The sequence below is a fragment of the Gastrolobium bilobum genome, unplaced genomic scaffold (genome assembly GCF_033153095.1).
Source record: "Gastrolobium bilobum isolate Gb01-03AN ecotype WA unplaced genomic scaffold, APGP_CSIRO_Gbil_v1 utg3981, whole genome shotgun sequence".
NCBI lineage: Eukaryota > Viridiplantae > Streptophyta > Magnoliopsida > Fabales > Fabaceae > Gastrolobium > Gastrolobium bilobum.
The window spans coordinates 73,198-145,090 of record NW_026898638.1 but is presented as its reverse complement, the minus strand read 5'-3'; the positions used below and the strand labels follow the sequence as shown (position 1 = coordinate 145,090).

General features: G+C 32.5%; 6 protein-coding genes across 11 annotated transcripts; 1 reads left to right on the top strand and 5 right to left on the bottom strand.

Annotated features, from left to right (window-relative positions):
* Positions 1-1,574: 1,574 nt before the first annotated feature.
* LOC133317942 (CASP-like protein 4B4) lies at positions 1,575-3,097 on the top strand. Its single transcript, XM_061519847.1, has 3 exons — positions 1,575-2,020; positions 2,176-2,311; positions 2,709-3,097. Exons 1-3 carry the CDS (start codon positions 1,764-1,766, stop codon positions 2,898-2,900), a joined length of 585 nt encoding a protein of 194 aa, XP_061375831.1. The 5' UTR covers positions 1,575-1,763; the 3' UTR covers positions 2,901-3,097.
* Positions 3,098-3,618: 521 nt separating this feature from the next.
* On the bottom strand, positions 3,619-6,753 carry LOC133317922 (probable WRKY transcription factor 26). The gene is made up of 5 exons (XM_061519822.1): positions 6,550-6,753; positions 6,250-6,426; positions 4,955-5,520; positions 4,671-4,835; positions 3,619-4,309 (listed from the first exon to the last, which is right to left on the bottom strand). The coding sequence occupies exons 1-5, from the start codon at positions 6,751-6,753 to the stop codon at positions 3,859-3,861; spliced, it is 1,563 nt and encodes a 520-aa protein (XP_061375806.1). The 3' UTR covers positions 3,619-3,858.
* Positions 6,754-10,104: 3,351 nt separating this feature from the next.
* Positions 10,105-15,069, bottom strand: LOC133317939 (F-box/LRR-repeat protein 3). 2 transcript variants are annotated; one of them, XM_061519844.1, is made up of 8 exons: positions 14,277-15,069; positions 13,568-13,699; positions 13,062-13,166; positions 12,571-12,964; positions 12,361-12,490; positions 11,674-11,968; positions 11,322-11,573; positions 10,105-11,050 (listed from the first exon to the last, which is right to left on the bottom strand). In XM_061519844.1, the coding sequence occupies exons 1-8, from the start codon at positions 14,931-14,933 to the stop codon at positions 10,997-10,999; spliced, it is 2,019 nt and encodes a 672-aa protein (XP_061375828.1). In that variant the 5' UTR covers positions 14,934-15,069; the 3' UTR covers positions 10,105-10,996. The 2 variants fall into 2 exon arrangements, with proteins under 2 accessions (XP_061375828.1, XP_061375829.1); XM_061519845.1 differs by having other exon boundaries at positions 12,571-13,003; positions 13,083-13,166.
* Positions 15,070-37,032: 21,963 nt separating this feature from the next.
* LOC133317940 (solute carrier family 40 member 2-like) lies at positions 37,033-41,651 on the bottom strand. Its single transcript, XM_061519846.1, has 8 exons — positions 41,539-41,651; positions 40,967-41,117; positions 40,385-40,581; positions 39,211-39,690; positions 38,492-38,663; positions 38,150-38,287; positions 37,884-37,994; positions 37,033-37,256 (listed from the first exon to the last, which is right to left on the bottom strand). The coding sequence occupies exons 1-8, from the start codon at positions 41,649-41,651 to the stop codon at positions 37,113-37,115; spliced, it is 1,506 nt and encodes a 501-aa protein (XP_061375830.1). The 3' UTR covers positions 37,033-37,112.
* Positions 41,652-46,519: 4,868 nt separating this feature from the next.
* On the bottom strand, positions 46,520-53,559 carry LOC133317944 (uncharacterized). Of its 4 annotated transcripts, XR_009752405.1 has the most exons (6): positions 53,503-53,559; positions 52,652-52,706; positions 51,796-52,068; positions 51,084-51,153; positions 50,903-50,989; positions 46,520-46,857 (listed from the first exon to the last, which is right to left on the bottom strand). XR_009752405.1 is itself a non-coding variant. In XM_061519850.1 (3 exons), the coding sequence occupies exons 1-3, from the start codon at positions 51,976-51,978 to the stop codon at positions 50,955-50,957; spliced, it is 288 nt and encodes a 95-aa protein (XP_061375834.1). In that variant the 5' UTR covers positions 51,979-52,249; the 3' UTR covers positions 50,763-50,954. The 4 variants fall into 4 exon arrangements, 1 of the variants encoding a protein (XP_061375834.1); XR_009752406.1 differs by lacking the exons at positions 52,652-52,706; positions 53,503-53,559 and adding an exon at positions 52,199-52,318; XR_009752404.1 differs by lacking the exons at positions 52,652-52,706; positions 53,503-53,559 and having other exon boundaries at positions 51,796-52,249.
* Positions 53,560-54,133: 574 nt separating this feature from the next.
* LOC133317936 (protein SCAR2) lies at positions 54,134-63,640 on the bottom strand. Of its 2 annotated transcripts, none has more exons than XM_061519839.1 (9): positions 63,314-63,640; positions 61,316-61,479; positions 61,037-61,160; positions 60,800-60,929; positions 60,166-60,227; positions 55,700-60,068; positions 55,026-55,112; positions 54,833-54,934; positions 54,134-54,704 (listed from the first exon to the last, which is right to left on the bottom strand). In XM_061519839.1, exons 1-9 carry the CDS (start codon positions 63,466-63,468, stop codon positions 54,648-54,650), a joined length of 5,250 nt encoding a protein of 1,749 aa, XP_061375823.1. In that variant the 5' UTR covers positions 63,469-63,640; the 3' UTR covers positions 54,134-54,647. The 2 variants fall into 2 exon arrangements, with proteins under 2 accessions (XP_061375823.1, XP_061375824.1); XM_061519840.1 differs by having other exon boundaries at positions 60,166-60,224.
* Between the last annotated feature and the right edge of the window lie 8,253 nt (positions 63,641-71,893).

Here is a 71,893-nt window from a genome sequence, read left to right as displayed (position 1 = left end):
CAACTTGAAAACTTACATCGGTTTGAATTTCGGTCTCGGTGTACAAGATTTGCACCACTAGGACTTCATTTCTTCAAGCTATTTTTGCACCACTTGTGTTTCATTCTCATTCCAAGTAAGTATAATTTTAAATATTTATTTATTTATTTGGTTAACTTAGGATAGTCCAAAAAGATTAGCATGTTATAGATTTAAAATATTAAAGGATTTATTAAAATCTTAGGTTAGTGGCCTTAAATTTTATTACTATTATCAATTAGTTTTTAAAGTTTGTATATTTATACTATTAAAATCTTAGGTTATTGACTTGAAATTTTATTAATGTGATATTTATATTACTAAAACCGGACTTAAAATTTATTAATGTAACTATTTAGTTTTTAAAGGTTGTATATCTAGATTTTAATAATATAATTTATTAATAACCTACGATTAATAATTTTAATGTAATTATTTAATTGTTAATTTATTTTTACATTTTGTCTGGTCCATCATAACTATTCGCAACACATCTATCTAGAGGTGACAATATAGGTTGAAACTGACGGGTCAATTCGTTAACCCGTCAAATTTAAGGCCACTAACCTAAGATTTTAATAGTATAAATATACAAACTTTAAAAACTAAATAATAATAGTAATAAAATTTAAGGCCACTAACCTAAGATTTTAATAAATCCTTTAATACTTTAAATCTATAACATGCTAATCTTTTTGGACTATCCTAAGTTAACCAAACAAATAAAAAAATATTTAAAATTATACTTACTTGGAATGAGAATGAAACACAGGTGGTGCAAAAATAGCTTGAAGAAATGAAGTCCTAGTGGTGCAAATTTTGTACACCGAGACCGAAATTCAAACCGATGTAAATCTTTTTGAAGTTGGGATACAATTTAAAACTGGTAAAATGAGAGATACATAAACAGTGATATAAATTGAAACAGAGAGAGATATATGGACAGAATGAAATATGAGAGAATATATATATATAATACATAGAAACGGCACTATAAGTATCGCGTCGCGTCTATAAGCGTATGGTTCAGAGCCGTGATTCTGGCTCTGCTCTCTGACACTTGATCATTCTCCTTAAACGCGGTAGGACAAGTGCCGTCTTCATTGTCTTTCAACGAGATAGTGCTTTTTCAACTCTCTCAAAATGGAATCTATTTCTAACATATATACCGTGGTTCCTTATTTCGACAGGGTACAAATATTTAAATTTCATATTTTTAGATACTTTTGCATACACCTTAAACACAGTATGACAAGGGCCGCGACTATGCAAGGCAAACACAGACCTAAATGTAACGCGTGTCGCTTTGCATTAGTATGGTAATAACTTTGACGGGACTTGTACAACTTTTTATATTTTGAACTAATATAGTCAAAAGGCCAATTTCTACAATGTTCTCGAAATTTAATAATAAAAAATGCTTGACTTCTTTTTCTCATGTTTATCTCTTTTCAACATATTCTTCCGCCACGTCATGAACATTTTGTGTAGTTCACGTGCTCTCCTAATGGCTCATAACCCAGTTTCAAAACGATCGCCAACACAACAACCATAAAACCGGTTTCAAAATGAAAACTTATGACGCACACAACAAACTTTGCGTGTCTCTTTGTCTTTGTCTTGACTATAGTTAATAGTCCTCGGTTTCTTCTTCACCATTTTTGTTTACATTTATCAATTCGTTACTATCTAAATCTGAAACCTGTGAATCCAAAATCGTGTCATATAAAATCAGACATATATAGATGACGGTTTCAAACGGTTCAGATATGAAGATAGACGTGAAACCTGAGCCATCTGCGCCAACTGTGGACTACCACGAGCCGGGAACTTCCGGCGCAAACGCGGGCATCCTACGGCGGTGGAAGATGGAAGATTTGCTCAAGAGAGGATCGTTATGGTTGAGAGGAATTGCTTTGTTTTTCTCTTTAATTTCCTTCATTCTCATTGTTAGCAACAACCATGGCGATTGGAGAGAATTCGACAAGTATGAAGAATACAGGTATGAATCAGAAACTCCTTTGTGAATTTGATCATAATTGTGATGTGGGTTTGGGAGGAATTTGGCTGAAGATTCATGGGTTTTTGTCAAAATTTGATTTTGTTCTTTGGGGTGTTGAGATTAAACTTGAATTGGAATTTTTTGGAACATAATAGGTATTTGCTGGCCATAGCAATTCTATCCATTTTGTACACTGGAGGACAAGTGTTTCGTCAAGCTCATGAACTTTCCACGGGGAAAAACTTGCTTCAGTTAAGAACAGTAGCGTTGATTGATTTTGTTGGAGATCAGGTTTGACTTTCCTTCTTCTCTGAACGTTGACTTTTATAGTGCTTTGTTTCTTAATCCAACTCTGGATCTCTGAATGGTGAGGGGGTGAGGAATCAAATTTAGTCTTGTTTGACCTGAGATGGATCATGCACTAGGAATTGTATTTATATGGGAGATGACCAAACAATCACACACAGAATTGCTAAATAGAAAAGAGAGGAGGGAAGAAAGAATGGAGACACAAATTTATCGTGGTTAACGCATGGTGTATTATTCAAAGCATGAGACCAAATTGTTCATTGTAGCTAGGCCAGGACAGTATTTAGAGCCATATCATTGGCTTCAAAGTTGTCTTTTGTTAGATTATGAAATGTTAGCAGATTGAGATAAGCATGAATGACAGATTTTTTGGTTTCAGGTTGTGGCATATTTCTTGATATCATCAGCTTCTTCAGCGATTCCAATAACGGATAGCATGAGGGAAGGGGCAGATAATATATTTACAGACACTTCAGCTGCAGCCATTAGCATGTCCTTTTTTGCCTTTTTGTGTCTAGCGCTATCAGCCATCATATCAGGACACAAACTATCATCTCAAACTTATATCTGAACTTCCACAGAAGTTTCTCCTATCATGTTTCATACTTCCATTCATTGCTGTACAAAATACATTTATATAATTTGTGTAAGGAAGTGAGTATAAGAATCCCCCATCCTTTTAAGTGTGTGCATATGTTACAGTGAGATATGGGATATGAGACTACTTATTTCATACAAGAATACAAATAGCTTTTTTCTACTTGAAACTATGTTCATAGTGTTGATACTTTTTTTGTAGTGATGAATTTGACAGAAAACAATACAGTGGTGGATGCATGATTCTAGAGTTACTGAAAGAAGCAAACATTAGAACTGGATTATTTTTTTACTTTATTTTTTTAATATAATTTGAATACTATTTTTTTTCTTTAATGACGAATTTAGCTGAAAACAACACACAGCGAATGTACAATTGTAGAGTGATCGAAAGGAGCAAACGTTAATTCTTTTTCTTTTAATAATATAAGTTGATTACTATAATATTCTCCCAATATAGTGATAAAAAATGTTCACTTTGTTCAAATAATAATAATTTCAATCTTGGACCCTCTTTGAGTCTGTCAAATTTCACAGAAGTCGCTGACCATTTCATATCTTTTTCATAATGTGAAACTTTGACTGAAAAAATTGAAGTGACACGATCAAAGTAACCATAATCTGTAACAGAGCATATAGTAGAAATCGCTTGCACAAAAGAAACTTTCCTTTTTTCGTGTGAAATAAATACAACATAAGAATGATAGAATTCAGAGGTCAACTCCTTTTCTGTGTCTCCTATCATTAAATTGAAGTTAGAATAAGTCTCAACTCCTATCAAGCTTTATATTGCTATGGTTCTACTGTCTAATCTTAGTGAGATAAATAAGTACATGCCCATTATTTATTTTTTCTATTCTATTCTGAAATGAATAACTAAATTCCTCCAAAAACAAATCTATGATAATAAGTGGAACGTTCTAATTCCAAAATTAAAAGTTCTTTGACAGAAAAGACTGAAGGAATGAGTCATCCTTAGCCAAGTTTGCTGCATCTGAGTATTGTTCAGGATTGGTATATGAACTCATTGATCTATCCAAAGCTGAATATCCAAAGCTTCCAGGGCTCAGTAGCAAGTCCAGTGGAAAAGGTTCTTGACTTCCAGATGTTGGTATCTTTGTACCATGAAGTGAATTTGTGAAAGTTGTTGAGCCAGAACAATTAGTCACCACTGAAGGCCTTATAGGGGTGGGGATAGTTACATTACTAGTGTTGCTGTTCATCGAAGTTTTGTTCATGCTCTGACTTGCACTTCCTCGTCCTATAGGAACATCATGGTTGTGTTTCCCTTCATAGGTTGTGATTACAGCTTTCATATCATGTGCAGCTCGCTCAACATGTTTTCTCACTGGACAACCTTGGGTTATGCATTTGTAGTAGCTCCTGCAAAGGATGTTTTGAATGAGTTACTTATGGTCTTATTGTAGGTTGGAAATTGTAAAGAATCAACTTAACTCTAAAGGGTTATATTAGTGGTTTTATATATTAAATATCTAACATATTCCGTTAAGAAAAAGAGCTCTTTGTGCTTAAAGCGTGAATAGTGCACAAGTCTATTTTTTAGTTTACCTTGTGCTAGTTTTAAATTACTTTAAAAAAAAAAATCAATTCAACCTAAAAACTTAAACCATTAAGTGAAGGTCACATTAATGATTTTTATGTATATATCTTTACTGCTAATAACAGGAATTGTAACACTAAGAACCATATAACTAGAGGGTCTTTGTTTCCATCAGTTAAATACCTTGGATTTGGGTTCCCTTTAACTATTTTCTGTCCATATTTTCTCCACCTATAGCCATCGTCAAGTATATCAATTTCGCTTGTAGTTTGAACCACAACTCTAGGTTCCTTAACAGTTCCTATTCCACAGGAATAGGAATAGCCATCATTTTCATTCCCTTCCTTCCTGCAATAATCAGAACCATAATTTGTTATATAAAAACAAAATTCACCATGCAGTTTCATTTTAACAATAACAAAACATGCTATTACAATAATAGAGTAAGTGTAGTTTTCTTATATTACCTTCTTTTGGCCTCTGGTCCAAGGTCATTGTCATCCCCTCCAGAATAACTCGTTTGTGATGAATGCTCAAAGTCTTCTTCTCCCAAAGATTGATCAGAAATCCCTGAGTTGTTGCATGATGAAGAAGATTGAAGAATTGATTGAGAACTTGTTCTTCTAGTAGACTGGGGCTTAGGATGGCTATGACTTCCCTTGTATATAATTTCAGTAATATGTCCATCCAAAGTCCTCTCAACTTTCTTCTTAGTTGAGCAATTTGGATGTGTGCACTTGTAATAACTGCGTGGATTTTCACTTCCTTTAACTTGTTTCTCTCCATATTTCCTCCATTTGTACCCATCTTCTGTTCTCCTTTGTTCTCTAATAGAAGCATTAGTGTTGTTAAAGTAACCAGACCCAGAAGCTGAATAATTACTTTGTATTTCAGGTTTGGTTGTGCTCATTTCTGAGAATAAGTGCTGAGTGGATGGATATTCAGATTTGGTTGCTTTCCTCTCAGATGAAAAATCAATTTGCTTTGCAGCTTCATTGAATACCAATGTGTCCTGTTTCTTTACTAGCTCCTGCTGTTCAATTATAACAAGTGTTAAATAAACAAATCTAAAAATGCCAAGATTAGCATTTTCCAAAGCATCAATAAATCACACCTTGTTTATTGTGACTATGCTGTTTGATAACCATTACAATGAAATTTACAGTTTGTCAAGACTGAAAACATAGAAACATACAGATAAATTCTTAGGTGGTAAGCAACTTCAATGCCATTTAATGTTAGCCATGTAACCTTTAAAAATGTTTTGTTTAAGCAGACAACAATGGACCTACAAAATTTATAAGGCTAATATTGAATGGCACAAATCATATATGTAAGTTTGATTTTGTCAACTTAGATAAGGATAGTCAAGTTTTGAATTGTTAAAACTAATAAAAAAAAAAAACTAGTACTTAATTCATTAAAAAAATAAGTAAAGCACTAAAGAACACGACAATTTAAAAAACATTAAAAGCAAGTTTATGACAAACTACCCCACAAACAGGAAAGAGTAGATGCTAATAAAACAAACTTGTCCAAGTAAGTCAAGTAGATAGAACAAGAAATGGTCTAGTCTACGAGTGTCCTTATCCCTTAATGATCAAATAAACAACCGAGAAAACAGACACAACCAAAAATGATGCTTTCTTCAAGTCAAATTAATAAGGCAAGCTTTGAAGCAGTAAGGTTGTTACTTGTGGTTGCCTTGCCCTTTGTTATTTTTGTTCAAGTCAAATTACTGATCAAAGAAAATGCAACTTACTTCTTGAAACATGCTTGTGGAAGATTGAAAGAGAGGCACATGCTTTGTTTCGATTTGGAAAGAGAGGTCAGAGTAATCTTTCTCTTCCACCATGTTACATTGTTGGTCCTCAGTTGAACTGTTTCTTCGGTTGAAGTACTGGCCAGAAGAAGGATCAGTGGTGTAAGATGCAGGAACCTAAACCAACATAGAAAACAAGAAAACCCCACAATTAGTGATGATTCAAAACATGACATAGGAGTGTTACAAAAAGACAAAAACATAAAAATATAAGCAAGTGTAAGCGAGTTTATAACTTACATTTGGAGAAGAAAGAAACAAAGGTGAATTGAATAACTCAGTTGGGCTAAAACCAGGAGGAAAATCAGAATAAGAAGGGTAAGTTGAAGAAGGTTGAACTTCAAGTCCAAAATGATCATCAGTTTTACGTTGAGAAGTTCCCCATTTATCATCAAAGGACATGTTATTGTTGTTATTGGAAAGGTCAGTGAAACCGAAAGACATGTTGATGTAGGTGCTTTGTGTGAGAAAAAAAAAAGAAAAAGAAAAAAACAATACTTGGGTTTGAATTTAGGGAGAAAGAAGAGTGGAAATGATGCATATTATTATGGAGTGGCATGCACAGCACCTTTATATATGTGTATGGTAGCTACTTCTGAGAAGCTAAAAGTTTGATGTTTGACCGTGGAAAACCAAAATGGGTCAAAGGTTGTAGGTTTGACTTTGACTGGGCTACCCTATGATACATAACACTGAGTCCAGAGAAAAGAGATGAAATATTGGCGGCTGAAAGGACCAGAGGATGCCATTTGTTATTAGATGGCGTTCTTTGTGTAGCCATGTGTCTCATTAGGTGGCATCATTTTTTTCGCAATAGAAATTGTTAAGTTCTTTTATTTTATTTTTTATTATTTCTTCATTAATTTTGTGTTCTGTCATATTCATGTATGGGTGCTTTTTCCAATTTTTATTTTATTTTTTACTTTTAAACTCGAACTCTAATAAAAAAGAATTAGTTTTTTTACTACTTAAAACTATTAATAGGACTGTGAATGAGTTATGTTAGGCCAATTTTTTGCTTAGACAGGGCATGTGAAAAATATTTTAAGCCTCACTTGATTTGTTAGCATGGGTTAAGTTAAATTATAAGTCTAGTTCGGTTTCTATTTAAAAAATAAAAGGACTGTCTTAGGTCTATTTAAGTTTATTTGACTTTTAAGAATTAAAAAAATAATTAAAATAATATTATTTTTAATTTAAATTTTTTAATTAATAATGTTATTTATTTTATTTAAAATAAATAATATAATATAAGCTAACCTGTAAATTTATAGATCAGATTTTGTAAAAAAAAATAAAATTATAGTCTACATTTTAAATTGATTTTTTTAATGTTTGATTACGTTCTATTTTATGATGGACGAGATTATCTACTTTTATTATGAAGTAGGCCTGGTGATAGATCCCTAATATATTATCTACTTTTACCGTGTGAAAAATGATAATAACCAATTATATTTAAAATGATACACTTGTAATTGTATATTTAAAAGAGTTTTATTAATCTCATGTTAAAGGAGATAAGTTATCTCACGTCATAGAGATAAATTTGTGGGCTCCACCATCTGAAAAGAAAAAGAAAAAAGAAAAAAGTGACGTAATTATCGAAGAGTGTGTAAGAGAGAAATTTATCACATGTAACATAAGAGTAATTTTTCCTTATTTAAAAATAAAAGAATGCTTAAGAATCTTCATCTTTGACTGTCAGAGAAGTTGAGAATTTCTCTCATGTCAAACTACTTATGTCTCTCTCACTAATTTACTTATTGGTCCGTTTACGGTTTTTCAGTGGGTATTTAGTTTGATTCATTTCTTTTAAGGGAAATATACTTCTAGAACTGTATTTTTCTTGCTATGTCAATTCAAATTCCGCGTTTTCATTTATTTTATTTTATTTTGTTTAAACTTGTGGGCCACACAAAACACTCTACTCTCTATGCAGGAAATCTTGCAGGAGAGGTGTTAAGCCGTTTTTTGAATTGCTTTAGAGGATCAAAATTAAGAGGGTGTTTGATAGGTGGTTTTAAAGGGATAGATGAATAAGTAAGATTGGGAAGTGGAGAATGACATGTTTGGTAGAGAAGTTTCATAAATAAATCAGGACATTGTGTTTTTTCATCAAAAGCTGAAATCTGTGTAAAATAGTCTCCTTTTTCACTATTTTGGAAGACCACATTCGAGGTGATATCCGGAGAAAACTAGGAAAGTGGTATTTTTGACACCAACTTTGTTATCTAAAATGTCCCTGTCCATATACCTCTCTTCTCTAAATATTTGGGTGTATTTTCGAAATTTTGTCTTATTTTTCAATCAATCTTTTACTTTCAACGAAACATAGTCTTAGTAAATTTAACATAATTTTCTGGTAATATTTCGGTCTACTAAACAATATTTTTCAAATTTTCTCAGTTATCTTAGTTTACAACTATTTTCCTACTAATAATATTTACCTGATTAAAAAAAAATTCTCCTATACCAAACACTCCCTAAAGACATAATAATTATTGACAGGATAAAAATGAAAATTACAACTATACAAGCAATTTATTTCATGTTTAACTGAGTGTGGGTACTATCTAATATAAAGGGGTGCTGATAGTTGAAATATTTGTTTATCAAAGAAACGAATAGAAGTTGTTAGAAATTGGAATGAATTATTAGCTTTACTATGAACCATTATTTAAAATTAGAGCCTTTTCTTTCTTTCTTTTTATAATTTTTTATAAACATGTGGCAAAATTAATATGAACAGTAATATTTTGATTTGGTAAAATTTTAAGCCCGTGCTCGGTTCCAAGGTGTAGTTGTTAGCACTCTGGACATTGAACCCAGCGACCTTGGTTCGACTCCCTGTGGGACCTGAGTTCTTTGGTTATGACTAATGAGTGTTATGACTTTACGCTGCGTTTGGAATTGGAATATTTCTTTTATTTATTTTTTTATAAGTGATGGGCTCCAGCTCCACCATGTGTGTCTGTAACACTTCTCTAATTCTCTTCTTCTAAGAAGAGTCGACGAATCCAATATTAAAATCGTCCAAAGTTTTATTTACCAAAAAAAAAATCGTCTAAAGTTTGAAGAATAAGCTAAAAAATATATGTTTTTAACTTGCATTTATGCCTTACAGGAGAAATTAAAATTATGTTAAGAGTAAATAAAGTTAAACTTTATTTTTACTATTTTTATTTGTACCAAAAATAATAATACACCTATTTTTGTTACACAAAGCAAATGATTCTTATCTCATAAAAAAGGCTGAAATTCATTACGATAAACTACAAATAAGTTATGCTTTACTTTTAAAGTTTAAGCTACGGCAAAATGACTTCTTTATAGGAAAATGTTCTCCTCAAATCAAAAAATGCATAATTCTATTTTTTATTTTTTAAAAATCAGTGAGACTAACTTGAGTTGTCTCATAAATCATTTCTCCTCTCTTACTGTATGATAAATGCAAAGTCCTTCAACTATATATATATATATATATATATATATATATATATATATATATATATATATATTCAAATAGGTAAAATAACTTTATTTTACTTTAAATAAGCACACTTACCATAAACATACTTTATGAAAACGGAAACCAGTCTTAAAATAAACTCTTTGTACCTTGAACAACCTCTTAGCCAGCACATGAAAAGAATAATCCAGTTACCAAGGGCGATACTTTGGGGAAGGAAATGCTAGCGCCCACATCCAATAAAAGGGATGATCTCATTGTGCGCATCAAAAGTTAGGCAGGAAATTTAGTCCACAAAATCACATCAATAAGATTTGCCAGAATATTTGAAACATCGTCCATTCTTGATGTCTCTAAACAGATCCAGTTGGATTTAAAAGAAAAGCAGAAGAGGTTACAAAGCTTTATACACTTGATTACCCTTGGTTTTCACAGGAACTCCAGATATTAAAAAATAAAAATAAAAAATGAAAAGAGGTTGCAAAGTTTTTATACACTTGATCGCCCCCGATTCTTGATATCTCTGAACGGTTCCAACTGGACCCCTCCAAAAAAAAATAAAAAAAAGAGGTTACAGAGTTTTTATACACTTGATTGCCCTTGCTTTCACAGCCGAAACAAAAATTAAGGACTGGCGTTTGCCTCTGCTTCAGCAATCTACTAAGGACAAGATAATTACTTGTGAGTTGTGATAGAATCCAAAACTAACTAGTTGGGTCATGGGTGTCCATGGAAGGGTAATTTGTTACCTCCATCCCAGGGCCTGTTCCAATGGACTAAACAGAATACTTCAAATATACTCTATACTACTTTCTTTCTTTCTGGGTAGTCCGGATTTAAGCGGAAATGATTTTAATTTCTGTTTTTTGGTTGGTTTCTTAAAGAGGACGAACCGAAGTAGTGGTAAAACTATTCTTTTATAACTAAAAGGTTATGGATTCGAATCCAGGAAACAACCTATTTGCAATTATGCAAAGGTAAGGCTGCATACAAGGATTACTTCCACCCTACACTCCCTAGTCAAGTTTAACGAGGAGTGATTTTTTTGTTTTTTGGTTGGTTTCTTGCTTTCTTGTTTTTTTCCCCTCAAGTGTAGGTGGGTGGACAGGGTAGCGAGAAGTGGATGCGTTATCCTAGACACGCGAGATTCTTCACTAACTCGTATGCCATGTGCACATTGTCTTTATCAACTTCAAATAACATGAGAAAATCATCCTATTGCATCAGATCTTCCATCTGTAATTTCCAACATTTCGGGTCCAATTCAGCCTGTCCATAAGACAAGAAGAACCTCAGTGATTAAATAAAAAAATACTAATAACAATACAACAATACAACCTCAGATCTTCCATCCTTCAATTCCAGTATGATGAATTAGAGTTTAGAAACTACTGAATTTTTAAAATTTCAATCTACGGATATACTTCTTAAACAAATAATTGTTCCTTTAGAACATAGGGAAGTAGACTAACATGATTACAAAATTAGTTAGTATTTCGATAAATCTTTAGATAGGAACCAGAGATGAATATGATTATACCTGAAAGACTTTATCTCTCCATTCAAATACACAGCCACGGGCTTCTACATGTTTGATAAGCATCTCAGGTAACAGAGATCTTAGTGAAAGATGGAGCTTCACTTTTGTTAGCCCTCCACATGCCAATAAGGCTGCAGCCAGTCCTCCTGGAACCAAGCCCTGCAGGTGAAGCATGGTAAAGCTTTGAAGGCAGCTGATACTAGCAAGTGATAGAAGCCCCACATCTGTAATTGAGCTATATGACAAATTTATCTGCAAAGCAGGCAAAAGACATAATAATAACATCAGAATCTTAGCAAAGCTTTCTAGCATCTCTTATGTTACCCAGAAAAGTGATAAATCAGGAAAATACCTGTCTTAGATTTTGGGAGAAATGAGCTAGTGGAATCATCCCACTATCATCAATGTTGTAGCACTTCTTTATGTCCAGACGTCTTAGTTGTTTGCAATTCATAGCAATTGCGGCCAGACCTATAGATGTAACAAGAAGACATCCACGAATTTCGAGTGTCTTCAAATTTGGACATTTAGACAAGGACATTAATGTACTATCAGTGATGCTAGTACAATAAGATGTATTTATCATCTCAAGGCCAGGGCAACCACGAGCAATTGCTGAAATTCCCAAATCTGTTACTCCTGTAGACCTGAGAAAAGAAAATAATCTTTGGTGACAACAGACAATGATCTGTATGTTAACAGCATAAATCATAGGATCTTCGTGGCATACTTGCAATTTTATAAGGGATGGGCAAAAATGTTGAGCTGCTCTAGACGGGCTAGGTCTGAGACTGGTTTTAGGCTCAATCAACGAGCAACATCCTAATTTTATCAAAGCCAGTTTCCATATGAATTAAATATATCAAATGCTTATACATCAATACTAACTAATGAGGCAAATTATATCCCAATTTTTTATAACTTAAAAACTCAACCTGATTCAATTATTGTTTATGCTAAAAAGGAAATTAAAATAATACACAGATTATTAATCTGATGACAAGAAAAGTAAAGGCTCATATAGAATTGAATCACAAACCTGTATAGATCCAGCTCCTTTAACTTTGAGCAACCCATGCCAACATAGGCAAGTCCTATGTCAGTGATGCTCAGGCAGATTCCTGCTTTCAGGATGGAGAGCCTGGAACAACGAGAAATGGACTTAAGACCTGCAGAAAGAGAAGGTTAGTAACTTAGTATAGCAGCTGATATGGTAGTTAATATTTCCAAAGTAGGAACAGAGGTAAACCTTCGTCATCAATTTCATTATCTGTTAGGTCAAGCTCCTCAAGATAATGGCATTTCTGACCAATCAAGATAAATGCTTCTCGTGGAACTAGAGTACATGACTCCATTTTGAGAGAAGTGAGACTTATGCATGAATTAGCAATGCTGGCAATGGAAACATTAGTTATCTTGCGGCAGCATGTGATGTCAAGCTTCCTTAAATCTTTGTGTTTTGACACAAGGAACGAGAGAGCTTCATCTGTCACTCCCAAACACTTCCTTAGACTCAGCTCCCTGAGTGAAATGCACAAATTTCCAATGGCCCTTAATCCATCAGAAGTAACAAGGCAGCCATCCAATATGATTGATTGCAACATGGAAAGTTTATTCAAACCATCAGCAAAAGCAAGAGTCACCTGGATAATCAAATGCCAACAATAGTTATGATTTAAATCCTCATCCTCAAGTTGAAAGACAAAAAAATAAAAAAAATTACAAAGACAGAAGACTTACAGGAGAACCATCAGCTAATACGAGTTGCTCAATGCCTCCCGAAATTGTTGTTAGTTTTGACAGACCGATGTGGCTTATGTTTTGACAACTTGAGATATCAAGTTTCTGTGGAAGGCAGTGAATTTGTCAAATAACAAGTTAGATCACGAAAAAAAGTACGCTCTGAAAGCAACAAAAACGAAAAATATATTCATTGATGCAATCAAATGTTAAAAATAAGTGAAATAACTGCATAAGTAATGCATTGAAAGTGAAAATAAATGAGAGAACAAAAAGGTGGTGTGGGGGGGGGGGGGGGATATAATACTGCTAACAATGGTAATACTCAACCTAAAAGTAAAAAAAAAAAAAAAAAAACAATTGGTTTATCATTTCTAAGTTAACATCGATGTTGTCCAGCTCCAGCCTGATTTTTATATTGAATAATGACAGTCTAATTGGGCTATATCTGTCATTAGTGAATAAACAATAAACAGAGATGGACAAGTTAAACCATCCCCATATACCTTCATTGTCTTGCACCCTTGTTTGAAGACATCATCAACGAGGCTGTCATCATCAATGCCATAGCATCCTTCGAGGACCAAATCTTCAAGATGTTGCAATTTGAAGATTGACGAGAGACATTTCTCAGTGATCTGCACAACACAAGAAACCAATACCCTACTATTTAATACATCAACCAGATCATTTCAAAGACATGATGAAAATCAAGAAGAAAAACACTAAATTAACTTAACTTCAAAAAAAGAACAAGCCAAAAACCTCTAACTAAGGATGGTATCAAACTATTTCTGCTTAATAAATAAACCAATAAATCCAAGACACGCCACTTCGTTCTAGGAAACCACGAAGTAGAACATAAATTAAATCATCCAATAATTAATTATTTCCCTTTTTTAAATACTAATCCTTTCTAATCTCCTCACCAAACAAAAAGTAAATAAAAAATACTCTTAATTTGGAAATATTACGTACGAAAACACAGCATAAAATCAACTCAATACACAAATTCAACCCAGCAATTACAATCACAAACTCTTAATTTAGAATGAATGAAAGTATAAATTAGAAAGAAAAAAATTGACATATAGCATAACATTAATAATTAAAAAAAAACAGAGAAAAAAAAATCTAAATCCACAAAAGACAAAGGGAGAAACAAATGAAATGCATCATCAAAAAACAAAAATAGAGAAGAAGAAGAAAACTCACAGGCAAATAAGAGAGATCCAAAGAACGAAGCTCTTTACACTTGATAGCAAGCAAATCAACACCCAAATCTCCAACACCCAAACACCACTTCAATGAAATCAACTTCAACTTCCTGCACCCAACCGCGATGCACCCAATCCCCATATCCGTAATATACTTACACCTCGCAAGCCACAGCTTCTCGAGATTACTCGCTTTCGCCACCGCGGCCGCCGCCGCGTCCCTCAGCTCCGTCGCGTTCGACAAATCCAGCTCCACCAGGTTGCAGCAACTCAGGCCCAAGCCCAAAAGCCCACTCCCGGTGAAGAACTTGGACCTCGACAGGTCCAGCCTCCGCAGCGTGTCCCTGTACGCTCCAGCGAGAAGGGCGAGTGACCCGTCGCCCACGCGCGGACAGAGCGTGAGATCGAGGTCCGTAACTAACGGGTAGCGGGCAACGATCGCGGGCAGGTGCTCTGCCCGTAACGGCCTCAGGACTCTTCGGTGCTTCGCCTCAACGGAATAGAACCACTTGCACGTTAACGAGAATGACTTCTTGTCGAGTGGGTCCGAATCTAGAAAGTCCAGGATTGTGAATATGAGTTCCTCCGATATAACGTCGAACGGGTTCGGGTTTGAGTTCGAACGCTGCGTTTCGACGCACTTCTGCTTCTTCATGTTGAAGATGGAGAGAAAATGAAAGGAAAATGGAAGAGGAAGAGGTGGTGGTGGTGTTGGTTTTGGTTTTGGTTTGGAGTGTAACCGTTAACACGAGATTTATTGAAGCTTTGGGTTTTGGGAAGTTGAAGAGAGAGAGAAGGTACTGAGGAAGATGATGAGGAAGGTACAGAAGGACGAAACTGCCATCCTTGTCTTCTTTATAGAGTTGGTGCCTTTGTGTTTGTATCCATTTGCGGAAAGACAATAATACCCTCCTCTCTCTCTTCCGCAATTACAAAAGTTAGGTAAGGATATGAAAATTTAATAAATATATGTTTCCTTATCTTATTTTTTATTTTAAATGATTTGTAACCAAAGGTTTTTCTTAAAGAATTTAAAAGAGAAAATATTTTTCTACTAATTACTCATGGCATAAATAAAATTTATAAAATAGTAAAAAAAATTAAAATGTGATCCACTTATATCATGAGTAATTAATAGAAAAAATAATTGTCATAAAAAATAATTGTTATATATATATATATATAAAAGAAATATTTTTAATCTTAAACTAATAGATTAAATCCATTAAATATAAATAAAAACAACAGTTAAGATTTAGAGTAATGTATATATAGATAGTGATCAACTTATATTAAAATTATTAATCCTTAATTTTTCTTACATTAAATGATTTATGTAAACTCTTTTTTTCGGTAAATTAAAATTATTAGATGATAATGCAATTAACTGTAAGTAATGAGTGTATCATGTATGAATTCTTGTTCTTATATGAAAGTAAGATATTTCTTCGATTATATATATAATTCTAAGGACAGAGTTAAAAGTGAAACTTTTTTTTCATAAAATAGAGTCAATTTTTGTCGGCATGAAAATATTCAACTTTTAGTTAGCTTAACCGTGAAGCTTAATTTTTATTATTTTACTGTTTATTTCACCTTTAGGACAAAAGGAAACACACTTTTGCCCTTAGCTAACGTTCAAGAGCTGCTGGCAAACACATCTCCATGCGTTTATTCACAACCAAAACTAATATATTTTTTTAATATTTTAGTGCTTTCGTGAGAGTTTTTATATATTAAACTTGAGTTTGATGTTAGTTCTTTTTTAAAGATATAAAGTTATATTATTTTAAGTGGAAAAAAAATCAAGAAATAAAAGTTATTGAAAAAGAAAGTGGATGATTTTTTAATTTAAATTTTAATAAAAAATATTAATTTATGTCTTTTGCTATTTGAAATGATATAATTCTATATCCTTTAAAAACATAAATATTTTTCCCATAAATGGTTTGATTGGATATTCAATCATTTTCTAATTTGTTTCTTTTATTTAACAAAACGCATATCATAAAAGAGAAAAGTTATAAAAGAAATTGTTGCGAGCAGAAATATACATATGATATTTCTCGTAAGATAAAAAATGGAAATGGCTGAATTTCTATTACATGGCCGGGTTAGGTATGAGGAAATAAAGACGAGGGTATTTTCGTCTTATAGAGTGACAAAGTAATCCGTACGGAGAAGGACAGGTAAGGACGGGATTAATAAATAGAAAAGACGAGGGCATAATAGTAATTTAAAATGAGTGCCTTTCTCCATCTAATAGAGATGACACATATGGTGGAGGATTATATGAGGAAGGACAGATTCAAGTGCGGCCAGTACGAAAAGGGAGGCCATTTCATTAAAAACGACGCAAGCTTTTTTTTTTCCAAATATTCTAAAAATAAAATAAAATATAATAATTCATTTCGAAAGTGGGTTTGAGGCAAAAAAAAGAATAATAAAAAATAAAAGAGAACAACAGAAGCTTTTGAAAATGAAATGTTCTTGAAAAAGTCCAAAGTTTAAAAAGAAAAATAAAAATAAAAATTCTGCCGTACTTATAGATGACCCTGCATAGTACCTGCCTGACTCAGATAAGAACGGTTGGAGAGAGAAAATGCTTTTGTGGGTGCGTTGCTTTGAAATGATTATGAGAGAGAGAGAGAGAGAGGGTCAAAATTCTACAACATGTATTAGAATATAGAACCCGGAATTTAGGTCAGGGGAGGCTGTAGCTCCTAGTCATACACGGTTTATACACGCTATTTGAAAATAAGCTTATATTATATATAATATAATACTATTAATAGGTATATACCTAAAACATATATTACCCCAGGACCGTACATAAATAGTAGTAAGGTCTTTACTTGTAAAGCATTCTTTTATAAATTGTACACTTATAGTTAGGACTTGGAGGAGGCAGAACTTCAATCAGAATAATAGGTATAACCAATTAAAATAGGATCTATTTATCCAAAAACGAGATAATTATCTGATACAATAGAAATAATATAGAGAGATTTATTACTTTTCAAAAAAAAAAATAGTGGATCTCATTATTTTATTTTTTATTGTTGAAATAATTATCTGATGCAACATGAGATAATTATCTCCTATTAAAATATGGGGTTTAGTTTTCTGAAGTAGCATAAGACAAGTGAATTTTTCTATAGAGACATATCTTTATGGGTTCCGTCATTTTTGTAAAAAAAAAAATAACTAAAAAGAATAGGCTCGCAAATTGAAAGCTTTATATCCTCTTATGCAACATAAGAGTTATATTACCCCTAAAAAATATAAATTTAATCGTATATATTTTAGGGGTTTCAATTTTCTTATATAATAAGAGAAAATATATTATGGAGGCTCATATTTGTTAAAAAAAATATATATATATATATATATATATATATATATATATATATATATATATATATATATAAATCGAAGAATCATTGATAGGAGAAAATAATTTTCTTACAATGTAAAAAAATATTTTCCCAAATTTTATATACATTATTTTATGGAAAATCATTCTCTCATTTTATATGAAAGAGTTATCTTAGCATGTTTGGATCTTCTTATTTTTAAGCTAGAAGTTACTTATAAGCTAAAGCTAAAAAAAAAAGTTTAAAAAAAGAAGCTAAAAATTGTTTAGAAATTACATAAAAACTTAGCTTAAAAATTACTTAAAAACACATATTTCCATAAAATTATCTCTCTCTCCATCTTTATCACTCTTCATTTTAAAAAAACACACAATTCAAGAAAAACAAATAAGATCTTAAAAAAAAGCTCCTCCTAGGAGCTTTTAGTTTTCAGCTTTTTTCTTCATTATAAAAAGAAGAGCTTTTCATTATAAGAGCTTTTCTCAAAACCTATTTTGCCTAACTTATGCTTATAAGTAGCTTCTAGCTTAAAAAAAGAGAGGATCCAAACAGGCACATAATGTCACTCTTACATCAAAAATAGTGTCATCCCTTTTTTTCTTTTTTTAAATAGGTGATAGGTCCCACAACATCATATATCTATAATAGGAAATGTTTATCTTCGATAACGTGAAAAAATTGAACCCCTTATTTTATATTTAAAACATGGGGAAAATAACTTTTGTATTGTAGGAGAGTTATTTTTTCCTACGAGTGATCCTTTAATTTTTGTGTAGTATTTTTTATATATATAATAGACGTGGAACACGCACAAAATATATTTATAACATGAAATACTTATCCAGTACCGTATATAAAACCGAAACCCTTAAAACATATAGTATCCAGAACCGCACATTAGAGTAATAAGGTCATTACTTGGAAAGCCAACTTCCATAAATTGTAAACTTGTAGAGAGGGTAGGACTTAAGAGGAGGTTGAACTCGAAAAACAAAAAAAGGTATAACTAAAAGCTCGCTTCACCTTTTTTTTTGTTTTTAAGTTGAAATCTATTTTTAAACTAAAACTAAAAAATAAAATACAAATAAAGCTATAAATTATTTGATAATTATATTATATTTTTAGCTTAAAAGTTATTCAATTCAAAAAAACACACATTTAAAAAAAAAACAACTAATACAACTGAAAAAAAGTTCCTTTTAAAAATTTTTGGTTTTTGATTTTTTTCTTCATTATAAAAAAAACTCTTTTTAATATAAGAGCTTTTATAAAAATTTGTTTCACCTAGCTTCTACTTATAAAAAGAAGAGAAATTAAAAAAAAAAAGACCTCTCAAATAGGCATTAAAAGATATGATATTTTACCTACTTTTTTTTCTCTATCTTACCTAATCATCTTCAATATCATTGTATATTTTATTTTAATTTTTACGCATTTATACTTTAATTTTATTCCAAAACTCATATATGACGCGATGTGTTTTTTAAAAAAGTGTACAATTTGTATTTTCATCTAATTAAAAAACATTTGTTTGTAGTTTCATAATGATATGTAGTTTTTTTTTCAAAATAAAAAGTAAAACAGATAGATATTAGGTACAGCTAGATGATAAAAGTATAAGATACGAGATAGCACACTAAAAATCATTTCGAGATTTGTTGTATCAAATGCGCGGATGCTATCATGATACCTCATTCCTTATGAGCATGTGGTCAGGACTCAGGATCACCTCATCCAAAAAAGAATGTTTGTGTAAAAGAAATGAATTAATCTTAATATCTGATGATCACATTGATACTTGATTCGGATTTGAATTTTGATTGATATCAATTTTAATTAGCAAGAAAATAAAAGTGGTTAATCTCGATGTGATTTTTAGGTGCTAACCATTCATAATTTAATTTTTCTATTGTCTCCCGCTAATAAAAGGAGTACAATCTAAGGGCATATGTCTGAAAGATTCTAACTCGTCATTAAGCTCCCAGTCTATATATCACCTTCACCAGTGAATAGCAAAGTTTGTCTGTTAATACTATGTGAGACTTTATTTTTCTATCACTAGCATGTTTCTATGTACTTTTCCTGTGTGTGTTTTATTTATTTTACTTTGTGTGTGTATAAATAATTATGTGGTATATGGTAAAATCATTTTTCCGGCTATTGGACATCTAGAAATAAATTTTACACTGTTAGTTGGTTATAATTCCTCGCATTTAACATTTTCACCCATTTTTGTATGATTATGATTCCCTGAATTTATTTACTGGACGTCAAGCAGTTGAAGAAAAGTAATATATATACAAATAGGGTTTGATGTTTGTCATTTTAAAGGTCATAAGTTATGTCATTTTAGGAGAGAGATAGACATAAGAAATAAAAATCATCGAGGAGAAAGTGAGTGTTTTTTTTTTAATTTAAATTTTAAATAAAAAAAATTATTTTGTGTCTATCTTTCTCTTAAAATGACATAACTTTATGTCATTTAAAATGACAAACACTTTTCTCATATATATATATATGGTAAAATCATTTATCCGGATACTGGACATCCAACAATAAATTTTACACTGTTGATTGATTATGATTCCTCGCATTTAATATTATTACCCATTTTTATATGATTATGATTCTTCAAATTTATTTGTTGGACACCAAATGACTAGAGAAAAGTAAAGCCATATATATATATATATATATATATATATATATATATATATATATATATAGGATAAATAAATCTCATGTTGTAGGAATAGTCATCTCTCATGTCAGTGAGAGCTCGATTTCTGTGTTAATATTTTCTTTTATTTTCTTTTTTTATTTAAACTAGTAGACCCACTTGATTGTGTGTGTAGGAGAAAAGCTCCTCTCATATTGCACGAGAAAATGCAACCTATATATATATATATATATATATATATATATATATATATATATATATATATATATAAGGGCATAATTAATTTATATGGGTGTAAGAATAAGATGTTATATGCTTAATATAACTTATATCAATATAAAATAATCATATTTATATATATGTATATATATAATTTTTTTTTGTGTGGATTAGAGTCAACTTATAGAAAGTGCCTTGGAAAATTCAATTATACATAGCATATTAATTTGCTAGTGGGAAATAATATCCATATCGATTATGTACCATTAGCTAGTTGAGAGCAATGAGATATTGGGTTTGAATAAGTACTAATCTTATATGCAAATTAGTGGTCAACAAAGCTTATCTGTACCTAATAGTTAGTACCACGGAGATATAATACCGTATGACAGTTTATGCACCACCAAAGTTCTCTTAGAGGCAATAAAGCCACACTCAACGACACGTTTCCTTTTGCCTTTTGTTGCATGCTATTTGATTTTTGGTTTATATAATAAAACCTATGTGGTCCCATTGTTTGCCATTCATTATTTTTTAATATTATGGTTAGATGATATTGGAGATAATTAATGTGCACCTCACATGACTTATCTATTGGCCTGTTGCGTTCTATCAAAGACAACCAAAAATAAAAAATAAAAAATAAAAAAATCAATCTTAGAGTCTAGGAATAATTATTTTTTCTTATAATTCACGAAAAAAAAATCAGAATCTAATTATGCACCGAAAGTGGAGATATATCTGGACGGCAGTCGTAAAAATTATTCATAAGATACTGTCACTGCACATGGGCTCCTTATATTCTTAATTTCTTTTTTAATTTTAATTTATTGTAGCTGTCAATAAAACATGTTTTTCTATTGGAATTATTGTTTGTACATAATCCTCTTAAAATCGTGAAAAAGTAGAAGAAAGAGAAAGAGAGGAAGAAGTGCGTGATTATAATGAGATATTTTGAGATGCATGAAGAATCTTATCTGTTTTATATAACGTTCTCTTTATACATATATAGGCATGAAAGTAACGCTTAACCATATATTATTACACATTACAAATGAAAGATAAAGGTACACGTATACCTCCATTGAATAAAAATTATTTTATTTTCAGAAATGAGAAATGACAAATGATAAAAAAAAAACATTTTATGTAATTTTTATAGTTGACAAAAAAAGTGGTTGAATTTTTAAATCAATGCTTTGTTAAACACAAAAGTGGAAAACGCCTTGGCCATGATGGAAAACACAAATGAGGAGGAGGACAACTTAATTCTGACGATCCTCATTCACAAAAAACAAAAATAAAAAATAAAAAATCCCAACCATTCATGTACTAACCGTGAAAATTATTAAAAAATACTTTATGGTGTACGTAATATTTCGTTATTTTTAGATTTTAGTTGTTTAATAAAAAAATTAAAAAAAAAATTGAACTCGGTTCCTTAACTCAGCTAAGAAGTCTTTTTCACGGAAGTCAATCAACAAGATCATAGATCTCGGATCTCAACAATCTTAACTCGGCCTGAACTTCACCAGGTCGGGTAGCACAGCGAAAAAATAAAAAATACAAAGAGGAGAGAGAGAGAAAGAATACAAACAGATTTTAACGTAAAAAAATCTTCTTCAAAGAAAAGAAGAAGTAAAAACTTATGAGACCTAGTCCAGTTCAAACGTCCACTATGATAATAATAGGTCTAAAGAATCAACCTTCACCAAAGTGGTGGTTCACTCAACCTCTTTAACAATAGTGATAATCAAACTTCCCTATAGATGTTTCACTCAAACTCTCTAGAGGTGTTCTCAAATGTAAAGCTCAAAGCTCTACTCACAAATCTCTCAAGTGTCACTCAAGAGTTTCTCAATAATTTTCTAACCTAGCCTCCACCCACAACTAATGAATATATAACTAGGGTTTAGGGTTTTAGGAAACCCCTCAATGGGCTTAGGCTTAGCAGTAAAGGAGGAAGCCCAACAAATCTCCCCCTCCAACTTTAATGCGTCAGTTTCAGCATTAACCTGACTCCTTCACAGCAGTCCTCAAATTTTCTTGCTGAACTGGCTTCGTCATCATGTCGGATCAATTTTGGTCAGTGTGCACTTTGACGAGTTCGAGCTCTCCACCTTCCACCATATCCTGGATCCAGTGATACCTCACATCAATGGCTTAGTGCGGGAATGATAGGTCGAATTCTTCGCAAGATGAATTATGCTTTGTTTGTCACATCTCAGCTCGTACTTGTCATGATCATGGCCGAATTCCATGAGAAACTTCTTCATCCACAACATTTCTTTGCTTGCCTCAGTAGCGGAAATGTACTCAGTCTCGGTTATCGATAGTGCAACACACTTCTAAAGTCTTGATTGCCAAGAGACAGCTCCTCCGAAAAATCTCATCAAGTATCTTGTAGTCGACTTCTTTGAGTTGGTGTCTCCCCCTAAATAAGCATCCAAGTAGTCTTGCAACTTAGCTCTACCTTCTCCAAAACGGAGGCATAAGTTGGCCGTACCTCGAATGTACTTGAAGATCCACTTCACTGTTTCACATTGCTGTTTTCTGGGGTTTGACAAATATCGGCTCACCATTCCAACAGCATATACTGAGTCAAGTCTAGTGCAAACCATTGCATACATCAAGCTTCCGACAACAGATTGGTACGAGATCTTTAACATCTCGTCTTTGTCTTCATCAGATCTCAGACATTGCTTCTGGTTCAGCTTTATGTGTCCGGCTAGGGGGTGCTCACTGTAAGAACCTGCACCGATAAATTAGAAATTTAAATAAATTAATTATGAGTTTATGAAATAACTCCATAATTCATTCACTTTGGATAAATATAGAAAGATTAAAATAATTATCGAGAAGATCTAATAATGCTTAAATCGTTTTTCTGATGAAAAGTATGGATATCGGTTCTGCTTCACGGTATAGATGCGTACCGGTGAAGTATTTCAAAAAATTATTATAAAACTAAAAATATTCCTAGAAAAATATCTAGGTCAAGGATATCATGTTTTGAGTAAGAATAATGAGCGGTGATGCCAGAACTAATACCGGCTACGTATAAAAGGAGTACCGGCAAAGTGCTTCGAAAATTATAACAAAAATATGATAATTCCTAGAAAAATTTCTAGGTTTAGAATATTAAGCTTGCAGAAAAAAGATTAGCAGAGCTATTATAACTAATATCGATGGATTAATTAAGTGCACCTATAAATAGGAATTGCATACAGCCCTAGGTCAGAAATTACAAATCGTACGTAGAGTTCCACCTCCTTCTTGGCTGCCACCTTCTCCCACTCTATTGCATACCTCTCCTTGCAAGAAAATACCCAAGGCACCATTTTTACTGTTGATTTCTGCTCTTTCACCTTGTAAACACTTGAGAAGGAGCCTTGTGAGAGAGAAAGCCATCATCTTTGTGGGTTGTAGCCTCTATTTTGAGGGGTTGGTGGTTGACTTCTTGGTGTGTGGGAGTGGAAGCCATTTCCTTTGCACTTGATGCTTCAAGAAGCCACTTTGTGGAGTAAAGGGCCTAGCTTGTGAACCAAATTCGTGGCCTTGTTGAGTCACAGTTGTAGGATGGTGAGGACATATTGAAGACACTTCCTTTTACTATTTTCAGCAAGACACTTCTTGCTAGTCACTTGATTTCCTATCTTCACGACTCCAAAATCACCGCCTCGATAAGAGGAGAAAAAACCTTTGTGTGGGGTAACGTGGAAGGAGGCACGATAGTCAACAATCCAGGTGCAGTCATCATATGCAACATTCAAATAATTGTCTTCTCTGATGAGAAACATCTCGGCATTCGAGTTGGTAGCCACCGCAGTGGTGCTCTTGTCTTCCCTCTTCTTGGGAATAACCTGATCCGGCTTCTCAGAGCCATTCTTCTCGTCATTCTGTAGAGTCCTGCAGTCTGGCTTCTTATGCCCTGGCTTCCCACAATAGAAGCACTTCAACTCATATTTCGGTTTTGATCAGCCTCTGGACTTTTCTCGTCTGTCATGATCTTGACCTCGACTCTTATTTCTACCCCGGAAGTCAGATTTCCCTTTGTTCTCAGCAACGTTGGCCTCAGACGTGCTAGAAACACCTCGTTCTCTTCTCCTGGCTTCTTCGTTCAGGAGACTATGTGTTACGACATCCATCTTCAATTTTTCTTCTAGAGTTGAATTACTCACAGTCACCACCAGAGTATCACAGCTTTCTGGCAGCGAGCTCTACAGCAGCAAAGGCTGCATCTCGTCATCAATTTTCATCTCGACTTTTGGATAGCTGATTAACAATACCTTTGTAGGTGTTGAGGTGTTCAGTCATGCTCATTCCATCCTTGTATTCGAGTTTCATAAGTTGGCGAATCAGAAGTGCTTTGTTCTTGGGAGTCTTCTTCTGAATCTTGGACTCCAGCTTCATCCATAACTCGTACACGTTCGTGAACTCTACACGTGCTAAAAGATGCTTTAGTCTATGTATTTTCTGATTGTAGCTACCGCATTACGACTCAGGATCTCCTACTCCTTATCGGTTTTTCCTGTCGGTCTCTCATCAAGGATAATGGGCTCATGTAAATTTTTGCAGTAGAGATGATCTTCCATCATTAGTCTCCAATAAGTGAGACTATCTATGGTTAGCTTGAATATATCTCTGTCATGGGTTATGCCACTGGTCTCCATCTCGTCTCCCTCAAAACCCGTAGAACCTGAGCTTTGATACCACTGTTGAGAACTCAGTTCCCTCAACTTGGCTAAGAAGCCTTTTCGCGGAAGCCAATCAATAAGATCCTAGATCTCGACAATCTTAACTCGACCTAAACTTCACCAGGTTGGGAAGCGCAATGGAAAAATAAAAAATACAAAAAGGAGAGAAAGAGAGAGAACCTAAGCAGATTTTAACGTGGAAAAACTTTCTCCAATGAAGAAGTAAAAACCTACGGAACCTAATCCAGTTCAAACGTTCACTATGATAATAATGGGTACAAAGAATCAACCTTCACCAAAGTGGTGGTTCACTCAACCTCTCCAACAATGGTAATAATCAAATTTCCCTAGAGATGTTTCACTCAAACTCTCCCTAGAAGTGCTCTCAAATGCAAAGCTCAAAACTTTACTCACAAATCTCTCAAGTGTCACTCAAGAGTTTCTCAATAATTTTCTAACTTAGTCTCCACCCACAACTAATGAACATATAGAGAAGATGAAAACTAGGATTTAGGATTTTAGGAAATCCTCAATGGGCTTAGGCTTAGCATTGAAGGAGGAAGCCCAATAACCCATACATTCGTGTTCAACCCCTAACTTTACATCATAAATGTGACAGGAAAACTTTGAACATAGTATAAATTTTCCACAAATAAATTAAAAATTATGTAGAGGAAGAAGCAAGGTCAAGATTGAGATCTAAAAATAGATTAAAAGAAAATAATCACCAACAGATAAGTCCCTACCATTATTTTAGCTAAAATTAAAATTGTATAGCTTTATATAGTATGCAATTTCAAAATAGTACAAGATGCATTGCACATGGTCTCATTATCTTAAACATTCATAAAATCATATTATTTTAACTCATACTAGTTGTCCATAGTCATGTATACTAATACTTATTATTTTTTGATCAAGAAGCAATACTTGACCATATATTATTTGTATATCTAAAACGATAGATAAAGCCTTCACTGGAAACAATTGAAAACATATCGATATCGCCTTCATTGAATAGACCTCTGTTTTATTATTATCTTAATTCATTTCCTTCTTTAGAAGGCAATTTGCAATCCTAAGCAATTGAAAAAGGTGTGTGATTAAATCGTATTACTACGCACAAGATAAATACAAATTCCTCCGTACATGTCCCTTGTCAAAAGGACGATATTTCTTTATTAATTTTTGACCGAAAGTTACAGTCTTACAGAGAATGAAATTGTATATTGATGTATTTATTAAAACTTGTATTTAGTATATTTTAATGAATTAGTATTTGATATATTTTAATAAAATTATATTTCTATAATTAAGTAATTTATATATTTAAAAAATTAAAAAATTAATTCAATCTAAACAATTTAGATTGAATTAAATTGGATCGAATTTACATTTTGAGCAAATTAACGATTTAATGATATTATAAGAAAACTGATTAGATTGAATTAATTTTTTTTCACAAACCAATTTAATATAATTTTCAAATACTCCTAACTTTTTTTATGCATAAAAGTTTAATATGATGGGTGGCTCTTTTAATTTTAACATTTGGATAAATCGGTAATCTTAATTAGAAATTATAATTTACGTAAATATATCACCTACTAGTACATCCAAAAAAGGAAAAAGAAAAAAAAAAGATTTCTTAGCACTTGATTCATAAATTTAAGTTATAAAGTTAATATTATTAGAATATCAATTAAGTAAGTCAATTTTTTGCCTGTATCAAAATATGAATTTTTTTTAATATGATGTAGGACCATATTAAAATTTTATGCTCCCTTTCACATAACTTTCCCATTTTGTCTTGCTTTTTTTACCTGTTTTCCTATTTTACCTCCCCTATTTAATCAAGAGAGCATGTGGTCCAAGACCACACAATTAATGCTCCAAAATATGGAACATGTTTGTTTAGACTTTAAAATTAGTTATGACTTGTTATCAAAAAAAAAAAAAAAATTAGTTATGACTTATGACATAACAATAATTATTATTTTAAATATTTAATCTTTATCATATTAAGAATCAATTCTAATGAGAATTAGGATTAATTTTTGTAACAAAGAAAACATTTTGTATTTGAGGTAGAACTTACCATTTAAATAAAAACTCTTAAAAGGACATTACAAAATTAGTTTTAAAAAGTGTGATCACCTGATAGTTTTATAAAAAAATTATAAAATTGTACCTTAAAAGTAATTATAATTTTTTTTAGACAATAATTATAGTTTTTTAGACTCAAATAAAATTGTTTTTAAAATCAATGTCCATAACATCAATTTTTCTAACAAAATAGTGATTCTTATTTTATTTAATTCAATGAGCAAGCACAACGATTCGACGAGACTCAGACTCCAACAAATTGAAGATATGTTCTTAAGATTTATTATATCTTGATCTAAAATCTTAATATGATGAGCTTAATTTTCTTTTCATTTATATAATTTTCACTTAATTTATTTATGGGTAATAGAAGATTTTATCACCCATGTCCACTCTTACATCTTATGCTAATACGTTTTGCAATAAACTTACATACTGCTATATTTTGAAAATTTTATTCTATTAGGTACATAATTTATCGTACGATGCATCAACATCAAGTTTATGTCAAAATTCTGGATCAAGGGAACCTTTTTGACTATATTGGGAAAGTATTGATAATTGTTATGCTTACTTATCTGGTATTTTAATTAACTTTTATTTAAAAATAATAAGAGCCACAAGATCAAACTCTAAATTATTTAATTATAGAAACTTTTTATATTAAGTTGAATGTTATTAATTTAAAAAAAAAAAATCACATTATTGTTGAAGAATTCAAGTGTAAATGATTGAATGTAGTCTCACATTAGTTGAAAAGGAATTAAGTGAGCACCATGTAAGTAGAAGAATTCATGCACCTCATGCCTTAAAGTTTTGAGTTTGATTGTAATGCTCCAATCACTTAATGTTCACTTGGTCCATGGTTGGCGGTGTTTCTCCACCACGAGCTCTCTTTGCAGGTCCATGTTGTTGTTCAATTCGACCCATGCACAACCCTAGCCTAACATGTGGTACCAGAGTCAATGGTGAGATTGGTCGTCCTATGGTAATCAGAGGGAAGATATGGGCCTAAGACTCATACATATAACACCTTAAGATTTTGGGTTTAATTATGATATTCCAAACTCACTTAATGTTACTATTTACTTGGTCCATGGTTGACGGTATCATCCCCTCAGCTCTTGATACATGCCTAACAATTATCACGTATAATGTTGAAGAAAGGCATTCCTTTAGAAACGTCCAAATTTAATTGATTTTACGAAAATAAAATTTAAGCGAAATCAGTTATTTTTTTTCTAAGTCAATTGAATAAATTATGAAAAAAATGTGTATCATTTTAAAGGACACATAATTGTATCATTTTAAGTAAGAGAAAGAGATAAATCATAAGAGATAATAGATGAGAAAAGTTTAAAATGTATGGATCTCATCTCTTTATGAGAGTGAAAGAATGTAAAGTGTGTCATTTAAAATGACACACATTTTGTCCTTTTTTCCATAAATTATGGGAGTGGATCCTCTCATATGAAAAAGCGATCATGTGATCATGTTATTTGATCGCAACCACTCATTGATGATGAGATAAGAGAGAGAAAAATATATAATTTTAAAATAAATGATTGTGATCAAATAACATCATCACATGATAGTTTTTCCACGTAAAAAGATCCATTTCCCTAAATTATAGGTACTTAAATTGAATCTTTATACTCTTTTTCTCCTTATTTAATGTGAACTAAGTTTTTTGTTTTTTTTTTCAATCTATCTCGTGCAACTGTTCCACCTTTTTCTGGTTGGAATAAATTTTTGATATTACTATTGTATCCAAGTGGGTACAACATTTTTCCACTTTTAAAAAAAATTTCAAACACTTTTCAAATTTGTTTTTCCCGCCATATTGTACTTTTTTCCAAAATTGGAAAAATGTTATTCCCAGCTGGTTGTAGCCTAAGTTACGGATATTTTTTGAATATCACGGTGTACTGAACTCTCAGTTCACCTAATTTTCAAAATTAATAAAATTGTATACCATTTCAATTAATAGTTTTTTTTTATATTTTTAATTGTGTCTTGAAAATTTTCAAATTTAAGGAAGGGTGTATGTACCAGGTGGTACTGAAAAAGTATCCGTAAGTTACAGTTTCCTCTAAGTCTAGTGTAATCTGATGCCCAGTATCTTACACTAATTCGGTTCTTAATTAGTACAATAACTACTTTATCCGTGTTGATCATTTATCTAAATTTGTATGATTGTATCCAATAAAAAAAATTCGGATGTGTCAACTGTGTTTCCTTAATTCAAAGAATTATTAGAAAAATATTTTAACCTTCCTCTTATAGCCTATTCAATGATAATCATCAGGGTGCAGGTACGACATAAATTTAATTTGAATATGATTAAATATTACGAGTTGACACGACAAAACATGAATATATAACTCACAAATTGAAATTTATGAGTTCTTAATAGTGATATACCAACTTTGTATGAGGGTTGAATGACACACTATGAAAATTATAAAATACAATTGCAATTATGGTATTTGTCGGTCAAAATGGTAATTAACCAAAACTTATGTGTGAATTCGTGTTTGTATGTTGACATATGATACAAGATTTTTTCTGTCATATTTTATTAATACGAACATGACACAAATTTAAATTTGTATCAACCCAAATACATATTTTTATATCATGTTTGTGTCGTAACGGTGGTATGTAAAATTACAATCATATCTTTCTTTCTTTTTTTCGATAGAGGGAAAAAAGACAAAAAATTAACTAAGCATAGACATATTTGGGCCAAACATTGCCCATTAAATCACTAATAAATCTATCTTGACATCCATTGAGAGTATTCCTGAAAACTATTGTTTCCCAACTATGATTGTGAGCTCGAGAAGCTAACCAGTCAACAACGCTATTTCCTTTTCTGTAGGTGTGAGATAGCTTGATATCCCAATTTCTACTAAGAACCGAAGAATCAGATAAGCAAGAGGGTGATTCAAACAGTTGTTTTTTAGTAGGAAATTCAAAGCAATTTTAGAGTCACTCTCTAGATGAATTCTTCTAAAGCCTTGATCCCAAGCTAAACTTAGACCAACTAGAATACCCCATAATTCAGCCTTGACTGAATTACCAATATCAAGGTTCTTTGAAAAACCCAATACCCATCTTCCTTCTTCATGTCTGAAGACACCTCCACAACCAATGGAGTTTCCTCCTCTTTTGCTAGAGCTATTCATATTCAGTTTGATCCAATCATATCGTTGATTGACCATATTTTATTTTTTTGGTAGCCGTTGATTGACCATATTAATTTAGATTGTATTGTGTTATATCTTAATTTAGCATATTCTTAATTTTTCCAATTTTAATTTATTGTTGTTGTCCATATATCATATATGTTTACTATAATATTAATCAATTATAAGCATTGAAATAACATTTAAAAGAATTAAAGGAAACATGGAAGTAACACCAAACCATAATTATATATCAAGAAATGAAACATAAAGCCTACACGGGAAATAGACGGAAACACAGATATCACCATCACTGAATTGCACTGTGTTCCAATTTGTTTTTGTTTTTGTTTTTGTTTTTTGGTACAAACCAATTTGTTTTTTTTCCTATCCTTGTTTGGTACGTAATTGTGCAATCCTAAGTACTTTGAAGAAGTGTATGATTCCAAGATTTGAAGCAATTATTTCTTATATATACATCATGTGCACATGGATAAAATAAATAAAATTTAGTCTGTGCACGACACCATACCTAGGAAATGAAATTCCATTTCATAAGGTGCACTACGTATCACAAATTGGTAGTTTAATAATTTTAAAATTTAAAATTTATTTTGTTACTGATGTAAAATATTTTATTTTCATAAAATTGTCAATAATTTTGATGTTCGGGAAACATAGGGATGACAAATTGAATCTATGTTTAACCAGTTACTTTTGACTCTGGTTGGATTACATAATTCAATTCATCAATATGCGCTTCTCATTTCTCAACCCTTCTTTTCTTTTCTTTTCCATTTTCTTTGTCACTTTTGGAGGACGCTTACTGTTTTTGAAATTTTACTTTGAACATGGAATCCAAATTATTAAACCCATTTAAATGTTTTTTTTTGTTTTTACATAACAACCCATTAATTTATATATAGTGCAACTATGAAACCAAGCATTTCCACATTGTATATATCGAAATATAAGAAGTAAAAAGCACACACATCGTTTGCCTTTACTTGTTGATCCATGCCTTCCTTAATTTCTTAGATAGGAGAGACACAAGCTACTCATAGACCCTCAACCCCACAACATAGGAGTTGAATATACTAGAATAAGATCAAAATTATTAAAAGGGAACAGAAGGAAATTTTTGCAGAGTCGTGACATTTGAAGTTTTTTCACTAGTAAGAAGCATCTTTATATGTTTTTTTTTTTTTGAAAAAAAAAACTTTATATTCCTTTTGGTTTTTATGTGTTCCACTTCTCAAATATAATAGGAATTAAAAATACATAATCATTAGCTTATAACTAAAATAAAAAGATCTCAACTTAATGTTTATTTGAATAATCCAAATTTAATTTTTGATTATTATAAAGATTTAGATGTATTGCAATAATTATAGTATTTTAAATCATAATTATTTGAATAGTCCTCTGTTGCCACAAATTGTGAAAGCTTTGAATGAAAATAATTATAGTATTTTAAATCATAATTATTTGTTAATTTAACTATTTTTTTAATCATGAATTATAGATGAATATGTTGGTAATGATGATGATTGACAATGGTAGTGATAGTAATGTGGAGACTTGCTTTTCCAAGGGAACATCTGACATTATTGATGTGAAAAACGGGCTTGATATGATATCTGCTTGTTTATAAATAAAGTTATTGAATTGATTTATATAAAGGTTTTATAAAAGTTATGTTGTAGAAAAAATGATTGTGTAATGTTATAGATATTCGTTCTGCGTGCTTTAGTTTTTTTTTTTTTTGCTTTAAAAAGTGCGGGCCCCACAAAATATTATGTGTGTAAGAAATTTTTGTGTGTCATATGACATGATAGATGCAAACCTCTTTATATAGTGCTGTTTGTTTTGTAAATATACATAGTTCTAACTTTATGATTAGCTGTTTTCTATTATATTATTTTGATACTTTGATTTATGTTTAGGTTTTAATTTATACTTTTTAATTTTTTATTAATTATTAAAATAAAATTCTAATTAATTTTTTAACCCATTTTTAAAAAGTGGGTCAACCTCTTCAATTCCATTTTTTTGGGGAACAACAAGTACTTAAAAGCTCATTAATATCTTCAACAGTTCCTACCCCTTTTCTCTTCAATTCCATTTTTATCGAAGTAAAAATGGATGAATCAACCCAATTTATTAATTTGTTAAATTTAATATATAAATACTATTACTCAAATTATATAGCTTTTTCTAGAATGTAAATTATTCACATGGACTCCATATTCAACATATTCCTTATACTTTTTGTATTTTTAGTAGTAATGTTACATATATAAGTATTTTTCCCACAAACCTTACTGAAATCTAATCCTCACAATTTAATTTTTTTTAATCTATTTTGTCTCTCTCCTTGTTCTGTGTCTATTGTCCGTGTCGAAAAATTTTGTGCAAGTAACTTTTCGAATTTTATTTTATTTTATTTCCGTGATACCTCAATATTTTTTTTTTTTAAAGATACTTTAACCTTTTATTAGTGTATTGTTGTTGTCTTAAGTCATAACCATGTTCGTTATGCTATACCAATTAATTATAGTCCCAGATGCAACACTTAACCATATTTATACATCATAAACGGAAGAAACCTTCACCGAACACACAAAGCACAGATACTACCACCATTGAATTTCTCACTTTTTAATTTATATATTTTGATGGGAAAAAGCGAAAGCTAAGATCAAGGAAAGAAGATCAGAATATCATAACCAGAGATATACGCACCATTATTTAAGCCAAAGATAAGGTTTCATCTGTATGCAATCTTTTCCCTACGATTGCCTACTGTTTTTATTTTTATTTTTATTTTTTTATCATATCCTTTCTAGTTTTTTTTTTTTTTTTCAGTTCATCGCTCAGTGACTAGTCCGATTCTATGCGAGTTTTGGAATTAAGGCTTTAAACTCTTCTCAAAGATAATATTTGAAAGAATCGAACACATATCTCACCTCTACTTACTTAGTTCTCTAGCTAGTTCCAACTAAGCCACCATCGGTTGATTCTAGTTTATCATCTTCTAAATGTAATTTGAGTTTTATCATAAATGGGGTGTTTATGTTATTCCTAGAGGTTTTTAGTAACTCCAAACATTATAATAATACATTTTCTTTTTTTATACCTATGACTTCGTGCAAATTATTCAAATCTTTCATTACTAGGTCAATCCTAGTGGCTTTATTTACATTATTTTTAATCATATATTAACCATAAGTTCTTATTTACCAATTGCATTTTTTTGTTAATATAAGAAAATAAGTTATATCAACAAGCGTTTAGAATGAATTAAATATAAAGTTAAATTTAAATAAGATATTGAAAACAATTATTGTTGTAAAATATTTTTTTTATAACTGTATACTTTTTAAGTTAATCTTCAATTAGATTATAAAATGATTATATATATATATATATATATATATATAGGGTTCGCTTTTTCAGCAGGTACTGCATATAAGTTATCTGCAGTAAGCCAATACGACGTCGTTTAGGGACAGAAATCATGGTGTTTTTGTAATTTTAATTTATTTCAGGGTTATAATAGTCTTTATATTTATAATTTTTTAAGATTTCAATACCAAAACGACGTCGTTTTGGGAATAAATACAAATAACTTATCTGCATTAACTGTAGAAACATTTTTCCCATATATATATATATATATATTGAACTTCAAATTGTTAATTGATTAATGGATAAGGGATTTCTCCGGTCAATGGAGATAAGTGATCTCCGGTGAGTCCAAAACAACATCGTTTTGAGGGAAAAATCAAGTTGTTTTTGTAATTTTAATATATTGTAGGGTTATATTAGTCTTTATCATTATAATTTTTTAATCTTATAACTCAAAAACGACATCATTTTGAGCTCATTGGAGATAACTTTATCTCCGGTGACTGGAGAAATACTTTTCCTTTAATTAATTAATAATTATTATTTTAGAAAATTTCAATACCAGGTAGATAATTTTTTACATGATAGTTTAAATTTTTATTTTATTATTTATAAAATGGATTTAATACTTGTCTTGCCTCACGTGATAAAATTATCATATGCAATCTCAACAAGATGTCATTTTGAGATTCAAAAATAAAATATAACTTACTTGAAAAAATTCATATTACAAAAGAGAAATTAAATATTCAAAATATCTTTTTTTTCTTTCTAAAACAATATCATTTTGAGTTATAAAAAATAATTTCATCTCATGTAATAGGTGAGATATTTTTCTCAAATATAATATAAAAACATTTTTCTTAAGGATAAGAAACAAGATAGGTCATAAATACATGATTTTATTTTGATCCTCCAACAGCACAAATGATTTTATGTTGTCTGCATTTGTAGCTGTCCAAATATTTCAATGCTAGCTTTTGACAAAATGAAACAAGAGAGCATATTCTAGGGAAGACATTGCACATGTTTGGTTGGATCACTAACCTCAACGAGATGTTTGGTTGGATCACTAACCTCAACGAGGGAGGAGTCAGTTGCGGCCAAACTACGAATTAGGTATAAATGGACCCACTCAGATGCGAAGCACTAGTCTTCACGTGGATAAACAGCACTAGTTATAAACCCATCCAATATTACCTAGGGATGGAAAATATACAATAGTAGTACGAAAAACTCGGTGCATCATTTACTCAATTTAAAAAATATAATATATTTTTTTATTATTTTATCCTTCTTTGTATGGTTATTTTTCCCAAAACTATCGTCATTTTCTACTTTTAGTAAAAGAGTACATACTACAATAGCACCAAAGATATGCTCCTAGAATGTGGTTCTAACTCACTATTCATATGGGTATTTATTTTTTAGTATATATTATCCCATATTTGGTTGTCAACGGATGTTAATTAATCTGGGTTTGGAGCAAATCTTCAATACTCCATGGACATCCTATTAATATTACAATTATGTATTTTTTAAAATATATAATATATAATTTTATTTTGAACGTCATACCAAATACTCAATGCGACGGTAGTATTGAAGATTTATTCTTAGTTTTGAGCTGGATAAAAATATAAGAGTGAGAAAGTTTTTTCTTTCGGAACTCTTTGAATAAGATTTCAATTGAATCTACCGTATGCTTTTTTTAAATCGATTTTGATGGACATGAATCTCTTTCTTCTTTTATTTTATGCATCGTATGAACAAGCTCTTGAACGATAATAATATTATCCTGAATATACTGCTTTGGGATGAAACTCATCTGGTTAGGCAAAATTTTTAATATGGTCCGGGACCATGGTCTTTCCATTCAAAAATTGACATCTGTATTAATATTTTTTATTTTTTATCTTTTCTCTCTCTTCTCTCTTCAACTTTTTCTTTCTTTCTCTCACATCAGTCCCACCTAATTTTTTGAAGTCCCGGACCACAATAACTCCACTCGTGCTTAGGAAATACAAGATCACCCAAGTAGGGTTTAATCCTGTTGACAATCACTATACTAAGACCGTTGTATAGGACGTTGCAGAGTGTAATAGATCTAAGTTGCTTCATTGTTTGAGATCTATCCACTTTAACACACTGTGTACCTAAAACTCTAATCCGAGACAATTGGTTAAATTAAAATAATATCCCATTGATACACTAAAATCACACTCTTGCTAATCAGAATACAACAAGTGAAAGCCTTTCATTATAGCACATCATACGTAAATATTTGTGTGCAATTTATAGGTGGTGGAGTGAGTCGCATCAATTCCATCCGTTACATAATATGCGTAGGACACATGTCACTTGGGCCTTTTTGTTGATGTAGTGCGTTTGGTATGTTTTTTAAATCCCTTGTGTATTTTAAATCACCTAATTTGTGAATTTAGATAGATGGATATAAATATATAATCATTGTGCAAGGTTTATCACCTATGTTCTGGGTGGAAATTTGTTGTTATATGTGGCAATTGACGAACTAATGATATTTTTAAATTTTGATTCTTTTATTCAAAAATACAGATGAAATTATAGATAAAAACTACTCTTTTGTCAAGTAGTGGGAGCATAACTAAGCATTTGACAACACTAATATTATCAATGTAGTTTGGTTAAATAAATTTTGTCAGAATAATTAGATTACATAAACTAATAAGTGAAATGATAATCACATGAATATAAGCAATAAGCGCAAAATGTACTGTGGAATAAAACTGAATTGCTTTAAAGAGGGTTTCAAATACACATTGGGTGCTGATAAAGCTTTCAACTACTGACTACAAGTTACAAACTATACTACAAGAAAAAAAATTCAAATTGCAATGGATTAAATCTCTTTCATAACTTTTTTTTCAGATAGTGCTAAGGGCTAATGGTTAGGTGCTTGGAACTATTTTCCATTGGGGGCGTTTGGAACTTAGATGTGAGAGATTTTGATAGATATTGATAATAAATATGTTTTTAGACCTATGGCTATATTTTAAGTTTATAGATGAATCGGTTGTTATTTGCAAACCCATCACTATTGTGTAGACAATTTCTCCAAATGGTATGAAAAGTCAATGTAGAACTTTTGCACAACAGATTGACCTTCAAAACTTAAGGTTCTCTTACAAAATATTTACTCCACACTAGTCTGTCAAAGTGAAAGAGGTGCTTTCTAACATGGTATACATGGATGCAGTAGAGGATTGCTGCTAATGTGACCGCTACAAATGATAATAAATTCAACTTCCAAAAGTCCTGAAACAGACATTCAGATAACAGGAAACAGGATCAGCATAACTGTGATTTTTGTGAATCATTAGATTCAATGCAATAGCCAAGTTTTGGCAGTAGATGAAGATAATAAACTATAAAGGTGTTATAAAGAAATAAATTGTAGACCAATGTTAGTACTTAGTAGTGTTGTGGATAATTTTTACACTGTTGTTGAATGAGATATAGTTTGTTTTTTGCAGGTGAGAACTGTAAAATGTGCTACAACATTGAATGAATTTTTAATCAAAAACTTTACGATGTAATTAAAAGGAAACAATGAAGTGTATCAATAAGTGATGCTACTTTGCCAATACGCAGTGATCAGGGGAGCCCAAAATAAAGGAGACTACCATCTAGTATGACAAATACACCAAGTGAATCTGACACCATATCTTAACCAAAAACCTTAAAACACTAAGTTTATTGGTCCTTTCACTTATATATTATTCTATGCTTAGCTCATTCTTTCCTAATACGAGACTTTATCACTTACACTTAAATTTACTAAACCCCCCATTCTCCAACTCATTCACCAAGAAAAAGAGATACAGAAATATAAAATATCACATGTTTGAGTTGGACATGATTTGTTATAGTTTTAAAACTCACCCGTGGATCAGAAATTATGATTCCCATAACATAGGCTGATAAATCCATCAAAGACTGAAGTGAATTCTGAACACCTCCAACAATCAAACGATCAGATTCAGGAACAAGATCCTATTTAAGAAAAATAAATTAAAAACAAAAATCAGGCCAAGATGATTATGAAGAAAGAAAACTCCTGTGATTCATCATAGACATTAAGAGCTAGATTTCCCATTTGTTATAGGAAACAATTTAAATAATTTCAGACAACAAGGGTCATTTCTTACCTGCATTTGATGAAGTACAGATAAATCAAACATCCACAATCCAAGCCGAGATATAGCTACACTTCCCATCAGAATATATGATGATAGAAGGCCATTTTGGATCCAAATTGCAGCTACACATGGTATGAGGCAAGTCCACTGCATGCAAAACATACATAACATTAAGAATTACCCATTAAGATGAATAGGGATAACCCATTAAGAAGAACAACCTGTAAGCTAAGTATTATCAGTAACAAGTCTTCTGAATACTTGTTCACAAAGAAAGAAATTGAATATTTGACTATCATTCGGAACATGTCATTTATACATAACATTTCAAAGCCATTAGTATGTTTATACCTGAGACCAGATAGACCAAAGTCCAGCTCTAATAGTTGATATATGAGACTGTAGCACTGGATATAAAACTGTTGCACCTATTCCAATTACAGCACTGATTCCTCTTGCTATTCCAATAATATATGCAGGTATTCCTTCCCATTCTAAGGTGGCTGTCATCAAAGTTCCAAAGCTGAGACAAGCAATTGGAATTTCATCAGGCCCAACTAGCAGCAAATAAATACAAGACATGTTTAGAACAAAATTTTCTGAATAACTTTGTCCAATGACTAGAGTATAATGGACAGACGTTGCTAAAAAAGGGCAAATTCCAGTGCAAAAAGCTCCCCGACTTGTAAGGATAGGGATAAGAGTCGATTGTATGCAGTCTTAACTTGCACTTGCAAGGAAACTGTTTCCCACATTTGAACCCGTGACCTTCCGGTCACAAGGAGCAACCTTACCGCTGTTTCAAGGCTCACCCCCACAAACATTGCTAATTCAGATTTTTTTTTTTTTTTTGTTATAAATAAAACAATGATTTAACAAAACTTGGATGCACAACTGCAACAAATTCCCAGGTTTCTGAATCTGAATTTGTTTTAAAAGAAAGGATCAGATGGTCTTAGATCGTTGTGTAACTAGCACAATTCTTTGTGATCTATCTCATAGAATAGTACTGAACAAGCTTCTAAAGAGGTAAAAATGAAAATTTCAAGAAAAATCTTTGATGGATATACCTGAGTACAGTGAAAAATAGCAAAGCCAGAGCTATTCCAGGAAGGACAACTTCTTGCTGTAAATAAACTCTCCATGCAGCAATATAAGGGATATCTGAAATCCATTGAGATAAACTTTTTCTGCTTTTTCTATCTGCCAATTCTGAGTTACCACCAGTACCAGAAAGCAAGCTTTCTCCCTCCAAAGTTGGATTGTTCCTTTTCAAATCACTTTGTGAAAGTCTTGCCATTCTCCTTTGGTTACTTTGGCCCAAAGCTGGAATCCCATTTAACACAGATGTAAAAAGCCAATACTCCACCCAAACAGAAGCAGTAGTCCATAGTGCTAAAGTTATAGCAGATGCTTTTAGTGATACAAAACTTATTATGAACCCAGTTATAACAGGAGCAAGAAGCTTGCAGGTTAGATCAATGCGTCTTGTAACTGAATTCATCTTTGTCAGCAATTCTGGGGGTTGACCTTCGGATATAACTAACAACCTGAACAATGGAAACTGTCAGAGAATAATATAAATCATTAAAAAGGCCCTCACCTAACACCTTAAGGTTTTGGGTTGAAGTGGTTCTTTAGATGGTATCAGAGCTTCGGTGACCATAAGGTCATGGGTTCGATCCTCACCGCCCCCATTTATGGAATTAAATAAAAAGCACAAAAAGGTAAACCAAAAATTAGGCCTGTGCAATATCCACACTTCAAGTCCAAAGGGCTCTTATGTGAGGGGGTGTGTTAGAGAATAATATAAATCATTAAAAAGGCCCTCACCTAACACCTTAAGGTTTTGGGTTGAAGTGGTTCTTTACAGAAACTACAATAAAAGCATATTTTTCACACAATATTTCTTCTATAATTTCATTTTACATATTCAGTTTCCTCTAAGAAGTGATGCTATGAAATATCAGCAAAGTCACTACATTCTGATGAGAGAACAATTAGAAGTATCAATCTTGTTGTGAAATACCATTTTTCCTCCATAGTCCACAATTAAACAATTAGAAAACAAAGCAAAACTTGTAAACAGAAACAATTAGTATTTATCCGACTTGTAAACCTTGGGAGATAGTAAAGACAACATGATTGTGAGACTAAATTCTCAGCATCAATACTTGATTCAAGCAATAGATTATTCACTATCAAATATAAATCTTTTTCTCATTAAAGCCTCAAGAATATTACCATTCTCTTTCAATCAAGATGGTACCGGCAAGAGTTGAAAGTACACCAATGCCACCACATACATTGATTATAAACACCAGCAATATGAAAGCTGAGAAATTTGTAAACTTCAAAGATGAGTAGACAAGTAAGGCAACTACAGTGGCCCCAGCAATAACAAAAGAGAGATTTTGTGTCACCAACCACAATTGCAAAACCTGCCAACAAAACATGAAGACATAGTTACTTCTTTAAAGGCACCTTCATAATCAAAGAATTAGGAAGCAAATTGAAATAACTCAGACACTTGTGTCAGATGTAACTATATACACAAAGGAAATTTCTGATTTCATTCTCTATATATGAGGAACTTTTTATTTTAGTTAAGATATCTCAAATATTTATACTTAACAGTACACAAGTGAAAGATAATTGAAGATATTTCTGTATTCTCCTATAATCTTTTACATAATTTACCTTGTGATGTTCCCATGTAATAGTTAACTTGGTAACTAATAAAGGTTAGCATAACTTAACAGGTGATAAAGTTGAAGTGTTGGTCTTTGCATAAAACAAAGCAGAGGTAACAGTTTTGGGCTCAACCTTCACATAAGACAACTTATCAACCCATTTTCCAATTAAGGGACCAAACACTGCAGTGGAGGCTGATTCAACTGCACCATATATTGCTGCATAGAGCAACGAGTCCGGCCAAATATCGATCATATATAAACCAACAGAAAATTCCCACATTCTGCAAACAGAGACCCTCAATGAATTCAACTACAATAAAACAAACCAAAGCAGAAAAATAGTGATCATAACCACCTTTTGTTACATCTCAACATGGTAATACTAATAGATATTTTTATTTGATACATTTGGATGGATCATAATAACACATATTATAGATATTTCATATCCCACTCATAAATTTCTGATTTCGTTGGACATGCAATCATTTGAATTCAACCCTTTTGGTAATAATGTATAACCCATTATCCTATTCAAAGCAGATATAATGTAACACGAAATTAAACTAAAAAAAGATATAATTTTCTTCATAAAATGAGATTTTTGAAAAAATAAAATAAAATTGTGACAATTAAATCACGGAAACACAGGAACCAATTGTGATATAACAATATAACGAGGGTGAGAAAAGGAAGAAGAACCTGGCACCCCATCTAGCTAAGAAGTGACCAATATATAAATAATTGATTAGAGAAGATGGGTTTTCTTGTTGTTGAACGAACAGAGGCTCCCTCAATATGATGTTTTCTTCCATATCAGATTCTTCCCTTCACTCCTTTTGACCATTAGTATCACAATGGTTACTCTTAACCAAGCAACATGCAATTTCTTTAATTCATGTGTCAATATGATATGATGAGTTCATTGATACAAATAAATAAATAAATAAATAATAATCGGTGAGGGAAACATATGTATTAATCAAAGATATAAAATAATAGTTTCGTTGAATTGCAGCTAGAATCTCAGTTAGAGTATTATATATGAGCTAAGAACGAGTCTGCGTTGAGCAGTGTAGCCACGTAAATGACACATGGAGGGGGTAGTGTAACATCTGACTACACCTACCTAACAACAAATGCACGAAATATCTGACCATGGATCTTTCCTTATAGATCAGGGCAATTTTTTCATATATATATATATATATATATATATATATATATATATTGAATATAAAAGTTGAATTTTGTCATCAATTGAAGATTCGAATATGCTTGCAGAAAACAACTAGTGGGGATGCTATTATTTTCTTGAGTATTTTTTTTTTTAAAGAACTACTCGTCATATAGATTTGGAAGTTTTATTTATTCAATTATTGAATAATAGCTATACATATTATATTAATTATTTGTGCCAATTCTTATAAAAATCATAATAATAATAATAATAAAATTATTAAATTATAAGTTGAGAATTAACCATCTTATCTGTAAGTTCTACGACAAGACCCATTTTTCAAAAAACATGTGAAATTTATTATGCAGGTGGAGGATAATGTTAAATAATTCTGAATTTAAATTTAACAGTGGATTTTTCAATCTCCTCTCTTTATCGTAACTGTTAACTTAACTGAAAGAATATATATTTTATTACAATTATAAAACATAATCCTTATGTTTGAATTATTATATAAAGATTTGTTTAAATGAAGGTATTTATGATCATAAGATGAAACAATTAACCGTATCTATTGCTTGAATTTCATGAATTTTTAACAAGTCAAATTACTCTAAAATTGAAATAATTACTTAGAAGGCTATAACTTCATTGAGTATAAATATAAATGATACAGGCTATCAAAAAAAAAAAAAAAATATAAATGATACAGTGCTTATCTTGTTTGTTATTATTTTATAATAATTACAAGCCGAAATGTCTCATGCATGCCATCATCTCTTTTGTATACTTTCATGTCCCGTCCCATCATTCCACCAGCAGACATGGCACCAGTTGTGTACTGCAAGCATATTATTAATTAAGTGAAGTTTATATTATTCTTAATTATTAATTTTTTTAATTTATATTAAACTCATGTAAGGATATTTGATTTATATAAGTTTATTCAACAATAAATTTTTTAAAAATACACTATACAAATATTGAAAATATAATTTTTAATTAACAAATTAATACATACTTTATTTATTTATTTTTTGATATATCAATCTTAATTAATTAATTATTTATTTATTTATTTATTCCTAAACTTCAATTCTTTAAGTAAACTATAGGACAAACCCAAAATCGGGCTTAGTTGGGGCAAAATATTATTAATCAGGTTTCTCCTTTAGCGAGAAATTGCTCATTGTGGCTCATTTTGTTTTCTTCCCTTCTAGTGCTATTGCTATTTCTATATTTGCTTTATGTGTAGTATGTAACCTTAGCTGAAAAATTAGCAACAAACTAATGTAGTAAGGGATAATAAGCAACTGGTTGGGGGTTCGAATCCCAACTCTTGTGAATGGAAAATATTCTGTAACCAGCTCTTTACCGCTTTGTGCGCTGAGCCGGGGTGAGTAATTAGTCTCATGGCTATCGACTGTGTGAATACCCGGATGTAATCCAAAAAAATGTAATAAAGGATAACGTGTCATGACTTGTGAGTTGATTCGCAACATGATACATCAAAATACGGATTGTGTTGACCCCTGAGATAAAATGAATTATGTGTAAGTTTGGATAAATGACACGAATTAATATCATGTTGTGTTGACGCATGTCTAAGTTTAATTTTTTTTTTTTTGTGGGTACACATATTTATTATGGAGTCATACACTCTGCATGTTAAGTGAATGGAGCCATGTCGGGCAACCACTAAGGTAATTGGGTAGGGCAATTCGGTCGGTCCAGAACAAATCTTAATTTTATTATTTCGGTCTCTACCTTACCCATATTTCTTGTTTTTTGAATATATTATTGATTCGAAGAATAATTGGAAGATTTTAGTGGTGATCTTAAAAGAAATAGAACAACTTAACCAGTGCCGTAGAATCATGGACTATAAGATAGGTGTGCAGTGCTCACAGCTACGCAGTAAATGCCTCCACAATTTACAGAGGAAAATAGTATGTCAATCGAACACAAACAATAGTGATAGGAAAAATGCAGAGAAAGACAAAAATAACAGTGCAGGCAACCCCACACAATAAAATTCATACTTCATAGTGAGCCAAGGCCAACAACTGGTAGGTGCTTGTAGTTGTAGTGAGCATGGAGAGTGGAGATTTAGTTGTGAGATACTTGATTTGCTACCAAATATTGCACCCAGTCAAAAATGTGTGGACATTATAAGGGTGACAATTTTAATGATAAAACTGCTAAAATTAAATAAATAAAAAATAATAATTTAATTATTAGCCATTCATTTATCAATAAATGATTATAACTTTTCACGTAACACAAAACACGATCACATTAAAAAAAAAAACATGAGGTAGGATGCCAATAATTGGTTTTTGAACTAACGAAGCCATTTAATCCATATAACCAACCCCGTATAGTTGGAAATGACTTGTATTTGAAGCAATTTATCATAAATTTAAAATCATACTTATAACAAATAAAAAGAATTACTTTACTTCAACTCATAAAATATAACTTCTACGATTTTTAAATAGCATCATTTGTCTTTGAAATCAAAATTAATTTTTATTCTACGTCCACACACCAAGCACTTCTTAAAAATTGATGAGAGCTATATATTCTTCAACTTCAACACATTATCCCTTTTTGTGATCCATTAAATAACAATTCAGGATCGTTTAAAAAATTTAATCATACCACTGAAATTGCACACCAATTGTGGTTATCAATAGCCCCGTACATTGAAAGTAAAAATCATAACTAGCTCAATTGGCAATTCACCTGTCCAAGAATTTGCTTTGATCAAAGATCCAAACCTTGGCCAAAGCAAATCCTTGGAATTCTTTGAAAATCAAAGAGAAACTACTTTCCCTTCAAAGGAAGATTAGTCTCACCCTTCCTCCAACGACAGTGATTTAATGCACCCTCTATTTCATTGAGGAGGTTGAACAAAGTGACTAGAGGAGGTTGTATGGTGATACCTCTAGGTTATCTAAAAAAAAAAAAATCATTGGCTACTTGGACATTTAGCCCCAGTGATCAGCCACTTTTAAATCTAAAATGCAGAAATTGGAACTGCAAGAGCCAAAACAGCTAATGAATTCTTACACATTGATAAAGTAAATCACGGCTAAACTATACCTCAAAGTGTTAAGAGTTACGATCTACGGACACGGACTCGGGACACGACACGCCGACACGTTAATTCTAAAAAATGTCATATTTCGACACGTTAGGACAAGTTTTGATATTAAATAAAATTTTTAATATATATAATATAATTTATATTTAATACATATAAGAATCCATAATAAGTCATATAACCAATCAAATATTTAAATTTCATAACATAAATATAAATAATTCTTCATACTTTGTTAATTTTTCATGTCAAATTTCATAATAGAAAAAAATTAATTTATAAATTATTTCTTTTATACTTAGTTAACAAAATAAAATTAAGATTAAAAAACAAAACAAAAAAAAACGTGTCCTAACGTGTCCGAGCATGTCTGAGCGTTGATCGCGTGTCGAAAAACATTGACTGCGTATCGAAAAAACGTGTCGGAACGTGTCGGAGAGTTGACCGCGTGTCCCCAAATGTTGACCGCGTATCGAACGCGTGTCCGACAAAAAATTTGTGTGTCCGTGCTTTCCAAGTTAAGAGTACAATCTCATGAACTTTGCACTATGTGCAAATAACACTATGTTAAAGGAAACTTAAAATATTTTACATAAATTGTCAGGCAGGTCTAGGGGGAAGTCCGTGACGGGGGACCACCACCAATGGGCTAAGCTACACCAACAATAGCAAGTGGATCCGACACCACATCTCGACCCAAAACCATAAGGCATTGGGTTCATGGGTCCATCCACTTATATACTTTTCACTTAGCTCATTACCAACCAATGTGAAACTCATCACACTTGAATATCTCAACAATCTCTCCCTTAAGTGTGAAACCCAACATTGATATGCTCCATCTGAACTGAGTACTCCAGAGCCCAAGTACTCAACCCGCCTCCTAGCCAATCACCAGGCTAGCTCGAGCACAACCCGACTCTGATACCACTGTCAGGCGAGTCCAGGGAGAAGTCCGTAGCGGGAGACCACCACCAATGGGCTAAGCTACACCAACTGTAGCAAGTGGATCCGACACCACGTCTCAACCCAAAACCTTAAGGCATTGAGTTCATGGGTTCATCCACTTATATACTCTTCACTTAGTCCACTACCAACCAATGTGGGACTCATCACACTTGAATATCTCAACAGAAATATTATATGACACAATAGTAGAGAGGAAATTATGAATAAAGGGCAAACCCAATGCATAAACTCCCTGACTTGTGAGAATAGGGACGATTGAATCAGTGTTACCTTTGCATTTTTGCAAGGAAGTTATTTCTCATACCCAAACCAATGATCTTCCAATCACAAAAGAACAATCTTATGAGTGCTAAAAAACTCGAGAGGAAATAATAAATGAATGAAAACTATTTTTAAATAAAAATGAATAGAGATATATTCACCTTCAATAATATTACAATTAAGGACAAATCCCAATGAATAAAAGTCTTCCCAACTTTGCGAGAGTAGGGATAAAAGTTGACTAAACACAACTTTATACTCAACAATTTTTTTTGCAAAGAGCCTATTGTTTTATACTCGAACTAATGACATTTTAATCACAAATGAGCCACTTTACCATTGTTTCAAGACTTTCCTCCTTAAAAATACTATAATTTGAGAAAAAGAAATATTTAAGTAGCAGACTAATTTCGTAAATAAACATGCTAGTCACGAACCCAAAATGATTTGACAATTGTCCCCCAAAGGCCCAAACCATGAGCATTAACTTGATTTTCTTTGCCTGGATAGAAAAAAATTAGAGTAGCAAATCATACAAAAATCAGAAACCAGATGTGAAACTGCATGTTACAGAAACATTCACAGTGGCTATGCATAGTAGAGCGTAGGGAAGACCTACAAAAACAATAAAAGGACAGTTTAACTAGTTAAAACCAAGAAACAAACACGAGCAGACTAGATACGTAGCTTCATCATTTGATTTGGTTTAGCATTTGGCATTTGTGAGAGGGAGAGATTATAAGAAACTTAATTCTAAACTTCTCATCATTCAAAACCAAATGGCTCACTACAACTACCTCAGCACTAAGGGTGTAAATGGGTCGACGACCTAACAGAGAACTACGGTCCAGCCTATATCAAACCAGGCTCGGCCTATTATATATAATAAAAAAACAGAACCAGACTTTTAAAAAGCCTATTTATAAAACAGGCCATAGGCTTTCTTTTACATACCATGCCTATAAGCCTACAGACCGATCTATATCATATTAGTTATTTTAAGTAAAATAAATAAAATTATTATTTTAATAATTTTAAATAAAAAAGTAATATTATTTCAATTATTTTTCTAATTATTGAATGTCTAATAGGCTTAAACAGGCCTAGGCCAAGGCCAAGGTTTTTAGTTTTTAAATATAAGTCAGACCAGACTTTTAATTTGGGCTACATAAACCTAACAGACCAGACCTAAAGTATTTTATACAGGTCTGACCTATTTAAGCCAAAACCTAGCTCAACCCAGCCCATTTACACCCTTACTCAGCACATATCCAAATATTCTAGAGCACAAAAGATACAACTTTTTAAAAATTCATCATCAGAAAATGTCACAGTCATCTTTTCTGGGAGCCTGGTTATGAATGTGAAACACAACAGTATAGTGGTCAACTACCACATCAATATCAACTGATACAATTTACAACATGCCTCAAACAGCTGCACATAAATTAACAACAATGCAAATTCAGAAGGACCTATCCAAAGCTTTTATTGGTATGTTCTCTCTTTTGATTTAGAAACAAAGTCATCAGCACACATCTGGAACAATGTTTGTATTTGAATAAGGTGCCTTCTGGAACAAAGAACAGGGCTAGTTAACCCAGTTTGTTATGCCCCATCAATTTCCAAATATTATCTCCCTAACATACCATTTTATTTTACTATATATTTGCATGTCAGTATATTCCACTTCCACATGGTAGAATCACTGTTTGCTCTTTTCATATTTCTTGAGATCAGTGGATTCCCAGAAAAAAAAGATCATTATCTATACCCTGCTTTGCTAATTCACACTTGACAGAGCTTGCCACATCACATATTTGTCTGTTTCGACAAGGTAAGGTTGCCATGACTTAATTTCGAGTCATTTGAATACTTGCGGGAGGGTAGTAAAACAAGATTTAATGGAATGAGATATAGATTGGTGGATGGTGTGCCTTAGAACAGTATGGAAAAAAGCTATACGCATGATGGAAGGTTAGATCCGTTATTCATATATTCCAGATGGTCTCTTTTTAGTCCTTTTCCTCTTCATCTCCCCCCTCTTCTTCTTTTTCCCTTCTTTAATTACTTATATATATATATATATATATATATATATATATATATATATATTATTACTATTTTATTTATTTATTTATTTTTATTTTTTATCTTTTTTCAACTCTTTCGTATCTTTTATTTGGATTCATCTACCATCGACCCCAATTAGTTTGGGATAAAGGTGTTGTTGATGTTGATATTGAATACTTAAAGTCACAAAGATACCATGTTGCAATTAAAATACTGTTCTCCCATTTTACCTAAACATGGTTGCCTTATCCATTTGAAGGAATCCCAAACTGAGTGCATACTTATTTCAAACCACAGACTCGGGTTCTATTCTTAATCTAGAATTTCTCCCCTATCCCAACCCCAACAAGTGATCTAACTAGAAAACCTTTACTAGATTTCCTCAGAAACACTATTTAACTCAGAGAAGGTAATTACATAATGCCCCTGTCAGGATAATATGGTACTACTAGCAGGCTGGCAGCCAATGTCCTTAAAGCAACAGAAAACCAACAAGATACCAAAAAGGATATCTTCTCATTATCTCTAATAACCGCCAATTAGGCGCCTAACCAGCAAATCAAGGCTTGTATAACAATCCCAAGCATTTCAGTTCAAATGAAGCAAATCAAACATTGGATGTTGTTGAAATTCAGAGAGAAAAACAGTCTGTGTGCCTTAACAACAAATGGAGAGGTGTTTATGTAACCAAAGAGGTCAAGAGGTATAATGAACGTAGACAAGTATGAACTTAAACACTACTACCCGTGTATATACAATGAACCTAGACATGGTTTTCAACACTCCCCCTCAAGCTAAATCTTACTAAGCTTTAAAATTGTTAAAAATATTAACCTTTTAACCAAACAGTATAATTTAGGCTCCACAAAACATGGCTAGAAAGGCAACTTAGGGATGGTGGAGATGATGAAGAGATGAGCATTGCTAGAAAGACAACTCAACAAGATGGCTGAATGATCATTAGTATGAAAAACTGGTTAAAATGTTGCATGACCAAAGAAGAAGAGACCTTGCTAGAGAGACAACTCAACAAGATGGCTGAATGATCATTAGTATGAAAAACTGGTTCAAATGTTGCATGACCAAAGAAGAAGAGACCTTGCTGGAATCATCATTAGCAAAAATATCCCAGCAAGCTCTTATACAAAACAAGAACTAAAAATCATCCATACCACAAGATTATTTAGGAGCCCAAAAAATATTGAGATTGAACTTAAGGCTGGTGTGCATCACAACCATGGTTGTTGGCATGACTCATTAGTGAGATGGGAGAAATCACAATGGGGATGATACACAGTGGAAGGTTGGTATACATCACTGCCAATTCATTTATCACTGTATGAGGGCCGAGCAGATAGAGCCAAACCATGTATACGAGACAAAGACCGGCAAGGCTAGATTGCATCTGGGACAAAGATAGGATCCAGAGCATATTTAGGACAAAGATTGGCAGAGCTAGATTGCAATTGAGACAAAAATCAGGGCCATTGAGTATTTGGAACAATGATTGACAGGGCAAACCACATCTAGATCTAGGACACTGGTCGAGGCCAAAGCGCAATTTCCAAATTTCTCCCCCTCTAAAGAGTGTTGAAAACATTATACTGGATACAAGGTGATGAAGGATGAGCTCAGCATCTTGTCTTAATAATTACAAGTCATCAATAGGTTTTAAATTAGTTCAACAGGTATTTCACTGCCGGGTAAGTTGGAATAGAAAACAACATATAAGAGAATTCGTAAACCATGTTAACCTTTCAAATCCAAGGGTTATTGGAAGTAGAATATAAACACCATAATGACATCTATAATTCCTCTATCTAAGCTTAGGGATAAACTATTCAACAATAATATGTAGAGAAATCACATGCCAAATTATTCCAAGCAAATTACTGGTGAAACTTGGAACAAAAAACCCATCAATATCATATTTGCTCCAACTTAGTTTCTTTGTAAAGAAGACTGGCTCTACAAATGTATACTGCTACAAATATTTAATCTAGTAAACAGTAAATAAGTTTATAAGACAAGTAAATATAAAGGCTCACCACCTAGATAAAAAACCAATATTGAAACTTTAGGTTGTTCTAACAACATATTTCAATGCCGGCTTGAGGAAACATCCTTAAGTTAAACCTCATAAGCAAAGAACGGTACATTTAATCTAAGTTCTAGTAAAGTAAGTGAATTTCTATGACCTAAATCCAAGAGAAATATGCAAATTAGATAATTTTGAAGAGTCAAATTGTGATAAATAAAATAAAGCCAATAAGGAAATAGGATATTAGATTCTTAAGTTAGAAATAAATTTGAATTCTTATAAAAGCAGACTCAAAATACATAATGATCTAAGCAGGAAGAACAAACCAACAACTTCATGAGTTCAAGCCTCAAGTTTTTTTCATTACAATAATAAATGAAGCACAAAAAGTGTATGTCACTAGGATGGCCATGACAGATTGGAATAAACTCACCTTTCACATTTATAAGCATCAAAACAAATTAAGTCTGCTTAAGAATCCTCCTTCAATTATCTGAATCAGAGTCACTTGCATTATAACCTAACAAAGATGCATCAAAACAAGTACAGTGACACTAAGTTACAGAGGAAAATAAAATGAAGCTGCTGGCAGTAACAAGGAAGGGAGGGTTAACCTGGGTGCTTATCACCAACTTTCCAAACCGAAGACCTAGTCCTTGATGCTTTGGTCAGCCAAACTCTTCCCTTAATTGCCAACATATAACATCAGTCTTGGAAACCAAAAGTCAACAAAAATAAAGTACATCCACAGACTCCACAAACCACACATTGTTAATCTAAAAAACCATTCCCCATTAAATCCCGACTAACAAGGGTAGTGGTTGCATATAAAATTACACACATTGTCTATGTTAAATAATGAAGGTGATAACACAAATCAATTGTGTTTTATATTATAAATAAACTCTAACCTTAAAACTACCGTCCGAAAAAAAGAAGACTTCAAGCTGTTACTCCCATCCATGATAGAACTTTTTATTATGTCATTCTAATAGGTACACAGGCCTCTATGCATGGAATTACAATTTACTAGTGTACAATTGAGTACAGATACTCATATATAATAATATACATGTATTAAGATCAAACAAAAGGGAGTTTTTTCAAATAGTGGCCAACTTATTCTTCTTTTCAGAAGCAACATCGCATTGAAGGGGGAGGGGTGGGGGGAAATAATAATCAGCAGTTGAATTGTTCAAGAACTTTTAATTCTACAACACACAAAAATCCAACACCCCAACAAGCCCTAGTCCAGTAAATCTAGGGAAAGTTAATTGAAGAAGACTGAAAAAAAGAGTTACCAAAAAAAAAAAAAAAAGAACCCACCTTTTGGGCATCTCTGGGAACCCCATAGCCATTGTAGTACATCTGACCCACCAAAACCTGCATGTTAATGTCCCCTGACTTAGCCTCCTTGAGAGTGTCCCTGAACCACCGCTTCACACAATCCGCCACCACCTCTGACAGCGACAAGCGGCCACTCCTCTCTCCCCCAGCGATGCTCTCCATATCCCTTTCCACCACTTCAAACCTCAATTGCAGAACGTGGGTTCTCTTCAAGTTTTGGGCTTTTTGAGACCCTGAAGAAGTGGGGGTTTTCTGGTTTCAGAATTAAAAAGGGTAAATCTTTCGCCGTGAATTGTTCAAGTAAAATCATGGGTATGTTTCAGATTGAATCAAAATAGAGAAACCACACCGGAATTGCAACATGGGTTTTCAAAGTTTTTACCTTTCCTTTTTGGGTATTTTTTGAGCTTTATGTGATGTTAACTGAAGATCATGTTTGGTTTGAATGCTGAGAATATATATATATATATATATATATATATATATAGGGACAAGATCATCTTATACCGGTGTAAGAATAATAAGTCTTACACCAAATCTTAACCATTAATTTTTTACATCTAACAGTTAAGATTTATTAGGTCTCACTCATTAATTAATTTTTAATTCCCAATAAATCTCAAGTGTTAGATGCACAGAAATCAACGGTTAAGATTTGGTGTACGATTTTTTATTCTTACACTGGTGTAAGTTGATCCTATCCCATATATATATATATATATATATATATATAGAGAGAGAGAGAGAGAGGAAATATATATATATATATATTCAGAAAAAGCTAAAGAAAGAAGAGAGAAGAGAGATTGAAAAATAAGAAAATGAAGAGGCTTACCGAGGACTAGGAGGACTGAGAAAAGCAAAGCTGCTCTCAATGGTTCTCTGCCAAGCTGTTTTGGAGGACAATTAGTCAAATTTTTTTGTTTATTAAACATTTGTTACTCCTAATTCCAATTGATATGTATCCAACATTTTGACATGCAAATAATAAATGTTTTTGATCCAATCAATGTCATTTATAAATGAATTTATCAAAATAATACATATGGGCATGCGATCGTGTGTTCAAATCGTGTATGGATGTTCTCCAAAAAAAAATCGTGTATGGATGCGTATGCATTCGTGCAAAGCAGTGAATCCAAAACTACTTAAATCTGTGTGTCATAAGGCAACTACTTAAATCATATTTATCATTATCAACATGGGATTTTTTTTTTCTTTTGGATTTGAAAAAAAGGACTTTTCACAAAACCCTCAAATTCAGCTGGTTGTACTAGATATTCAGGAGGAATGCGTCCCTTTTTTTTTTACCAGAATTTGGAATGAGTCTCTAATTAACTGTTTATGATAAATATGAGGATGCTTCTGCTTTTTTCATTTTTGGACTTATGGATGGTCATGATCTTATTTATTATGACATTCCTTTTACTGACCTTGAAGGATTTAAATATAAACCTGAATAACACTGTAAGAACGAGTTTGATATCACCAAATATATGTATCCACTGCCTTTCAACCAAAAACAAAATATCTATCCACTGCCACGGGTTGTTTGAGCTAAACCAGTAATCTCGAGTGTGATTATACAGCTTGATTCATTATTCAATTCATATATCTTTTTGACACCCTAATCTTTCAAAATCTCTCTTCCAACCTTATCATTTAGTAACAAAGATAACTGTTTACCTTCTGTGATGAAATTTGTTATTATCTGCAAGCTCATCATCATCCATTTTTGGCTCCTACATAGCATGTCCTTCTAAATTCAGAACTGTAACCAACTTAGATAAAACTAGCTTCTTTCTCTCATTTATTTGCCTGAAAGAAAAAAAAATAGGACAAAAAAAATTACTAATTTTTGCAATAAAACAAAATCTTAAACTTAGAAACAAAATGTGAATATAATAAAGTGGAATAGTGGATCATCAATTTCGAGTTGTTTTTAGAAACTTTAATTAAAAATTCTTTGCGAGTGTATAATAAAGATAAGAATAGACCTGCTTCTCTTTGTTGCATGCTTTTACACAATAATTCCCAACAAAAATTTATTTTGTTTATAATTGTTCCCGGTCCGACACTTTAGTATGGAACAAAAATTATGGTTGATTACTTCAACATTAAAGATTTTATTCCTTCACTTTTCCATCTTCGAGATGTTGTCAAGTAGTAGGACAAAACCTGATTTTCTTTCTGAATACAATATAACGTCCTATGCAGTTCTTCCATACTCTAGTTTGGTTGCTAATATATGACAAGAACAGTAGTCACAAAGAAAGAGTGGATCAGTGAACAAAGATAATGTTGGAAACTTTACACTGAAATGATTTTACTCATGTATGCGTGTATATATATATATATATAAATGGGGATATTATCACGAAACACTACACATAATTACAAAATTGGATACTCGTGACTATAAATCAAAAGATTATGACAAAACACAAATATACACGTGCTTATATAAACGAGAGAGGACATGAGAGACTTCGATGACAGGTTGATCTGGACTGGTACAGCGCTTGCACGCTAAGTCTGAAGCTGTCTTGAGTGAATTGAGTTTCACCTCCGAAAATGGATCTGCATCGATGCTAACCTGCATGCTTGTACCATGATCATTCATATATATTTGTGAAGAAAGAGGACTACGTGGAGGAGCTATATGGATGGAGCTCAGAGTATCATATATGAACATAAAGTAGGATAAAGAATCTTGCATTTGACGGAGATTTCCTATTCATTATAGGGATAAATGACCTTTCAGACCCGATTCAAGACAAGAACCAGCATATCAAAATAACGACCAGCTGAGAAGTCTTCCCATAGTAAATTCAAGAATCACTCCAACTATCTGCATCATCATCATCGTCATCACTTCCAGCCAAAACCTATTTCAATAATTAACAAATTAGTTGACCCTGGTGAAAATGGATATGGCAGTCAAGAGACAGAGATAAAAAGAAAGTGGAGCACGCGCCTGTTACAGTAAAATAAACAGAGAAAGAGAGTGAGAGACCTGGCGAATTGCATTTGCTTTCTCCAAGATGGCAGCAAACTTCAAATTTGTTGGACCTTGAATGCTAGGCCGTGTATCCACAGCAGGCTTCAAGTTGAAGGACTGAGAGGAGCAAAAAGTATTTATACAAGAATGCTTTAAATACAAAAAAGGGTACGATCAGTATAAAGAAACAAAAGTTGCAAGGTCTAACCTTTGTTCTTATCTGTTCTAACAACGAATCTCTTTCATCTACCTTTGGTGCTATTTCAGGCATAACCCGTTCTGTAACCCTCCTAAGCTGCAGTAGTTCAAAGGCAAAGTGTTATACAAGAATTAAGATTGGGGGTGTAAATAGTTCAAGCCAAACCTTAACCTAAATAAATCAGGCCATGCTTTAACTTAAATAGGTCAGACCAATGTAGATTTTTTAACCTAAGCTGACCTATTTGCCGGATGTCGGCTAAATTGTACACCTGATCTGGCCTCTTTTTAAAAAGGCCTGGCCTGCCCGACATATTAGTATACTTAAGCTTATTAGGCCTTCTAGGCCTATTAGAAATTAGAAAAAAAATAATTGAAATAATATTATTTTATAATTTAAAATTATTTAAATACTAATTTTTTTTTTATTTATCATAAAATAATATAATATAGGCGGACTTACATGCTTATAGGCTAGGTTTTTTACAAATTGGCCTATGGCCTATTTTTTAAATAGACATTTTTTTAAGTTTAAACCTAATCTATTTTACTAAATATGCCACTAGGCCATGCCTAACATAAGCTAGGTCATAGGAACCTCACAGACCATCTGGCCTATTTATACTCCAAATTAAGACTTCAAAAAGAAATTCAGTGTCATATAAGAAGTATAAACTGCCTCACCGTGCTTTTGTCATGAGCAGCAACAGCATCAATTAGAGGACTCCGAGGACGAGGAAGCTTATTCTTTGGTTTTCCATTTGTCCTTTCACTATCATAATTTGATGTTTGAGCATATGTATCCAAGGATGATGTCATTTCCCCCTCAAAGGGCACGAAACTCTGATTAGGCTCCCTACTTTCAACACTTGATGGTGACATGAGTGAGACAGACAGACATCCTTGTTCCCCTTCCACATTACTTACAGACTGATGAACTATCTTAACTTCTAAACTAGTCTCTGTCATTAACTGACTAGGAGGTTGTGTCAGTTTTTCTTGAGAAGAGATGGAATCATGTCCAGAAACAGCACATTCAGTAGTTGGTGTTGGAGGGCATGGGTTTGAATTCGGTACCATTTCTCCCTCAGAAGCAATGTGACCCTGTGAAGGCCTGTCTGTAGATACCACATTACTTATAGACTGCTGAAGTGTATCATTTGAACTAGTTTCCGTCTTTGATGAACTTGGAGGTTGAGTTGGTTTTTCTTGTGGGGAGATGGAATCGAGTCCAGAGACAGCATGTTCAGCAGGTGGTATTGCTGCACATAGTTTTGAATTATGTACCATTTCTTCCTCAGAAGCAACACCGTGCGGGGACCTTCCTGTAGACACCACATTACTTTTAGAATGCTGAAGTGTTTTGACTTCTGAACTAGTCTCCACCATTAATTGACTTGGAGGTTGAGTCAGTTTTTCTTGAGTGATGGAATCATGTCCAGAAACAGAACATTCAGCTGGGGGTATTGTTGCGCATAGATTTGAATTCTGTACCATTTCTCCCTCAGAAGCAACATCATGTGGAGGCATGCCTGTAGACACCACATTACTTAAAGACTGCTGAAGTATTTTGACTTCAGAACTAGTATCTGTCATTAATTGAATTGGAGGTTGAATAAGTTTTTCTTGTGAAGAGATGGAATCAAGCATAGAAATAGCACATTCAGCAGGCAGTACTGTTGGGTGTAGGTTTGAATTTTGTACCATATCTGCCTCGGAAGTAACAATGTAACCATGTGGAGGCCTGCCCGTAGAAGGCAATGTTAAGAAGGGGTTCTGAATTTGGTTTCTGTCCAGCATTAGGTGATTATATTGACCTTTTGCTTCATTAACCATGATAGGAAATTGTAAAGGTATAGCAACAGGATGCCCTGAAACACCCACAGAAAATCCAGAAGATTGTTGGAGCTTATCACTCTCCACAGCCATTACAGGCAAAAATTGACTCTGATACAGCAAGGTCTCTCTCTCAGAAGTTGGCAAAACAAATTGAGATTCCGTATGGGGTTTTGTTGGCTGCGTTGGTTGAACTGAGGCCTGACTTACTTCTAACTCTTCTCTCTGTGAAGCTAGGGAAGTATGTTGAACCCTGCCCATTCTCCATTGCATAGGCGGTAGAGGGGGCATAGGTGGCATTTCATCAAGATTAGCTTGAGTTGCCTTGGGAAAGTGATCAGGAACAAGAGGCTTCACTGGATCCATGACATGTTTTGTAGGGTTACTCCCCCAACCAAATGACTGTGGTAAGGAACAAGATGACGACCCTTCTTCTGCATGGATTTCTGAAGCAGATTCAGTAGTAGCATGAGGGCTTTTTTCCTCCAATTGAGATTTCTCAGAGGCAAAGTTTTGCTCATCTCTGAGCAGACATTCAGCATCCCGTTCACCAACTTGTGATTGTACTAACTGCTCAAAATCATTTTCAGACTCCAGCTGCTTATAGGAAGGTGATGAAAAACTATCTCTACCACTTTGTAAAAGATCATTCTGATCACAAGATTCTGACTGTTGACTGTCTAAACCTGAAAGTTCAGGCACCATTTTCACGTCCTCAGCAAGAACATTGTGCTGGAATTTCTCCCTTGAAGATGAATTTTGAATATTATTACATATTTCTGAATCTGGAAGATCACAGGGCACTGATTTTTTCAAGTTTGGTTGCACATCAGCCCAAGCAATTTCTGGTTGATCCACTATCTTCCGTTCCTCTAGTTCAGTCAAAGATTCTCTAGCAACTGGCCCGTGGACTTTGTCTTGTGGATCTGAAAAAGTAGAAAGAGATTCTTCTAACTTTGTAAGGTTACCCTTTGGAGAATACATGATGTCAGATGATGTAATATCTAATGATGATGCCAGTTGGTCCTCCCTCTTCTCTGCATTTGAGTCCAAGGAAATTTGAGTCAATTCTACTTCATTGGATTCCATTTCCATCACATAAGAATGTGAAGAACCCGAGAGAGGTTCTTGCAAACTTGAAAGACTCCTTGACAGAGAACAAATCAGACCTGAAGCTGGACAAGTATTGATACCCGCATCATTTTTGGCACTTTCTGCAGAAGGAACAGAATATACAGCTTTATCTTCTGATTGATCATTTTCAGTGTCCACATCATTTGCCATCACATGAATATCAGGAAATGATGGATGTTTAAATTGACCATCACCTTCAACTGGATCAACACTGCTGATGGATCCATTTATCTCATCATCATACACTGTCTTTGGTATCACTTCAAAATTTGTTTGCAGATCACAATGCAAAACTTCAATTTCTGCTGAGCCTGGTTCATCCCGTGGATTGTTATGAGTTCCTCCAGAAGATAGCTCCCCGGCGAAGCAACTCAATGGAGGAACCTTCACAACAGGAGACAAATCCTCCAAATTAAGTTGGGTTGCGATAGTACAATCCTCATCTTTTGAGTCTCGACAATCAAGCACCACCGCAGTACCCGAATTCAATCCTAATTCTTCCACAGATGAGCCAACGGGATCCTCTCCCCGGGAACCAATATCTTTACAAACCAAAATTCCAGAACAGTTTTCACTAGGAGATTCTTCATGGAACATTTTGATTTCAGAATGATCACTGCATTCATCTTCATGAGCTACTTCTAAATCATTAGAAACTTGCAAATGAACATATGGATCATCAACATCCAAGTTGTCTAGTGATGTTTTCTCAGAAGAATCCACAGGACAAGCACCATCTTTTATTAGGGAAAGAGAATCAGGCTTGGCAGTAATAGGTTCAACAAGACCTGTTCTATCTTCATCATCATCTAATCTTAAATTAAGTTCAACAGTGCCAGATGGGGTTTCATCAGATTGAGTCCCTGCAGATAGCGTCACCGGTGAGGTGGGTCCAATATCAGAACACAATACCTGTCTCGAAGTCATCAGATCAGAAGAGGTTTGCCCAGAATCAGAATTCTCTTTTTCGTGAATATGTGCATCATCATGCATGACAAACTTCCCACAATCTGTGTTTTCAAACTCAACAATTTGGGGAAGATGGTTGGATGCCCTAACTTCAACCTCCTGATCATAATATTTAGTATTTGTGACTAATATAGGTTCTGAAGGCATATTTTCAACCGCAGTGCTTAATGAATCAGAGTGAGGGAAATCAGATCTATCTTTCTTTAAAGAACTATTTTTATCTGATGTAGAGGAGTTTCCAATAGACTGAGAGTCTGAAAAGTGACCTTGCAGTTCGATACACTCATCTCCATCTCTTCTGAATGAGCTATGATTGTCTGATGTAGAGGCAGTTCCTGTTGAAAGAGCATCTGACAACCGAGCTTGCACTTCAATATGTTCTTCATTTCTATCTTGTTTGAGGGAACTAATGTCATCAGATATTGAGGAGTCTCCAAATGAGGGAGAATATGAAAATCGAAATTGTAATTGATGTTCTTCTTTATCATCGGTATCTGATACCTTTTGAATATTCAAGAAGCTTATCTTAGGTTTATACTCATTGTCTGTTTCCAATTCTGACTCCATGGTAGTTAAAGCATCCATAAAATTGTCAACCTCACTAGTCACATCATCAGAATGGTCTAAGCTGCATTCTATTTTCTTTTGCTCATCGATTGCCAATTCTGTTTCATCAGGCAACCTAATATGATTAAAAGACATTTCATCTGCCACACCATCAGGTATTTGTTCTTTCACCTTCACAAGATCTCCATTTGTCTCCCCATCCACTTTAGAAAATGGTTTTAGTTCTAATTCCTGCTCATTAGGGGATGAACAGGTGTTTTCATTTCCCAATGACTTTTTAACAGGACTAATGCTACTGATTTCAAGAATTTTAAGCCCTTCTTCGCTAGTGTCATCCGATGTCAGTGTCGCTGGCAGCGGACAGATGGAAGTTTCACAAATCATTTTATGATCAGGTGAGGGAGTTTCCAGAAATTTCCCCATGTAACTTTTCCCAGCTTTTGCTTCAACTGCAGGTCCATTCAATTGTCTTTTCTTCAACTTCACTAGACGTGCAGGATTACTATAACCATTCTCAATACGCTCCTCAAGAAGCAGTTGATGTAATCTGAAATAACAGATAATGAATTGAGCCCCCAATCAACCACTTAAAGACCTAATCAGAAGAATAATTAATGCACCACAATAAAATTATTGGAGCTTACTTAGCATGTGTTGGTACAACATTAGGGGCTTCACTGTCCCTCAACCGTGATCCTTTCTTCTGCTGAAAATGATAGAAATAATTATATATTCAAAATTGTGAATATTCAACTTTCCATGGCATTTAATTGTTTTCTATGGCAATTACAGGAATTTTCAACCCTAGTATGAACAAGAAAAAACAGTGCCGAACAGTAGTATACTTCTATCACATGTGGTCATGTATTATATGCATGCATCAAAGGCACTGCCATGTGCATGGACTACGTAATTCACACCATTCCATTTCAATTATAATTTATAAATGGGAAAAGTATTTATGTCGCTGCAGCAGAAATACTTTATCTGTCACTGATACATTTTTACCAGGATCCGCATGCGGATCCTGATATTATTTTTTTTTTTTTTTTTTAGGATCCTGGTAAAAATGTATCAGTAGTAGACAAATCTTTCTGCTGCAGAAGCAGATCCAATGAACCCTTTATAAATTTGCAGCAAGATCCCAATCAATAATGTAATACATAAAATGAAGCAAATTAGGATCACTTTCTTAAAGAAAAATCAGAGGTTCTATCATTTAAAGAGTTTTTCAGCCAACAAGTATGTTAATAATTGGTAGAATTGGCAATTTGATACCTTGACTTTACGAATTCTCTTTTCCCTGTGAACTCCTATTGTAGCTTTTACAGGTGAAGCTGACTCCAATTTAAAGAATGATGGATCAGTGTAACGCTTCAGACATGCCCCAGCCCCAGCCACATCAAACCTTTAAAGAAGCCAAAAGCCAAAAATAATTTTTTTTAAATACCTAGAACATGACAATCATTTTCTATTTATGTTGAAATCAAATGTCTGATGAATCAGTCACCATACTTGTCCAGGAGGAACAGTCTCGGAGGACCGCGGCATTCTTCATATGAATCCATTATAAATCGAGGTAAATCTCCCTGAGTAACAAGATTTTGTTCAGACCGAAGATTAGGATGCCAATCCATTCCTGCAATGCAATAACCATGTGTATTTAAACTAGCCAAGTGGCCATTGTACCTAAAGGTTATAACTTAAACCGAAATATTTTACAAGATTAACAGTATTCAAATAATGATGACAAACACATATCATATACAACGGGACCCTGATGAGTAATCTAACCTCCATTAGTAAAGAATGATGAATGATGAGTTTGAGAGAAAAACGCCTTTTCAAGTGAAGGAACTTCGGCCTCAAGCTGTTGAACACGAGCCATAAGACTCTGGCCTCTTGCAGAGGTAGCCATTACTTCTTCATGTAAATTATGGAAGATCTCAGTAGCAAACCTAACCAAAATGAAATATTTAAATGCATAGAACTTTACAACACCTAGTGACTGCAAAAACTCTAATTAAAAGAAGTTAAATGTTGATGCTGGGTAAAAATTGCCCGTACTAAAAAGGGCAGGAAATAACTTCAGATATCCAAGTACAATTGGAACTGTCAGAAAGAACTAACTTCATAGTAATCAATGACACAGAATGCCACAACTATCACAACTGTAGCAAGATACATACAGAATTATCTTGATGGTACCAGAAAACACACACACACACACACACACACACATATATATATATTTATGTATCACTTAACAGTGACAAACCAGATACACATTGATCTTTACAATATCCTCACTCACAATTCTCCAGAATTCCTCTATTAGCAATGAAACAGTAAACGCTTACAATGAAAACAGAAAACTATTACTTACTCAACAAAAGAAGAAATAACAAACACCATAAACGGATCAACAAAAGACCCACTAACAGCTCCCCCAACAAGGAAAACAACCCCTCCCCATCGAGTCCCCCTCCTCCCCAATTCAGCAATTACTTTTCAGATACCCCCACGATCCTCCTCTCTCTCCTTTATAACTAACGCCTCAGCATCTTTTCCTCCAATTACCTCCTCTCCGTTCAGCGCCTTCCACGTGTAATCCCTTATAATCTTCTCATTTTCCTCTTTTTCCTTCACATTAGGCTTGTTGTTCATGTTCACATTGGCAGAATCCACTTTGGGCTTATTATCTTGGGCCTTACTTTTCTTCTTGTGTTTCCTCTCATATACCCACTTCAGGGGTCCAACATATCTAAACCAAATTCACAAGATCAAGCCACAAGGATTAACTCAAGTGGTTTTTGAGGATGTTGTACGTAGAAGATCCTAAGATTAAGCTTTAATACACACTCCAGTACTCACTGAACGAAAATCATATCAACTGTGTTCTGTAATTATACTCAGTTATTAAAATGGTTCACTGAATTCCATTTACTCCTTATCTGATTTTAAAATGTCAGCAAATACTAAAAGAGAAAAATCATAATTAATATCAACATCAACATCACCCTTATCCCAAACTAATTGAGTCAGTATGGATAAAAAAAAGAAAGAACAGATTGCGGGGAAAAGAAATACACATGAAAAAAAAGATAAATAAATCTATTTTTTTCAAATTGATTAACATTAAACTAAAAAAATGCTTTTCAAACAGTAAATCACATTTCAGCCAAATGACTCTATTTTTCAAATTAATTAGCGTCTGGCCAAAACCTATCAGGAACTTCGTTAGTTCAAGGTTTGTAGTCTACGATCAGTCAATCAAATTCAGACCAATCCAATCTCAGCTATTACCTAGCTATCATAGTAACAATTAGAAACTATCGATGTCCACACAACACAAGGTCACCCAACACCTTCACAATTCCTGAATTTAAACCAATCTGTGCACTACAACCGCCCATTTCCCTCTATACATACAAAGTTCAAGAGCCAAAAATAAAAAGTAAAAATAAAACTAGAAAAAATCAATTAATTAATAACCAATTAACCATAAAACAACCACCAAAATTAAGCATCTACGTTTTCCTCCAATTCCGAACTCGTTCCTCAATCCATCCACAAAAACTTACAAAATTATGCTCACTCCAGCACAAAACTCCAAGATTTTACTAAATTAATTGTTTTTTTTTTTATCTTTTGCTTTTTTCAAACTCAACATTCATTCAACTAAACCGAATCACTGAAACTGCGAGTGCAAAACGCTCAAAGCTGCTCCAAATCAGAATCATGAAATTTGAGAACTCAAAGAGAGAGAGCGAGAGAGAGAGAGAAACTAACTCGGCAAGGTCTCCGAGCTGGCGCAAGAGTCCAACGAGACCAGCCATGGCGACGGCTTCGAGAAGAGCTTCGGGATCATCTTTATCGGCGGCACGGTATAGCTCGGGATCCGCCAAGCTGTACTCGTTCCTTATGTGGTACTTGGATATCGGCATTCTTCTTCGAAATTCGAATTCTGCAATTCGAAAACCGTAGTTTTCGCGATCCTCTTCCCTCTTCCTGCTATTCGATCTTCCTCAGTCTTCTTCCGGCGACTCCGCGGCCTCGTTCCACCACGGAAGAGAGAGAAACAACAAAGAATAAACAAAAAGATAGAAAGACAGAGAGAGATTCTCTTCTTTTTTTTATATAAAAAATATAAATAAAGTTTTGGGGGAAACGAAATGAATGAAGATACGGTGGTGAGAGCGTGAATCACAGACGTGAAGACAGTGGATAGAGACTCCACTCAGTATTTATTATTTAACCGAACCGTGTTACAGAAAAAGGTAATAATTGAATTAAAAAAAAAACAAATAGAAGTAAGATATTATAACAATTAATTAAAATTACTATACGTGTTATTACAAATCAATTTCATAATTAGTGGATTAACAATTATATTTATTTTTATTTTTGTATGGCTATGATTCCTCATATTTAATGTGCAAACATTAAATATGAAAAATCATAGCCATATAAATATGAAAATAAATATAAAATTTAAATATGAGAAATTATAACTATATAAAGATTGAAATAAATATAACCGTTGGATTAATATATTTGATCTAGTTGAAATTGATTAGTAATAACTCTAATTAGTTGCTGTAATATCTACCAAAAAAATTAGGGTTCGTTTTTTCTGTAGTTACTGCAGACAAGTTATCTGCAGTAAGTCCAATAGACATCGTTTTGAAACAAAAATCATAGTGATGGAAATAAATACTTTATATTTATTTTCACATTTGTATGGTTATGATTTCTCATATTTAATGATTTCACTTTAAATATGGGAAACCATGACCATATAAAGATAGAAATAAATATAACCGTTGGAACAACATAATCAATCTAACGGTGAGATTAATTGGTAGTCACTTGATAGTAACACAACTTAGTTGTCACAATATCCTTCCCCAAATAACAAAACGCAATACTCCATGGGAAATTGAAAGAGTATTTTTGTAACCAAACATTAGTTAACATACTTAAATTTGAACGCCTCTAATTACTTTCCGTATTTATCAATTCAGCCTTCAAATAATTCAAACATTTCTCTATTATCATAACAATTCAATTTCATTGATCACCATATCAAGTTGATGCACAAATTGCATATATAATAACTCCATCAAATCCTCTTATTACATCACCATCTAACACCACAAAGCCTTATCATTTAAATTATGACCATGGGAGCGTGTACCCAAAAGCTAGCCGTCTACGTGAAACTTTTTCACAAAGAATCTGATGCTAAATCAAATAAATGGTATATTGTACTTTTATTCACAATTTTCAATTTTAAAGAATAATCTTTTAAAGAATAATCTTAATTGTTAAACGTAATATATTAAATAAATTTAAATGTTAAAGATTAATTATCACATTATATGTTATCCTCATATTTTATATATATAGTTTTTTTTTAAATTAAAAAGCCTTTAAATTCTTCGAACTATCCTTGTCAGTCTCTCTTACAAGGAGTTTGCATTTTATACTCTATCCCACGAACCAATGATATATTATTAGATCTTTATAATGTTGCGAGTTAAGTTGTTAGAGAAATATAAAATAAAATTATTTAAAATTTATTTTTTATTTACTTAAACTTTTAGGTGACATTGTTATTTATAATATCAGAGTGAAAATAATCACGGAATCATAAATTTGATTATTATTATATTTATTTTTTAATAAAATTAAAAAATATAATAAAATGAATGGATTTAACTTTTAAATGAGACCAGACTTTTTATTACTCACTATCATGGTTATCATATAAGATTATCGAAAACGACATTTCTTCTGCTAGTCAGATTATTTGTCATTCATATGATGAGTCATTGGAATTTGTGTCCAATGTGAGGTCCAATCTATAACATGGTCAAATTCTAAAACTTATTATATAAAATTACCATAAATATTGTGTCGTCTAGCTTAAATTCCTTCCCAAAGCAAATGGTGGTAATATAATATTTTATAATAAATACTTTGACAATAGAATAAACTTACTTTCCTTATTAATGTAATTTTTTTATGTCTAATTATTTAGGCAATTTAAGGCACTACGACCTGATAATATCACATGTTCACCACAAATTTAGTAACTTAATAATAAAATTTTAAAACACAATGAGTAGCATAGCATAACAATAATGCAATGCATGTGAAAACATATATTCGTTTTCTGCTAAGTCAATCAAATGCTCTATTGCATGGGAGCTTAAGAAAACCAAAAACAATAAAGCATGATATTCAATAATCCATATTAATCAAAGCTTGACAAATTACATCTTTCTCTTCTTTATTTTTACAAAATGCATTAACACACATCATTTTTATTATATTATTCTTATATTACTTCTTTTAAGATTATAAAATAAAAAGTACATTTAATACACTTTTTAATATTATTTTCCTATATATATATATATATATTCCCCACAAGAACAAAGATGGAATTGGATGGTTTTCTCACATAGTTGACTGTTGAGCTGTGAAGAGTAGAGGTGAAGGAGACATAGCCATGTCACATGTCTAGCCAATTGTGACTGTTTTTGTTATTATTGTAGGGATTACTATATCATGCATGGTCCCACTTCTCAGATATTAAATCACTCAAAAAAAATGTATCACCTTTTTTAATCATGGTAAATAAATTACAGAATGCAGCCAATACCTTCAGGAATCATCGTTATGGAAAAACAAATCTTTCTTAGCTGACATATGGAAGTGGGAATGAATTGGTATGCAACTTAAATTTTACAAACGTGTGGAGTCCACATCTCTTTAGAGAACATGAGACTCGCTTCATGTGTTATCAGTCATGTATTAACATAGACTATCACCAAAATAAATCAATAAATATTGAACTTACTAATATTTTTTATGAGAACAAGAAATAGGTAGAAAATAACAATGAACAAATTGGAACAAATTTATTATATTCAACCTTCAATAACCAAACTATAGTTTGGTGATTGGGACCATTTTTTTTATTATCATTGAAAAACTTGTTATTGGTTTATAATCTATTAGGATAATATCTTAAATGACCATATTTTAAAATTAGAATAGGTATAATGGTCCTTATAAATAAATACAAAATACAAACTTTTACAGTTCAACTTTTGTGTGTGAAGACAATGCAATTTAAGTAAAGAATAAACTTATTTACCAAAAAAGAGAGAGTAAAGAATAAACTTTTAGCCAATCCATTTATTTGTTGGGTATAAATCGTCTTCAAAACTTTTAAAACCTACGTTTCACTTAAACCTAAAATTGACTGAATTGCGTAAACCATCCCGAAACTTAGCTTTCCATTCAATAGATGATGAAGACGTGTGAAATGAACAGGCTACTTTTCCACTTGTTTCAGTTTTTTTTTTTTTTTTTTTCCTATTATTGATTCTACTTGTTTCTCTGTATATACGTTGTGATTTACACAATTTAATAGTACAAAATGTGAATAAACTCTTCAATTTATATGCTAATGGTAATGGGTTGGATAAATGTTGAAAGAAGTGTAATTTTTTGTCTCAATTACTTTAAGTCTAAAAAATTAGTTTTCTTAAATACAAGAAATTGATATAAGAAATTTTTTTTTTTTGGGTAAAAAGAAATACATTTTTAAAATCCACAAGAATTTCATCTCAACACAGTGTTAAGCCTAAAATATCATCATTGAACTAATAAGTACTAGTTCAAGTGATAATGGATTTATTCTTCTTAACCAGAAATTTTGAATTCGAACCTCAAAAATAGAGAAATAAGAATAAAAAAACGATCTCAATATCATTCCAGCGCACTGCTCAAATAGATAAAAAAAATAATAATAATAACCTCATCGAAAAAAAAGGCTTATCATTATAACGCATAATATGAAAAATAGCTTTAAACCACCTTTCATGTATGTATATTTATTTTTTCGGAAAATAATTTTCTCATATTTTATTTTAACATGATCATGCGATCATATAAAAGATCTTAGTTATTGTTATCAAAAAAAAAAAAAAAAGATCTTAGTTATTAATTAATTTATAAATTAACAGTCACGATTTTATTGAAGAAATCCATAAAATGGGAAAGTAAAAATTAGCACTTTAATTGCTTACCATTAATATGTGAATGAAAGATTGTTATCTCCATTCCTATATTTTCCCAACTAAAATACTATTTGTTCTGGACGAACATTAATCTGGATTCTCTCTTGTAGTTAATGTCTGCTCTTATCTTAATCCTTAGACTATATATAGGTGTAGCCTTGGAACGGTTTCCTGTGTCGTGGGATTGGTGGTTACCATCGTGACATCGTGGCAGGCCCACTTAAAACTCCCTAGTTGGAAGTGCTGGCTGACTCAACTGACTGCTACTCCAGTACGGGCAACAGTTAAGGACATGCCTACTCGACTATTCCTGATTCCGAGTATCTCATTATGTACAAGCACGTCTAGCTCGCTGTGTTAACCCGGAATACTATTCATATTTCAAAAATTTAAACATACTTGTACACAGTCACATTGGAATATTGAATAGTTGGTTACTTTTGTCCTATCTAGTGACTATTAGGGGAGGAGTGTTGTGCACAAGGGCACAAACCCAATTGAGTACACGTGAACTGAAGCTATCAATTAGACATTGAAAAAGCAAGCTAACCAATCATCTATCACAGATTCACGGTGGATGATACTGTACATTGATTATAATTATGTTTTTGGATGTAGCTCGTCCTCAATCCACAACCCCCCAACACATAATTCACAAGCTTTTTTGAATTTACTCAGAAATTTCTGCACCCTTTTTACAGATTCTTTGATTCTTATTGAACTTTCCGAATTCACAGAGAAAGACCACATGGTACGGTTTTGGCAGCTATATTCGAATTTCCTCTTTCTAGTTTCTAACACCATAAGTGGACCTTTTCCGTTTAAATAGATAGGATTTAATTATTATTAACGAAGAAAAAACTAGACACAAAATTAACATGACCCTCCATTTACTACTTTTTAAAATTTTTCCCTTCTGACTTGTATATGCATTATATACAAATAAATAAATAAATAAAAACGTTTTGCAATTGAGTTGTTTTTCAGAGATTTTAAGATTTTGATGGTCCCCATGTTCGCGATTTAGATTAGATCGATTTTGAAAAAAAAAATCATCCGATCCAATCCCTTCGGTTTGATCATATAATCATCCATTTGATTTTGATTTTTTTTCAAATCCGATCCGATCCAATCCATTTTTTTCCGGTTTGGATTGGATCGATTTTCGGTTTTTTGAAAATCCTAAAATTTATTTCATGATTATTGTGCAAATAACATCTTTTGTATATATTGATTTTGTAAAAAAAAAAATTTGAAATACAAAAGCATTAGTAAACTATAATATAGTTTTTTTTGGCAATGAAATATGAAACTCTACAAAAAATAAAATTTTGTTGATGAGATGTAACTAGATTTTTTCTTGGATTTAGTTGATAGGTTAATGGGTCTTGAGTTTAGAAATTTTTAGACTATGATTAGGAAAAGACCCAAGTAGGTAGAGAGGAATTAATATATTAGATCGGTTTGGATTGGATCGATTTTCATCAACCCATTCAAAAACCGATCCAATTCAATTAAATTTTATGATTTTTAATCGATTTTCGATTTATTTGGTTATCGATTTTTTGATTCGGTCACCGCAGTTTGAATCGATTGATGAACACCCCTGGTCTCCACCTGCCCCCACACAACTTAACAAGCCTCTTTGTGCAATGTTTTAGACATTGTTTTTTCCTTACTTAAAGCCTAAACAACGTTAGGTCTATTCTTTTTTGATTTTATCTTCATTTCTTTTTGGCACATGACCAAAAAGTCAAAAAGACATGAATATTATGCCCATCATCTAAGAAAGCTATAGACAGTTAGGCACAATCTCCTCAATAAATAAACAGACATGTTTATGCATAAAGTTTTTGAATAATATTTAATTTATATTAAAAAAATATTAATGTACTGTCAAACAGAAATTGTCTTAAATTATACACATCTCAAAGTAATGTTAGTCTTTGAAAATGGATTATAAAATATCTTCTAATATGAAAGTATATTTTTATAACTTTCATATGTGTAAGTTCATTCTAGTGAAAAGTAAAATCAATACATAACTTATTCAAAGAGGCTATAAAGGTTTAAGATAGACTTGGATTGGATGCCATTGATTCTATTGCTTAAATGTTAAAACTAATAATAATAATAAATAAACATGAATTAGTTCCTTTGGTGTAAAGTGCAATTGTCAACTTGTTCTGCTGTATGCTGAATTCACAATTTTTATTTTAAAATGAATGCTTCCATTGTAACCTTTTGGCGTACTCAACAAATTATTCGGTATTCAATGAAAAGTTAGTAGCATCCTTAATCACGAGATAGGGAAACTGTGTCCCAATGACATTTTGATATCAAATTTAGCACCAAATCGCAACAGAATCAAGAAAGGAAAGCATCAATTGGACCACCCAATTTGGCTTTGTATACTTTCCTTTGTATCAAAAACATTTTTTTTTTAAATAGAATTATGTATGCTACTGTTCACACACTATGTTTGAATGATATAAAAATACATATTGATTAATCAGCAAGTATCTAATGCCACGTTCGTCAACCGATCTAAATCGATTCAAACTGTGGTGATTGAACTAAAAAATCGATAATTGAATAAATCGAAATACGAAAAATCAAAAACCGAAAAAAATCGCAAATTTTAATTGAATTGGATCGGTTTTCGGATTGATAGATGAAACTGATCCAATATATTAATTTCTCTCTACCTACTTGGGTCTTTCCCTGATTATAACCCAAAAATTTCTAAACTCAAGACCCATTAACCCATCAACTAAACCCAGGAAAAAACTTAGTCACATCTCATTAACAAAATCTCATCTATGTAGAACTTTATATCTCATTGTCCAAAAAAAAAATTATATTATTGTTTAATATGTTTTTGTATTTTAAATTTTTTTTACAAAACCAATATATACAAAAGATGTTATTTGCACAATAATCATGAAACAAATTTTAGGATTTTCAAAAAATCGAAAGCCGATCCAATCCAAACCGAAAAAAATTGGTTTGATCGGATCGGATTTGGAAAAAAATCAAAACCGAATGGATAATTATATGATAAAACCGAAGAGATTGGATCAGATGATTTTTACTTTCAAAACAGATCCAATCCAAACCGCGCGAACACCCCTAATGCCACACACACACACAGATATATATATATATATATATATATATATATATATATATATATATATAGGGGCAAGATCCTTTGACACCGGTGTCAAATTTTGAAATTTGACACCAAATCCCAACCGTTGATTTTCGCCAATCAACAGTTATCATTTATTGGAATTAATAATTAATTAATAAGTGTAATTCCCAATAAATGATAATCGTTGATTGGCGGAAATCAACGGTTAGAATTTAGTGTCAAATTTTAAAATTTGACACCGGTGTCAAATGATCCTATCCCATATATATATATATATATATATATATATAACCTAATGGGGTTTCAATCGTACTCACAAAGAAAGTGAACAATTATAAAATTCATGGTCTTCTAGGTGGCATGTATGAGCATATACATTTAAGTGGAAATAATGATGTAAACTTTGCTTGAAAGCTTTTGGCACTGCTTATGGAAAGCTTCTTTTTTTTTTTAAATTCCCAACAAGATCAAGATCAATAAGTTTCTGTTTTTTGTTTTTTAAGGTTACCTAATTCCTGGTAGATAGTTTGTTAGTGGATTCAGTTATGAAGCAACGGCCATTCTCTTTGGTTGTGTGTGTCCCACATATCTTTGGTTGGTGACCTTCAATATGTTTTTTTCACCTGCTGAGGACTGGGTTTGGGGTTTTGGACCCACCAAATGAACTACTCTTTGCTATGTATCATGTTATGGGTACAATTGTAAGAACTAGAATGATTAGGTCAATCGGATTGAAAAAGTAGTCATCACATTCAGCAACCCTCTTGTTGTTAACATCATATAGGGTTGCTCACTTCATCATGAAATTATGTTTGATTAATTAAACTTAGGTGACATTTGGCATAGTTTGGCATTCTTCTAACTGTTTCTTCGTTAAACCCATAGATATGTTCCCGTAACGGATTGTTTTATTTTTATTTCTTTTTTTTTTTTGTTATTTTTTGTCAATAGTATGGGGAGTAGCTTAGCTCCGCCACTTATTAATATACATTTGCTAGTACCAAAAGCAATTTTCTGCTAATAATTTTCTTACAAAATTACCATCGGTTTCAGAGTTTTCACTATGAAAGTTATCACTTGTGAAAGTTATGAAGATAAATAATATGAAGTTTGTGA

Excerpts from the sequence above, each read along its gene's own strand:
- LOC133317942 (XM_061519847.1), top strand. The coding sequence starts at position 1,764 with ATGACGGTTTCAAACGGTTCAGATATGAAGATAGACGTGAAACCTGAG. Across the intron at positions 2,021-2,175 it reads GACAAGTATGAAGAATACAG|GTATTTGCTGGCCATAGCAA; the intron begins GTATGAATCAGA and ends GGAACATAATAG. Across the intron at positions 2,312-2,708 it reads TTGATTTTGTTGGAGATCAG|GTTGTGGCATATTTCTTGAT; the intron begins GTTTGACTTTCC and ends TTTTGGTTTCAG.
- LOC133317922 (XM_061519822.1), bottom strand. The coding sequence starts at position 6,753 with ATGTCTTTCGGTTTCACTGACCTTTCCAATAACAACAATAACATGTCC. Across the intron at positions 4,836-4,954 it reads GGACCAGAGGCCAAAAGAAG|GAAGGAAGGGAATGAAAATG; the intron begins GTAATATAAGAA and ends TGATTATTGCAG. Across the intron at positions 4,310-4,670 it reads AAAGGGAACCCAAATCCAAG|GAGCTACTACAAATGCATAA; the intron begins GTATTTAACTGA and ends CATCCTTTGCAG.
- LOC133317939 (XM_061519845.1), bottom strand. The coding sequence starts at position 14,933 with ATGAAGAAGCAGAAGTGCGTCGAAACGCAGCGTTCGAACTCAAACCCG. Across the intron at positions 11,969-12,360 it reads AAGGAGCTGGATCTATACAG|GTCTACAGGAGTAACAGATT; the intron begins GTTTGTGATTCA and ends TTCTTTTCTCAG. Across the intron at positions 11,574-11,673 it reads TCTCCCAAAATCTAAGACAG|ATAAATTTGTCATATAGCTC; the intron begins GTATTTTCCTGA and ends CCTGCTTTGCAG.
- LOC133317940 (XM_061519846.1), bottom strand. The coding sequence starts at position 41,651 with ATGGAAGAAAACATCATATTGAGGGAGCCTCTGTTCGTTCAACAACAA. Across the intron at positions 41,118-41,538 it reads TTAGCTAGATGGGGTGCCAG|AATGTGGGAATTTTCTGTTG; the intron begins GTTCTTCTTCCT and ends CTCTGTTTGCAG. Across the intron at positions 38,288-38,491 it reads TTTGGTCTATCTGGTCTCAG|TGGACTTGCCTCATACCATG; the intron begins GTATAAACATAC and ends TTTTGCATGCAG.
- LOC133317944 (XM_061519850.1), bottom strand. The coding sequence starts at position 51,978 with ATGGAGAGCATCGCTGGGGGAGAGAGGAGTGGCCGCTTGTCGCTGTCA. Across the intron at positions 51,154-51,795 it reads TTCCCAGAGATGCCCAAAAG|GGAAGAGTTTGGCTGACCAA; the intron begins GTGGGTTCTTTT and ends TTGGCAATTAAG. Across the intron at positions 50,990-51,083 it reads AGTTGGTGATAAGCACCCAG|GTTATAATGCAAGTGACTCT; the intron begins GTTAACCCTCCC and ends CATCTTTGTTAG.
- LOC133317936 (XM_061519839.1), bottom strand. The coding sequence starts at position 63,468 with ATGCCGATATCCAAGTACCACATAAGGAACGAGTACAGCTTGGCGGAT. Across the intron at positions 60,930-61,036 it reads AGACTGTTCCTCCTGGACAA|GTTTGATGTGGCTGGGGCTG; the intron begins GTATGGTGACTG and ends GCTTCTTTAAAG. Across the intron at positions 54,705-54,832 it reads AAGCAAATGCAATTCGCCAG|GTTTTGGCTGGAAGTGATGA; the intron begins GTCTCTCACTCT and ends TTATTGAAATAG.